This window comes from Sebastes umbrosus, chromosome 9 (assembly GCF_015220745.1).
Source record: "Sebastes umbrosus isolate fSebUmb1 chromosome 9, fSebUmb1.pri, whole genome shotgun sequence".
Taxonomy (NCBI): Eukaryota; Metazoa; Chordata; class Actinopteri; order Perciformes; family Sebastidae; genus Sebastes; species Sebastes umbrosus.
In genome coordinates, this window is record NC_051277.1 from 2,884,765 (window position 1) to 2,945,712 (window position 60,948).

Genomic DNA, 60,948 nt, shown 5'->3' on the forward strand with positions numbered 1-60,948 from the left:
TGGCCCTCACTGCATTAGACTTATATACTATATACTTAGACTATAAACTGTGTTACCTTCATCACAATGATCAAATGTCTTTTGATAGTGAAGGTTGCCAAGACCTGTACTTGGAGATGTTGATATGTGTATTTAAAATCACAAGTGTTAACTGCCCTCTAGTGGTGACAGCGAGGAACTGATAAATAGTAACACACTGCATTAATCTTCTTTTTGTCCACAAAATAACAGACTTAAAAGACTTCAGGACACAGAGCATTTAAAAAAACCCGATGTAGTTTAATTTGTATTAAAAGCCTAGTGTATAATGCATATATGAAAGCTTTATCAAACAGTTCTGTTTAAAAAAAAAAAACCATGCTTTTCACAAACAGATATTTAACCCAAAATACCAAAAATAGGCTGCTAAAAAACATTTTCCATATATTTTGGAATAAATATAAAACAGATCAAGAAAATGTTTTTTTTTTTTTTTTTAAATCTCCCCAAGAGCTGCGTTAGTAGGTGTATATATATTAACAACAAATTAAGATTTAGGACTGTCAAAACTTCCTGAGATTGTAATTTTCTGCTCAATCAATGACTGAATTTTACTCAAAATATCATTAAATCATCCGTTCCATAAAACAATCAGTTATCTTTGATCTCTTTTACATATTCATGCCATTAAAATGTCAATATCAGATAAAAAAAATACAGCATAGTATGTCACTCTCTGGGTAAACACATAAAACAAATGAAGATAAGAAATGTACCAAAATAAAAAACTTTTCTTTTTTTACAGTTTTTTTAAGTGATCCTTCTAACCATTAAAATATGATTAGAAATAAGACGGACAGGTTGCGTTGCCTTCATCCTTTGTGTTCTGATGAAGAGTCGAACATCTTCAGGAGGATTTCTTTTTCTGTGAAGAATTACAGACAAAAAAATAAAAGTCAATTCAGAAAGAGATGAAGAATTATCCTCTAGCGCTCAAACTGATAACATGTTATTCTGCTGTGACGAGAGCCGGTGAGGAGTTCAGTGCTGCGATACCTTTTTGTGGGGAGTGACACTCGATGGCGTTTGTGTCTCCGCGGCGTCCTGGACAGAAGCTGCAGGTGTTTCTGGGAGCTCAGCTGATTTCAACTTGCTTCTCTCTGACAGAATAACAAATGAAAAACGTGAATTTAACAAACAACAGAAACATTTTGCGACGATTAATGAGACTCATCTACTCACTTTTCTTCTTCTCTGTCGGAGGACTCGGTGTGTCGAGGTTGAGGGGAATTATCGGCTCTACCTCATCAGTCAGCGATGCGTCCTTTTTCTTCTTCTTCTTCTTCACTTCAGTGATCGGCTTCTCCTCTTCGTCACCGCTCTCTGATTTCCTTTTTATCGTTGTATCTTCTTCGACTACCGGCTCCGACTTCTCTTCCTCTGGATCAGCTTTGTGCTTCTTTTTCTTTTTCTTTTCTTTAACTATCTGCTCTGAACTTTCTTCATCAGGATTCTCCTTTTTCTTCTTCTTCGCTTTCTTTTCTTTGACTATGTGCTCTGGATTCTCCTCACTGTTAGCGATCTCCTTCCTCCTCTTTTTTGCTGGTTTTTCTTTAGCTATCTGCTCTAAGTCTTCCCCGTTTTCTTCCACTTTTTGCTCCGACTTCTCCTCACTACCACCCGTCTCTTCTTCCACTATCTGCTCTGGATCAGTTTTCTCCTTTTTCTTCTTCTTGGCTTTCTTTTCTGGCACTATCGGCTCTGATATTTCCTCATTATTAACTTCCCCATGGATGTTGTTCTCCGTCGTTTCTTCTTCAGTCTTGTTCATTTTGCCGTCTCCCTTTGTTCCTTTTGCCTTTTTCTTCTCCTCCGCAGGTTTAACAGCGAGCTCTCGCTCTGTGACTTCAGTCTTCTTTTCCTCTTTACCGTCTTTGTGTTGTCCATCTCCACCAGTCTCCTTCTCTTCCACCTTGTCTTCATCCATCTCCTTCTTCTTCTTCTTCTTTTTCTTCTTGGGCTCAGATGTTGTCTCATCACTGGGAGACACATCTTTTCCTATCTCTGTCTCTTTTGACGGGGACAGAGTGGACGTCGCTGGTCCGTCCTCTACGGCGTTGATGTTCGTCTCTTGGCTCGGCGGGACAGACGGGGTCTTTTTCGTCCTGCTTCTCTTGGCTGGACTCTTCTTTGTTGACGTTTCCGTCGCGGCTTTCTCCTCCACCTTTTCATTCTTTCCAGCCGCCCCGTTACTCTGTTGAACGGGGGTGTCGGTCTTCGCGGGAGGTTTGGCCCGGGGTTTCCTCACTCTCTTTTTCACCACGGGCGTCGGTGGTGCAGACGAGTCCAGTGCGTTGATGGTGTCCATCTTGGCTACATCGGTCTCTGTGGACAGAGTAAACACGGCGAAGACGTTGAACAAACACGGCTAGGTGGCACAAAAAAGAAAACATCAACGGCAGCTTCTGTACACAGCTCTGTTTCTATGAAATCACTGTTTCCCCCCACGGGGAGGATGTTCATGGGAGATGCTGTCCTGTCTGGTGGTTGTCTTTCTTTCCCTTTAAGTGTCTCTCTGTCTTTTCATCTTCCATCATGTCCTGCATTTTCCAATCCTCTTAACTTTCTCCACCTCTCTATGCTTCATCCTCTTCATCCCCTCATCCTTTACATACTTGCACATGAATGATGCCCTCAACGACACACACACACGCACACGCACACGCACACACGCACACACACACACACACACACACACACACACACACACACACACACACACACACACACACACACACACACACACACACACACACCTACCTGTCATCTGAAGGACCAGTTTCTTCCATTTATCTACATCCAGACTGCTGTCAGAGTCTGAATCCCCGTCTCCTCCTCCGGCAGCAACAACCTTGTCTTTTGTTTGGCTCTTGGATTTTTTCGCCTTGATGACTTTCTCTGCAGATTTACCGTCACCTTTTTTCCTTTTCGCTGCCACAGACTAAAAGAAAAGAAAAGAAAGAACAGCATTATTAGTAAAGTTAAAAGAACATGAATCAAATCAGTTCTTAAATCAGTGGCTCAAAATGTCGCATTAAAAAATGAAAATAAAATAAAAACTCACCTTCTTTTTTTGTGTCTCTGCTTTGTTTGCAGGTTTGTCCTTCCTTTTCTTTGGCGTGGCTGGACATAACAAGTAAAAAAATTTATTCAAGTTCGGAGCTGCACGATTATACTGATCAATATCGAGATCACGATTATTTATTGATTTTAGTGACAACATGTTTTTATTGCACTTTCATATTAAACTAAACATGGCACTGATTTCACTTCCATGCTGTGCTACATTCCTGATAATGTACAAATAAGGGCTGCACCATGTTGGAAAAAACTGACATTGCAATATGAGAAAATACAGGAATATTCACCCTACACTTTTGTTAGCTACATTTTAAAGTTAAATGCTGTTGAACATGTGCAATCATATAAATACCTTGGGACTATCATTGACGCTACACTGAACTTTGAGGCAAATTGTGAAGCTGTGTGCAACAAGGGGCTCCAGCGTCTGTTCTGCTGAAGGAAGCTGTTTTACTTCCACATCGGAAAAACCACGATGACGTTAATTAATCCTGCTTTTATTGAGTCGGTTTTATCCTTTTCACTAGTTTCATGGTTTGGTAATGTGCCTCTGAAGGACAGAAATAGACTGAGTCAGATTGTTAAATGGTCCAGTCGGCTGATTGGTGAGTCCCAGCTGAGTTTAGCGTCCCTGTATACCAGGCCGTTACAGCTTGTGACCTTCTTTTGCTGGGTTCTGATGCCAGTAGGTCTTTGAGTACTCTTTGTCATGTTTTTGGTGTGTCTGTCTTTTGTCTGTGCCCTACTGCTTCATTTATTGTCAATACGGATGCCATCCTCTATTTTGCTGCAAAACAAATCTACCTACGGGTACAAATAAAGTCACCTGAACCTGAACCTGAATGCATCAATCTGGTGCATTCGAGAGCAAAATTAGCAACAATAAAAGGCTAGATAAACAACTCTATGCTCTCAATTTAATCCTAAACACATTGGTTGTGTAGATAATATCTATACCTAAAAGTGAAGCCGAAACATCTGGCTCACCAACTGTTAGATTAGGAAGCGCTTGATTTATGCAGCAGGGTTTTCTATGAGTGGAGCACGATCATGTTCAGTTAATTGTTGGAAGCCAAAATCCTGATTGCGATTAATATTAGATTAATTGTGCAGCTCTGATTCAAGAGCACAACCAGACTATGATTTCTTACTTCTTCTGTGACTGCGGTAAACCTCTGTGAAGCGTACCAACGGGACTGTTAACTGTTGTTGATGCAGCAGCTGGAGCTTCCTGCTGAGAGGTGCTGCTGCCTTTCTTTCCGTGATTCACAGAATCATTTAACGTAACTTAAACTTGACGTAACTCCTCAAACAATACAAGTTTGAGGAGCGTTGCATAATAAACAGTATATCTTAGAAGGTTTTTTAAATAGGAGGAAAAACCCCAAGTCATCCTGAAACAAGTAGGAGGCAAAATAGGACGAGTCCGACTGGTCAGAGAACCGGTCCGGACACCGGCTCTGGGTCTCTGAACCGCCGACTCCAGCTCCAGCTCCACTGAGAAAGCAATTCAATCTATTTATCAAGCCACTCACAAAGAGTTGGACCTTTTCCATGCCGTGTGTATTTTATGTTTTAAGAGTAGGGACCTGCAGCACAACTTCACCTACGAAGGGAAAAAGCCTGAAGAAGTAAAACTCCTGCAACAGGAGTGAACTTCTTCAGGAGTATAAATAAAAGAGGCGGTCGTACCTTTAGCCGGAGTCCTTCCTTGTTCTTCACAATTGGAGCCCTTGGCCGAGTTCAGCTTCCCTTTCTTTTTAGAGTCACTGATGGGAGTAGAAACAAAATTTAGCAGACAGAACATCACTACCAACAAAGTCAAATGAAGACGTCTGATTCCTGAGAAATCATTCTCACTTTAACCAGGAACTGTAGATGTCCAACAAAGATGCAGATGGTTTTGTCTCCCCCTGCAGAAACAATCACAACATCAAACCATGCAATGACGGGCAGTTTATTAGGTATATATTACATTATAATACATAATACAATCCTGAGGTTGATAGCTTTACTAGCACAAGAGCATTTTTTAAAAGATTGTTCCCACGTGACTCAGGATTCATAGATGTTTTTTAGAGCAGACATTTCGACTTGTCAGACTGAAGACCCAATCATCAGTAACAACATTACATTACAACTGGGTCCTGACTGGCTGACAATAACAGCTCCTAAAGGGCAATGTCCTAAAAAACAAAACATGAATACACATAAAACAAAAAAACTAGTATAAAAACTATACTGCAAAGAAGAGTGAGGGAGTTAAAGTGGCAGTAGGCACTATATATATTTTTGGCATCATTCGGCACAAATTCCATAATAACCTTTCAGTAAAAGTAAAAGTATTGTTAAACTCTTCACAGTCACTGTATTGTCAGGGTTAATGAACAAAAGGATTAAGAGTTTATATGCAACAGACAGGATATTATAAAGTCTAGCCTAGGTTCTCAGATAGTGTGATTTGCTTCATACACCATCACTGAATTCACCATTAATTATTCACCTGAACAGTTTATGATATTGTGAATGGAATCATTGTAAACGTTGAACATCCAAACAAAGGGATAGACATCACCTTTTCTGTGTTATCATGTTTGGCACAGGAGACACAATGTACAATACATGATTTGGTTATGGTAATTGTGGTAATGTTGGTTGCGATGGCTCCATATCACAAAATGTCCAGGGCTCCAAACTGTTCAAGTGTACCAAGTTTCATGCCTTTATAAAAAAGTGAACATCATTTTCACATTTCACCTGGAGTATAACCCACTGCCACTGAGTCAAGGCCTCATCAGTTGGAATATGTTTATATTGACAATGAGGTAAGAGAGAGAAAACATAAAATAATGGATAGTGAATTCATTTCTTAGGAACGTTTTTTGAGTTTTTGTATTAATTTGTGTTTCTGCTGCTAAGAAAGCCATTTACAAACAGCCCCATAACAGAATCCAATGCAAGGCTCTGAACAGTTTATCAGATACAAACTGCACAAAGTTCCGTTTAGTTGTAGATGCAGTCTGCTGATGCACAGAATAAGAAGGCCGGTTAATGATCACTGGGATTGTTTCCTGTTTCAAAACTGCAGCACCTGAAACTCTCACACTGTAAACCCCAGCAGAAACACAGGTTAACAGCCAGTGTGTGTGTGTGTGTGTGTGTGTGTGTGTGCTGACCTGTGGGCTGTGTGTGTGTGTGTGTGTGTGTGTGTGTGTGTGTGCTGACCTGTGGGCTGTGTGTGTGTGTGTGTGTGTGTGTGTGTGTGTGTGTGTGTGTGCTGACCTGTGGGCTGTGTGTGTGTGTGTGTGTGTGTGTGTGTGTGTGTGTGTGTGTGCTGACCTGTGGGCTGTGTGTGTGTGTGTGTGTGTGTGTGTGTGTGTGTGTGCTGACCTGTGGGCTGTGTCTCTGCAGCTCCTCAGCAGCAGAGTGGAAGCCCTGCTCCTTCAGATGTTTGTAGATCAGCTGGGTCAGCTCCAGCTGTGGTGCGTTCACTGACATGTTCGACAATACGGAGACAAGTAAACCACTAACTTATAATGATTTCATATTAAAACTGGTCACACAAACACCTCACACACATTCACTGCTACTCACACTGAAACACGCATGTTAGCAGCACAGCTGAACTCTGAACTCAGGATGTAGTTCCTGTTTTACCGCTGCAATGCACCATGGGAGATGTAGTTCTTCCCCTGAAACAGCCTCTATTCAAGATTCAAGATGTCTATTGTCACAAGTTATACAAGTACAAACGTGTGAAATACTTTTAGCTGGGAAGCTCCATTAAAATACTAAGTTATATTACAATAATAAAAGGAAATACTTTGTATAAAGGCACATTAAGAACATTATATACAGTATATACAGTATAAGAGGCAGTGAGATTAATATAGAAGCAGAGTTGGGCACTATAAAAACATTGCACAGGCATTTTGTATTGATTGAGGTATTGCACTTGTTTATTGCACTATTCAGCTGAGCTGTCAGTGGTCCATGCAAAAATATTTATGTTTCAAATAAAGCCTTCTTCTGCTAATATAATATATCCCATTATGTTATAATGTAGGAAAGTCTTTTGCTGTTTCTGGTCTGTACAGTTTCACCTATATTTGCTTTTTGAAGCAGAATATCACAGCGGCCTCAGTACTATATTGAAAAGAAAAACCCCTTTCTCTTTCTATTTCTTTCTTTTCTACCTGCTCATAACTTTACAGCTCAGTTGAAAAAGCCATAATATAAAGTGAGTCTTAAGAAGAGATTTAAAGGAAGATACTGAGATCCTCAGGGAGGGAGTTCCACAGCTGAGGGGCCCGGACGGCAGAAGCCCGGTTGGTCACCTTTGTTGACAAGTTTGGATTTTGGAACCGTTAGTGCAGGCGTCAGCAGCCTTTACTATCAAAAGAAACATTAAAGGCAAAGAAGAAAAATAATAATCTGTCTGGAGCTGCAAAACATGTGATCATTGTGATGAAGGTAACACAGTTTATAGTCTAAGTATATAGTATATAAGTCTAATGCAGTGAGGGCCAAAGAGACAATGTACTACGGAGTAGTAGGGCCACATTGAGGGAAAAAACATCTGAGATTTACACAATAAAGTCAGAATATTACGTGAAAAAAAGACAATAACACGTAAAATTACTACTTTATAATATTATGACTTTATTTTAAAAATCTCAGATTTATTTTTTTTCCTCGATGTGGCCCTAATACTCCGTCGTACCGTCGTACCATAGACCTACAACAATGATAAATAAAAATGAAAATGTAAACAAAAAACAGTTATTAATTTCCATTTTTAAAAATCCACAGGGAGCTACAGGAGAGGAGCTAAAGAGACGCAGGTTTCTGACCCCTGCGTTAGTAGGATCTCCTGCCGGAGGATCTCAAGCATTGATCTGATCCAGCTCGCAGGGAGTCAGCAAATCACCGATATAGGCGGGAGCCAGACCATTCAAGGCTTTAAAATCAAGCAGTAAAATCTTAAAATCAATTCTAAACCTCACAGGTAACCAGTGATTGGATTGGTGTGATGTGATTGCTTCTCTTAGTAGTATCGTGTCTTTCATAGCAGTCCCTGATATCTCCAGCTGTGTTGGCTATGTGTGCACACACTAAAAGGTGAGGAATTAAAGCAGAGGGGTCATCATAACATCCATTATCTGTAACTGCTTATCCTATTCAGGGTTGCAGGGGGAGCTTGAGCCAATCCCCCCCAAAACACTGACCCTATTGTCTTAAAATAAACTGCCTCTTTCTGTCCCTCCTGGCTGCCATTTCATTTCAGTTGTTACTCTTGTGGCTCTCCGTTTCTTGACTCAGCTCTCTTTCCTTAAATCTCTTCATGTTGGAAAAAGAGCCAGACGATCCTCAAGCTATCGAGTCAAATCAGACTAACTTTTTCAAAAAGCTGCCAGGAGGGTCGATTTCCCGTCGATTAAGGTGTGCATTTGGATGAAAGCGGCCGGTTGGTTTGGGAACTAAAGGTGCGTCTGGGCGGCGGATCTGAGAGAGCTGGCTGGTGGTTGGTGGTGAGACCTCGGGTCAAACTGGAGGAGAGTATTGGGTAAGCTGGGGGTCAGCAGGAGCAGACGGCTGAAAGAGTCCCATTCACGGAGCAAAAACCAGGAAAGGAAAGCAGTGTGTATTCCAAACTCAACGTCAGTGGGTCAGCTTGATTTCACCATCTCCCACAGACCCTCTAACACACACACACACCGCAGGTTTGGCAAAAACGAGCTGGTTATGAGGCTGACTCAGCTCCTGTTCGTGTTGACGGGGACAGACCACCAAGGTTTTATGGAAGAATAACACTTTGTGAAATGAAACTTTTCCTCTAAATGTCACAATAATATATTGATCTAATAACTGATAAATAGCATTTTAAAGAGAGTGAAGTAAAGTTATCGGAGACACAGAGGAGGCCAAAATAACTTTACAACCTTGAGCTCAAGAAAAAAAAAGAAGCAGGGCATTTCCCCCCTCAGCTTTGATGAGTCAAAACGTCGCAGTCAAAATATTGGTACAGGTTACCCTTGTAAATGGCACTCTGTTTCACAGGAAATAAATCTACTTTAAATTCCACACGTTTAAGCAGCTCATGTCTGCGCTCACTCTGCAGGTAATTACATACAACTACGCCCGGCGGAGATTTGTTATTACTGGGAACCTTTAACCTGCCTTTTTTTTTTAACTGCAACTTTAAGAAGAACACTTTAAGATGTTTTAACATTTAGTTCTAAAAAGATTACGACTGATCGGTTCATTAATTAAAAAGCGAGAACTCTTTGTTCGTCGAGTCCCTGTCAGATCCATCCAGGTGGCTTTGCTATGCAGGGTCATAATGAAGTGTTGAGTCTGGCCTTCCTGCCCAGGTGCTGCTGCGGATCCACTAGAGCCAAATCAAACACACCTTCAGTCTGAGGGGGCCGAGGCCAGCGCTGGAGCCCTGGACGGCCTCACCCATGAGGTCCCACCTGGTACGCCGTGATGTGTGGATGCAGAGAGAGAGAGAGAGGAGACGTTAGCTGAATACTGAGTGCTGTTTACACTGATTGAAACAGATTTTCTAACATCCGCTTGTTTTTTGCTCTGCAGATGTACAGATGGAGGGTGTGCCTGTTAAAACTGACTAAACCACATCCACCTTTAGAGACATGTTTAACCCGCCACACCCAAATCTGGTAGAACGTGAATAACTGCAGGATTAGTTGTTGCTTCATTGTGCTTTCATTATCGTATACAGTATTTATCTTATCATCTTTACAAAGGCAAAACAAGTAACTGCATATTTGGTCAAAATTGAGTCCTGAATCAGACTTTTTGAGATCTTTATGTGTTATATAATGTCATATAAACGTATCATATCTGTGAACTAGAAAGCAGAACAAACCAAACCATTAAATCACAGTCTGGGCTCACTTATCCTACAGCACTTTGTCACGGAGAAACAGACAATTTCTGCCACTAGATTCCCCTTATACACACTGCTCCTTTAGGATAGGGCAATTATTTTGAGGTAAAATAATCAACCTTAAAGGGATTCTATGCAAGAATCAGAAATGTCTTGTTAACAGCGACACCTGTGGCCATTAAGTCAACGAAAGTCAGCGTCCTGTTGCTCGCGCTTGTGCTCGCTCTGCATAGACATGATCGAGCATCGCTCAACACAGTGAGGCGACACACGTCAGCTAAAAGCACAATATCACTCTATATTTCAGCTGCTTGGCAGTAATGTTAGCTGACCAGACGAAGGTCTCTCCATGAATCAATGCTGATCCTAGTGTTGGCTTTTCCTGCCTCAGCCTCCCGACCGCGGCCGGAGGGAACAGGGGAGACGCCGGAGTTTTGGTCGGAGACGATAACGTTTCTCTCTGCGGAGCCCCGTCACTTCACAAGACACGGGAAACCTCTGTTGGTCTGGAGGAGCTGCAGCAGTTATTTCTGCACAAACGTCCACTGTACATTCACTAGATATTCTCAGAGCTAAACTAACTCTTCTGCAGTGCGGAGTGAGCAGCATGCACGTGAGAGTGGAGCGAGCTGAGCGAGTGAGAACGAGCGCGGTGTGTGAGTGAAGGCAGGCAGAGGAGCAGAGTACAGCAGAGACTCCGGCCCTGGAGACCAAAGATATGGTCTCCCTTGTGTCTTCTGAACGCGGTCGGGAGGCCGAAGCAGGAAGAGTTGACACTGTTTAACAGACGGGCTTCACTAGATATAACTTTGCGGTTTTGGTGCTTCCGTGTAGTTTGTGTTGGAGTCTGAGTCTGAACAGCGTAGCCACACGCGAGCGCGCATGTGTAAGAAGTTACAAACAATCCCTTTAAAGGAGCAGTATGTAACTGTAATGTATTCTATTGGCAGAAATGGAATCTAATATTAATAACTATGTTTTCTTTAGTGTAAAATCAACTGAAAATAGGAATCATTGTGTTTTGGTTACCTTGGAATGAGCCTCTTCACAGAGTCCGCCATGTGCGCCTTACTCTCTCTCTTGCTTCACCACTCACTTCCCACATACACACACGCACTGATGGCTTGGATCCTAATGACCTCCGGTACTCTTACAACAACTGGTTCTATAATAGGGCCATTCGCGGGGCCACCTTAGTTCTCCTAAACGCTTGGCACACGGGAGAGGCTTCAGTTGGTTGCAACTTCAACGCTAGATACCGCCAGATCCTACACACTGATCTGTCAAGGCATTACAAAAGTTCTATCTGTTTCACAGTTTGCACTTTGAACCCGTTTCTCTCAACTTCTGTGCTTCTGTAGTTACTGCTGTCTGTCTTTTACCTTTGTAGGGCAACAGTCGCCGACTCTTTCGCCCTAAAATTACCCCAGATTTTATGAAAAAGGATAACAGATGAGATGTTGAGCAAACTCTAGAAACAAAGGTACCTTTTGTGCGTTGTAGAGGGCCGACGAGCTGAATACAGACGTGAAGGTTTTGGCGCACATGGTAGAAAGAAAAACCTCCATCCAGTCTTACTCAGATTAGAAAATTGGGCAAAGAGGGGGGAGTAATGTGCAGGTTTACTGGCAGGGCTGCGTTGATTAGAAAGAGGGTAGTGTTCATGGTGAAGGGGAGCAGCCGTATTGAGTAACAGCACCTCTTCCTTTAGCCAAAGCCAACATCTGGTGCCGACCAACACAGAGCAGCAGCAGCAGCAGCAGCCTCAGTCTCTGCTTCCCTTTCAACTCATTATTGTATTTCATGGTTCCCCAGAAAAAGGTTGAGAACCTGTTCGGAAAGTGACGTAAAGAGACATTGTGAATGTCTGTGTGTTTGTTTGTAGATTAAGAGTGGATTAGACAGAGTCTTTGGAGATAAAACACATATGTGTTTATACTGCTCTTGCTTTTTGTTCATTAAGTTTACTCTCGATCTGACAGTAAGAAAATGTAACCGCAGTAACAGAAGAAAATGTTTGAACAGCTACTAGTGCCTTGCTCTAACTTCAGCTCCTCCGTTTAAAAACAACCGCAGTTGACCAAAGTGCTGAACATGTACATAATAGAAATGAATACAAAGCAAACAACAATATGAACAGAGCAAGAACAATAACCATAATCTGCACATAACAGCAGTAAAAAAGCGGCAGTACATCAGAAAATAAACTTAATCAAACGCCAGTTGGATCTTCAGCAGCGACTTAAAAAGATTCTGCAGTCTGAGCAGTTTTAATATGAAGCGGTGAGCTGATCCAGAGATTATAAGGGCGGCCACCGCAAAGGCTCGGTCGCCTCTGTTTCTGAGTCTAGCTCTGGGGACATCCAGGAGCATCTGATTGGTCGACCTCAGTGCTCTGACCGGAGTATGGAGGTGCAATAGTTCTGATAGATGAGGTGGTGACAGCCCATTTAAAACCTTAAAAACAAGCAATAGGATCTTATCCAGAAACGGACAGGTAGCCAGCGGAGGGGGAGGCCAGAACTGGCCAGAGGAGTTCAAGTACCTCGGGGTCTTATTCGTGAGTGAGGGGACAATGGAGGGGGGGAGGGGGGGCGGTATTGCATTTGCTTTACCGCACCGTTGTGACGAAAAGAGAGCTGAGCCGGAAGACAAAGCTCTCAATCTACCGGTCAGTCTTTGTTCCTACTCTCACCTATGGTCATGAGGGTTGGGTCATGACCCAAAGAACTAGATTGCGGGTACAAGCGGCCGAAAGGGGTTTCCTCAGGAAGGTGGCTGGCGTCTCCCTTAGAGATAGGGTGAGAAGCTCAGTCATCCGTGAGGGACTCGGAGTAGAGCCGCTACTCCTTTGCGTTGAAAGGAGCCAGCTGAGGTGGTTCGGGCATCTAGCACGGATGCCCCCCTGGGCGCCTCGGGATCCCCCAGTCATAGCTGGTTAATGTGGCCCGGGAAAGGGAAGTTTGGCGTCCCCTGCTGGAGCTGTTGCCCCCGCGACCTGACCCCGAATAAGAGGTTGAAGATGGATGGATGGATGGATAACCGAGAGGTAATAAAAGCATGGGTAACTCTCTCAAGATCCCTGGGAGACAGATAGGCCTTTACCTTAGCCGAAAGCCTTAGCTGAAAAAAGCTATAAGTAATGAGCTCCTTCTGAATGAAACCACGCTTTGATTGTGTTTTATATATATACATTTCCAATTAGGAAGTAGAGAAAAAGGAAGCCTTGTTCAATTTACAATGTTCCACGACACTGTTCACCTCCTTTGGAAGAAGTTTAATCCAACTCTGAGTCTTTCTGGTGTAGCCTGATCTGGTTGCTCTCTTCTTTAAGCATCTTTAAATAAGACAGATTTTCCACTTAGTACCTCACTCGTTTGATATTAGGGTAAGCAGGGGAGAGTGATCAAGGAGATGAAGAGATGAAAATAATGTAATAAATAAGTAAGAGTCTGAGAATGTGATCTGCGGACGTAAACTTAAATTTCCACTGAGTCATAAATGGGTCAACAGCAACTCAGCATGACTGGCTCATTAAAGGAGGAGTGACCTTCTTCTACCTGACATGACCGCTGCTGACTGGGTCTGAATCGTGCTATTACTGGAATTAGACAGCTCATAAATTAACATATTTTTTTTATTCTTAGCTCATTTTGACATCAAGCAGCAGCCCAAGAAAAGTTATGACAAATAAATAACTGAAAATAACCCCCAGAAACCAAACTCGTGGTGTATTGTAAGGTAACTGTTTCCATAAATACTGTCACCAAACCATTTCTCGGTTCACGGTTGAGGTTCTTTATTTTGGCAATATGACAGTTCAAAAAAGGATTAGCAAATGTGTGATGCAAGCTGTGATATATCTGCGGTATCAACATCTTCTCAGACTTTAGAGTGTTCTTCTCAGAGCTGTCCAAGCCGCTCCCTCTAGGAAAACGACATAAGTAAACACGAGGGTGTAAAACTTCAGGTGCACCTCAATCATTTTTTTCTTCTCTCTCTATTTCCCGGCTTGACCTGCCTTAAACTCAGAGGCTCCGCTCCAAAGATGCCTTTGCTGCTGCTGGTCAAACATCCCCGGCCGCAGCTTCATGCCCTTTACGGGAGGCGCATACTTCCTTTGGCTGCTCCGCGACCTCCATGCCCACGAGTCTCTCCGTTAACCAATATCAACATTTGCCAGGTGTGATGTTTTACCTTCCAGTGTGTTGACCTAACTCCTGACTTCACCACAGATCACAGTTTTATGTGCAGAACACATTTCACCTCAACGACCTTTAGAGTTACTCAACAGACTGAAGTGAAAATTATATTCTGACATATATATATATATATATATGTTATACATAGCAACAGTCTGCTATACGTAGCAACGGTCTGCTATACGTAGAAACGGTCTGCTATACATAGCAACGGTCTGCTATACATAGCAACAGTTTGCTATACATAGCAACGGTCTGCTATACGTAGCAACGGTCCGTTATACATAGCAACGGTCTGCTATACATAGCAACGGTCTGCTATACATAGCAACAGTCTGCTATACGTAGCAACGGTCCGTTATACATAGCAACGGTCTGCTATACATAGCAACGGTCTGCTATACATAGCAACAGTCTGCTATACGTAGCAAGAGTGTGCTATACATAGCAACGTTCTGCTATACGTAGCAACGGTCCGTTATACATAGCAACGGTCTGCTATATATAGCAACGGTCTGCTATACATAGCAACAGTCTGCTATACATAGCAAGAGTGTGCTATACATAGCAACGGTCTGCTATACATAGCAAGAGTGTGCTATACATAGCAACGGTCTGCTATACATAGCAACGGTCTGCTATACATAGCAAGAGTGTGCTATACATAGTAACGGTCTGCTATACGTAGAAATGGTCTGTTATACATAGCAACGGTCTGCTATACGTAGCAACGGTCCGTTATACATAGCAACGGTCTGCTATACATAGCAACGGTCTGCTATACATAGCAACAGTCTGCTATACGTAGCAACAGTCCGTTATACATAGCAACGGTCTGCTATACATAGCAACGGTCTGCTATACATAGCAACAGTCTGCTATACGTAGCAAGAGTGTGCTATACATAGCAACGTTCTGCTATACGTAGCAACGGTCCGTTATACATAGCAACGGTCTGCTATATATAGCAACGGTCTGCTATACATAGCAACAGTCTGCTATACATAGCAAGAGTGTGCTATACATAGCAACGGTCTGCTATACATAGCAAGAGTGTGCTATACATAGCAACGGTCTGCTATACATAGCAAGAGTGTGCTATACATAGCAACGGTCTGCTATACATAGCAACGGTCTGCTATACATAGCAAGAGTGTGCTATACATAGCAAGAGTGTGCTATACATAGCAACGGTCTGCTATACATAGCAACGGTCTGCTATACATAGCAACGGTCTGCTATACATAGCAAGAGTGTGCTATACATAGTAACGGTCTGCTATACGTAGAAATGGTCTGTTATACATAGCAACGGTCTGTTATACAGAAATACAGACCGCAGAGCGCCGTGATTGACTAATCACAATCAAGTATTCAACACAGCCGTGTAATAAAATCAATACGGTGTCTTCTTGATTTTTACAATTTAATTTACCAATGTTTTCAGAATCATCTTGTAGTGCACGGTTTAGCTGTAAAATGAAAAAGTTTGTGACGCGACCGCCATTGTGAAAATCTGGTGAAGGAACGCCAAGTTCTGGTCACATGACCGAAGCACAGCCAATAGGAACGCTCTCTCAATGAAATGACCTGTGATTGGTCAAAGTCTCCCGTCATGGGCTAGATGTTCTAAAGCCTGAAAACAGAGCCATGAGGAGGAGCAGAAGTCTAGTTATCTCTCAGAACACTTGAATTACAACATGCTGAAAGGTTATTATGGAATTTTTGCCCAGTGATGCCAAAAATATACTGACTACTGCTGCTTTAAGTGTATTTTGTGCCTTAATTGTTCTACGTTGCCATCTCTCCACAGAACTTCCTTGATTCCCAGTCAAGGTGAATCTGCAGCGTGTGTGTGTGTGTGTGTGTGTGTGTGTGCATGTGGCTGTTGACCCTGCTAGGTGATTTGTAAAGTGGTTTCTTTGAGGGCCTGAGATGTTATCAGAGTCTGGGACGCCTGCTCTGTCTCTCTCCTCGGGTCTGCAGCACTCATAAAACAGCAGGAACAATAAGAGTGTTTGTGAGTGCAGTGGAGTGGAGCGGAGCGGGGAACAGTGTCCGTGACTGTGTCTGCAGGGCCTCGTATAACTGCTCCCCCACACAGCGTGTTTTCCTGAGCGAGGGGTCTTTCTGTGGAGTCTCTGTCATCTCCTGCTGCTGAACCAGGTCAGATGGGAATGATGGTTTTTTTTCTTGCTTTCTAGTAATTTGTGAAATTGGCAGTGTGGCTCGTTGAAATCAAAATACCATGAAATGGCATGAATGAAGAGGAGGGTGCATGAGGTGAGGCTCTTTGCTTTCCTGTTTGAAGCTGCTTTTACACTGAACATGGACTTAACAGAAACATGTGTTTTGGGGTGGCATATAGGGGGCTGATGTTATTTCAGTGAGGCAGCAAGGCAAAGGGGGTGGGGTTAAAGGGACCTCGAGGGAAAGTGAAAAGTTTTCAAAGGAGGCTGAAACACTTCGGAGAGCAGTGAGGATGAGGATTTTCTTCGAGTGGCACGTATCGGATTGCTGGACTTCATTAAAGAGCACCCTAGGATTACATCTGTTCACATAAAAGTGTCACTGGGTACCATGGCAACGACAGCTCTGACCGGGTTCTCCATGATGAGCCTGCTCAGCCTCGGATACCTGAGCTGGGACATGATGAGTCCTAACCAGGTGGAGAACGAGCCGGATCAGACGTTTGTTGACACGTTTCCGGTCCCGCAGCCTCCTCACATCATTTTCATCATGACAGACGATCAGGGGTTCAACGACATCGGCTACCACAGCTCTGACATCAGGACCCCGGCGCTGGATAAACTGGCTGCGGACGGAGTGAAGCTGGAGAACTACTACATCCAGCCCATCTGCACCCCGTCCCGCAGCCAGCTCATCACCGGCAGGTAAAGATCGGTTGTCTGTTCGGATCAGATTCCTTTAAACGAGTTTTTGAGCAATTTGCATGTTTTTTTTAAACTTGTTTTTGAGAAAAATAAACTGCAGTGGAAATGCCTATATGTACAGTTTTCTGATATAATCAAAAGAGCATGGTGATTAATTTTGTCTTAAAAAGGAGCCTCATAGTTCAATATGATATTATATTATTAATATTGATATATGAATGAAAATGCAAACAATGAAAACATATTGATATATTATAATAAATAATAATACAAATAATAATAACAATAATAAATACTACTACTACTACTACTGCTACTAATAATATTTAGATGAAATTGTATTAATTAATTTAATTTAAATAACAATAATAATAATTACATTTTGTTGTCTGAAAAAGCAGAATTATTCCAATTTTAACTGTTTATGATCTTTAGTATCGACCTGAATAAGAGATCTGAGAATAATCCTTTTTTTTTTATTCAAGATTATTTTTTGGGCTTTTTTTATGCCTTAAATGATAGGGACAGTGATAGTTGTGAAAGGGGGAGAGAGAGAGAGAGAAGGGATGACATGCAGCAAAGGGCCAGAGGTCAGATTCGAGTCCCAGGTCACCGCGGTATAAGGACCCCAGATCCGAGATTAATCTTGATTAAATATTTCTAACTGCCACATTTAGGCCCTGATGATGCAAATACTGTAAACACCACGGGGGTATTTCCTTTGTATATCTACCTGAGATAAGTAAAACAAGCTCCGATCAAGTGTCAGACAAAAAAAACAAGACAAAATATGTTGGTGACAAACTGTTTCACAGTCTTCACCTCTTCAACATTTGTTAACCACACATGAAGTTGTTACTTCCATCCTTCTGGGCGCTAATCCTCTGTTGAATCTGATTATTTATTTGACAGTTTTCTTAATGGTGTTAACCCTACAGGTACCAAATTCACACTGGCCTGCAGCACTCTATCATCCGGCCCCGCCAGCCCAGCTGCCTGCCCTTTGACCAGGTCACCCTCCCCCAGAGGCTGCAAGAGCTCGGTTACTCCACCCACATGGTCGGCAAGTGGCACCTGGGCTTCTACAAGAAGGAGTGCCTGCCCACTCGCCGTGGCTTCGACACGTACTTTGGCTCCTTAACGGGCAGCGTGAACTACTACACCTACGACTCCTGCGACGGCCCCGGGCGGTGCGGCTTCGACCTCCATGAGGGGGAGTCGGTCGCCTGGGGTCAGAGGGGCAAATACTCCACACATCTCTACACGCAGAGAGTCCGCAAGATCCTGGCGACCCACGATCCCAAGTCCCAGCCGCTGTTCATCTTCCTCTCCTACCAAGCTGTTCACACACCTCTGCAGTCCCCGCGCGAGTACATCTACCCGTACCGCGGGCTGGAAAATGTGGCGCGCAGGAAATATGCTGCTATGGTCTCAGCTGTAGACGAGGCAGTACGTAATATAACATACGCTCTCCGCAAGTATGATTACTACCAGAACAGTGTCATCATCTTCTCTACTGACAACGGTGGCCAGCCTTTGTCTGGCGGCAGTAACTGGCCGCTCAGAGGACGCAAAGGCACCTACTGGGAAGGCGGCGTCCGGGGTCTGGGGTTCGTCCACAGCCCCCTGTTGAGGAAGAAGAGGAGGGTGAGTAAAGCCCTGGTGCACATCACTGACTGGTACCCAACACTTGTGGGGTTAGCAGGTGGCAATGAGTCCCTGACGGAGGGGGTGGATGGGTTTGATGTTTGGGAAGCCATCAGTGAGGGGAAGGAGTCACCCAGGTTGGAGATCCTCCACAATATCGACCCTCTGTACAACCATGCACGCAGTGGCTCCCTGCAGAATGGATATGGGATTTGGAATACAGCTGTTCAGGCCTCTATACGAGCCGGAGACTGGAAACTCCTAACAGGAGACCCCGGCTACGGAGACTGGACACCGCCACAGATGCTCCCAGGTTTCCCTGGCAGCTGGTGGAACCTGGAGCGCCACACCGAACCCCGGAAATCTGTGTGGCTTTTCAACATCTCCGGAGACCCTTACGAACGTTTTGACGTTTCTGAGCAGAGACCGGATGTTGTCAAAGAGCTGCTGGCCAGATTGGTGTACTACAATCGCACCGCGGTGCCAGTGAGGTACCCATCGGAGGACTTACGGGCCGACCCCCACCTCAACGGGGGTGCCTGGGTGCCCTGGGTAGGAGACGAGGAGGAGGACAGCTGGGACACCGTCTACCAGAAGAAGAAGAAGAAGGACTGGAAGAAGAAGCTTAAACTGTCCAAAAGCAGGTCGTTTTTCAGGAGACTCAACACTAGAATCATGTCCAACAGGATATAAAAAGGACATTCGGAGGCACTCCTGAAGGAAAAGGTTATATGAAGGACATTTCTGTTTGTTGATGAAACTCTTTGAATTTGCTCTTTTGTTGAACTGCAAAATCCAGCTGCGGTTACCGCGTTGTAACTGCATGTGTATGTTTAGTCTCTCTTGAGGAAGTAGTGACTGGTTTGTATCTGTTTAGAATATAAATGTGTGTGCCCCTAAAATCACTAAAAAACGTTAGTGAAAATGATGATTTCATCCTACAAGTATGTAAGCAAATGTGTGTGAGAGGGAGACATACAAGATATAGGGTTATTTTATAATGTAATGATTAGGGATGCACCGATACCACTTTTTTTCAGACCGAGTACAAGTACTTACATTTGGGTATTCGCTGATACCGAGTACCGATACGAGTACTTCTCTGTGCCAAAAGACCCTCGTTAACAGCCAGCTGGAGGGTGTGAGCGACACACGGCAGGCTGGGGAGTCCCGCATACGAGGCGGTGCGCCGCGACCGGCTCTAGGTCGGCTTGGAAAGGCTCGGGGTGAAGGTGGCTCGCGGCTTTGCTGCTTCCCGGAGCCGTGGCCAAAGTGCTCGCAGCGCCTTCTCTCCCTCCCGGGGACGAAAGATGGTGACGAGAGGTTAACGTCACGCTGCCGTAAAGTGGTATCGGTGCCGTTTTATCGGAGCTGTTTTGCGAGTACGAGTACGTGAGCACAGTATCGGTATCGGTGCATCCCTAGTCATAATATTTGACATGGATGACAAGGAGAAAGTATCTGCAACCATCTGTAACTATAATGAATATAAATGCATTAGTTGCAGGCTTCATGTCTTTCATTCAAACTCCAGTTCTCAACGTCTCCCTCTAATATTAGAAGAGTTGTTTTCTTCCATTATTTGTGTCAGTAAAAGACCTTTTTGAACCAAAATGAGCTAAATGAATGTTAATGTTGCTCCGTATCTTTTGGATATGTTCAGTATAGCTCACAACAGCAATATGATCTAGAATCAAGTCATTATTCTTGTCAGGACAGTCTGGTTTGGATCATGCACTCTGCAAGCAGAAATAAAAAAAGCATCAAACACAGGTCAAAACACAGAAGAACGTGTATTTGTGTGTCGGCTCATCAAGCGATATTAGCAAATCAGTGAATATTTCATCATGTAGAAAGTCGTGCTCAGAAATGTTTGCTGATGGGAAACGTATAACGTTGTCCTTCTGCATGAAGAGGTTAGTGTTAAGGTTACCCTGACCGACGGGTAGATCCGTATGAAAGTTGTGTGACCATAATGAACCTTTGATTAAGTGCACTGAAAGATCTCTGGCAAGTAAACTGCAAGCCTTATTTTATAAGTAACACTTACTTTTGTCTCTAACAGTCACCCACATGTGCATGCATTTATAATTCTCACTTCTGTTTTTTCTGCAGCAGATCAAGAAGTACTTCCAAAAACAAAACAAAAATCAAAGTTGCCTTAATTGGCAAATGTACTCTGGTTGTAACATGTTGTAACATGTTGAAACATGTTGAAACTTGAGGCTCAGTTTCACTTATGTGATTTCAACAGAGAGGGAGAAAATAATATTTCTTCACATGCTGCAAGTATTTCCTAACATCAGCACACTACGAAGGCAAAACTCAGTAACTATAGGCTGCACATATGGCCAAAGTTGAGTTATAACCTCTATCTCACTTTTACATTTATATATATAGAAAAAAAACATTATGTAATTTCGATGGAAACTTTGCTTATGTCGCCGCTGCATTCTATCAGTTTTAAACCAGATTTATGCTCCTCAGTGTCCCCGGCACAAGGGTGCGCGAGTCAAAAATGACATCATCGCGTATTGTGCGCCAAGCGCGAAGGCTCCGCAAGTTGTCGCAGTGCTTGGTCGTGCACCTCTGAAACCTCTCACGTGCATGCGCGCTCACTCCACACTGCAGAAGAGTTAGTTTAGCTCTGAGAATATCTAGTGAATGTAGGACATTTGTGTGGACATTTGTGCAGAAATAACTGCTGCAGCTCCTCCAGACCAACAGAGGTTTCCCGTGTCTTGTGAAGTGACGGGGCTCCGCAGAGAGAAACGTTATCGTCTCCGACCAAAACTCCGGCGTCTCCCCCGTTCCCTCCGGCCGCGGTCGAGAGGCTGAAGCAGGAAAAGCCAACACTAGGATCAGCATTGATTCATGGAGAGACCTTCGTCTGGTCAGCTAACATTACTGCCAAGCAGCTGAACTATAGAGTGATATTGTGCTTTCAGCTGACGTGTATCGCCTCACTGTTTTGAGCGATGCTCGTTCATGGCTATGTAGAGCGAGCACAAGCGCGAGCAACAGGACGCTGACTTTCGTTGACTTAACGGCCACAGGTGTCGCTGTTAACAAGCATTTCTGATTCTTACAAACAGTCCCTTTAAATTAAAACATTTCAACCTTTTTTTTTTTTACAGTTTGCCTTCCAGCCTGAAAACTTTGGCCTCTTTTTTTTTTTCTAAACTTCCCCACCTCTGTAGTCAGTCAGTACAAAGTGCTGCCAACAACTTGTGTTTGCAAGGAGAAGTGAAACATGTTGACTTCATTTCCTGCCTTAACGACCAATATCAAAACCGCCACCCATGCACTGTTTCCTGTCAGTCAGTATCCCTGACAACCTGAGCTTCATCACATACTGTTGAGCTTTAACAGTGATTAGATCATCACTTCTCTGCAGGTCACTAATCTTTTTATGAGCATGGAGCCAGTTCTTATTCTTCTTGTGATGTCAGCTGGAGTATCGCATGGTAAAATCCTTATTATTAAAGAAACATTTTTAATAATGTGTAAAAAAAGGTGAATTGTTTAAGCTGATTTATTTGGACTTTTTTATTATTATTATAATAAATCCTTATTATTAAAGAATAATTTTTGATAATGTGTAAACAAAGGTGAATTGTTTAAGCTGATTTATTTGGACTTTTCTTCTATAGCTTTCCTTCCAGCTGCTGAGACTAAATGTAATGCCAAACACAACACATCTGTGTGCTCCGTGACTCCCGGAGGATCTGTGTCCATCCAGCTGATGACCAACGCCAGCGGCCACCAGCTGCGGTGTAAGAAGCAGCTTTCCCCCGTAGCCCTGAACGTGTTCTCCCTGAAGAGAGACAAGGTGACGGTATACGAGCCCTTCAGAAACAGGACAGAGTTTTTCATCAACAGTGGGACTCTGAAGATCAATAACGTGGAGAGGAATGATTCAGGTCTATACACCACAGAGGTCTTTGATCCCAACGGGGTGCTCCTGAGAAAAATTAATGTTACACTGAATGTTCAAGGCAAGTGGTTCAAGATTTATCTTCCAGCTTATTTTGCACTTTAATATTCGATCCGAACTCCATTCAGAAAACGAGCATTTTAAAAGTTGTTTGCTTGTCCTGTTGCAGACAGACCTGACAAAGCATGCATTCAGACTTTTTACTAATAAGCATCATTATGTAGTTAATTCGGCTTCACTTTTGATCCGTTTACAACAACGTCGCTGCCGTATTTATGCCTGTGTTGATGGAGCAGCTGCATAGCCTGGCACTGATCGATCCGAACTCCGTTCAGAAAACAAGCATTTTAAAAGTTGTTTGCTTGTCGTCTTGGTAACAGACCTGACAAAGCATAAATTCATGCATTTTACTAATCAGCATCATTATGTAGTTAATTCGGCTTCACTTTTGATCCGTTTACAACAACGTCGCTGCAGTATTTAGGCCTAGATAACGTTATGTTGAGTGTTAATGGAGCAGCTGCAAAGCCTGGCACTGATCGATCCGAACTCCATTCAGAAAACAAGCATTTTAAAAGTTGTTTGCTTCTTGTGTTGCGGACAGACTTGACAAAGCATGAATTCATGCATTTTACTAATCAGCATCATAATATCGTTATTTCGGCATCATTTTGATCTGTTTATTGCAGTTAAATCACAGCACAATCTGTTTATTTCGGGGTGATACTGCAGTAGCGACGTGTTGCTCGCTACATACAGATACAGTATGTGAATACAGAAGCAGCAACAGTGGTTATTTTTTCTTTCTTCTTCTTCTTTCGTTTGCAGAAAGAAAACCCATATAAAGATATAACTGAGTCCTGCATTGCACGTTAGCTAATCATTTCTGAGAATATTCAAATACATTTCTATTTAGGCGCTGATTATTTATACATTTACTACTAAATATAGGCTACTCTGTGGGTGATGAAAGGTGCTGTGAAAAAGAGGTGCTAGATGCAGTAGACCACAGTCACAGGAACTGACTGGTTCAAAGGGAACTTTCAGTATTTGTCAACTTGGGTCTTATTCTCTTTTTCTTTTTTTTGTCCAATCAATCAGGGAAATAGGTGTGAAACTACTGTAGTTCTCATATATAAACATGCTAAATGTTAAGTTTTGTGAAACAGTGATGCAAAAACAAAACTAACTCAACAGTCAAGTAAGTACAGAAGGTATTACTCTGGAGATCCCTCTGGTTGTTGTGGGTATTATTGTGTTGTGTGTAGCATACTGTAGCTCCTGCACTGTACAGGAACAGATGTAGAGTCCACAACTGGAGACTCCTTATTGTATAGTTGATAAAAAGTGCAGGGGGTGTTCCTTGTTATAGCCTCACGCTAACATAACAAACCGGTGCACGCTCACAGTTAGAGGGGATCTGCCATGTTATGCAGTTTGCTGCAAAGAGGACTACTTTCTCTCTGATTAAAGTCATCCTTCATCCTCAGCATACATCTATAGCTGAGGCTGTGAACAAAATACATATATGAAATAGGGACGCACCGATTCCACTTTTTTTCAGACCGAGTACAAGTACTTACATCTGGGTACTCGCTGATACCGAGTACCGATACAAGTACTTCTCTGTGCCAAAAGACCCTCGTTAACAGCCAGCTGGAGGGTGTGAGCGACACATGAGAGGCTGGGGGTCCCTGTTACGAGGCGGTGCGCCGTGACTGGCTCCGACCGGCTCTAGGTCGGCTTGGAAAGGCTCGGGGCGAAGGTGGCTCGCGGCCGCAGCTTTACAGCGCTCCCCGCTCGGACCTCGCTGCACCGTGACGGGGCTCCCTGCTCCCGGTGCGACTGTCGCCCCAACCGCGTCATTCCACGGCCCACATAAAAGGCGGCAGGGGTCTGTGGCGTTGTCAGCAACCCACCCGACCCGTCTTGAAACACGGACCAAGGAGTCTAACACACGCGCGAGTCAGAGGGTGCAAGCAAAACCCCGTTGGGCAATGAAAGTGAGGGCCGGCGCGCGACGGCTGAGGTGGGATCCCGGCCCAGCGGGGTCGGGCGCACAACCGGCCCGTTTCACCTGCACCGCCGGGGAGGTGGAGCATGAGGACCCGAAAGATGGTGATGAGAGGTCAACGTCTCACTGCCGTAAAGTGGTATCGGTGCCGTTTTGCGAGTACGAGTACATGAGCACAGTATCATACCCGATACTGGTGTCGGTATCGGTGCATCCCTAATATGAAAAACACCAGGGCTCCGCCAGGGCTGCGCTTTATCAACAATCCTGTTCGTGATATTCACGGACAGGATATCGAGGCGTAGTCGGGGGGAGGATGGTTTGCAGTTCGATGTGCTGAGGAGCTCATCGCTGTTTTTCGCAGATGATGTGGTCCTGTTGGCATCATCCGTCTGTGACCTCCAGCACTCACTGGATCGGTTCGCAGCCGAGTGTGAAGCGGCCGGGATGAGGATCAGCACCTCTAAATCTGAGGCCGTGGTTCTCAGCAGGAAACCGATGGATTGCCTACTCTGGGTAGGGAATGAGTCCTTACCCCAGGTGAAGGAGTTCAAGTACCTCGGGGTCTTGTTCGCGAGTGAGGGGACTATGGAATGTGAGATTGGCCGGAGAATCAGAGCAGTGGGGTGGCGGTATTGCATTCGCTTTACCGCACCGTTTTGTCGAAAAGAGAGCTGAGCCGGAAGGCAAATCTCTCGATCTACCGGTCAGTCTTCGTTCCTACTCTCACCTATGGTCATGAGGGCTGGGTCATGACCCAAAGAACTAGATCGTACAAGCGGCCGAAATGGGTTTCCCCAGGAGGGTGGCTGGCGTCTCCCTTAGAGATAAGGTGAGAAGCTCAGTCATCCGTGAGGGACTCGGAGTAGAGCCGCTACTCCTTTGCGTTAAAAGGAGCCAGCTGAGGTGGTTCAGGCATCTAGTAAGGAGGTGTTCCAAGCACGACCAGCTGGGAGGAGGCCTCGGGGAAGACCCAGGACTAGGTGGAGAGATTATATCTCCACACTGGCCTGGGAACGCCTCGGGATCCCCCAGTCAGAGCTGGTTAATGTGGCCCGGGAAAGGGAAGTTTGGGGTCGCCTGCTGGAGCTGTTGCCCCCCGCGACCCGACCCCGGATAAGAGGTTGAAGATGAGATGAGATGAGAGATGAGAGAATAACACCCAGGTTAACATGCAAAAAAGTACATTTAAATGCTGTGCAGGTTGTAAGTATACGTATATTGTCGTCTCTTCTCCCCAGAAAAAAATTTGCACATCCTGATCCTGGATGTGCAAATCCTGATCCTGGTCTGTTGTGCAGTGGGCGCTCTACTGATAGCGGTGGTGTGTTGCTGTGCCTGCTGGAAACTGAGGCGTCATAAATCACAAGTCAGGTAAGACTTTACGCGACACGTTTGTGATCAAGAAAAAGGTCAATAAGATAATGGCAGCGTTTCAGTGTATGTTGTTGGAAACGTTGAGGCCTCTTTGTTCAGCCTTAACTGCAAAATAATGTTGCTTTATTCTGTTTTATCCATCTTCAGGTAAATTACTGAGAATAAACGCCTGGACTTTGGACTTTAGTGAACTCAACTGAGGACCAGGATCACCAACGCAGAGCGGAGGTCTCCAAGAAAGATCAGGACTTTTAGCAGGACCTGGGAGCTATAACATCTGTATCTAGTATTGAAAAACATTTCTTAATAGGAAACGCTGACTTGTGCTGTCAGTGAAATGTTACGGACTTCATGTTAATCTCAGCAGCAGCTTTGTGAGCTCTTTGTTAAACAATAATACAATATTGCTGGCCATAATTGACACCCTAAAAAGCCCATTTATTTTTTAAATGTATCATAAAAAATGACAGTAAATTCAGCAAAATCTCACTTAATTATGTACTTAATCTTCATCTATTTGATTTTATTTAATATGTGGTCTGTTTACATTGTTGTCTTCACCCATAATAAACTCTTGATACATAATATGGAAGTTGGATGTGTGCGTTGTAGCCATAAAACCAAAAATAATAGTCACAATATTAATTAATATATTGTTGAATATGGTATTGTGACTGGAACTTTACATTATGGGAGATGTATATGCTGCATTGAATGCTGGATATTTAGAATTAAGTTGCATTATTATTAACAGTAACAAGAATGGTAATTGACACAAACAAACCAGAAAACATCACTATGATTGATTTAGCAGTTATAGTGCATTTACTGAAAATCATATCAATCAAAGACTTTAAAGACTAGCAGGAAGTAGATGGCCGAAGTAGTTTATTTCTAAAGGTCGTGCATCTAGTATCAGTTGATGCTGCAGCTTATTTATCAAGTTGTGTTATGATGACATCTGCAGGCTGTGTTTGGTTTCACTCACATTATGTTCTAGTTAAGCAACAGTTGTTTATATTCACCTGTGTTTTCATGTTAGCTAAAGAGACTTCACGGGTGTTTGTGGGACTAATAACGGAATATCTTATCTTATCTTATCTTATCTTATCTCACATGTGGAGGATGATTGAACGAGCAGAACGTAACAGACAGGAATAATAGTAATAAAAGAGAAGATCTTTGTGGGAGAAGCTGTGTTTATGGAATTTAAGAAACCATTTCCGTTTTTAGTCATGCTTTTCTGAACATAAATGAGGAACTGAGATGACCACTATATAGGCTTTAATATTCAGCTTCCTTTCTTATCTGAAGCTGATCAGTCAGAGAAGACGTGCCAGGCTGCTCAGTGTAGTGTGTGCAGGTTGACTATTGAATAAAGTAGAGAGGTTTGTCTGAACGCTGCCGGGTCAACAGAGGCTGAACACTGAGGAGACATGGAAGCTGTGATCGGACTGTTGCTGATGATACTCGGAGTCTCTCACGGTGAGCTGGTTAACTTCTTTAATTAAAGCTATGGGATCAAGTAGAATCAAAAAGTATCACTGATGTGATCACTGACCCACGCTGGGACCAAATTCATACAAGAATCATGACACAAATATAATTAAATATGTTTTTTCACCTTTGATCTTCAATTGACAATTTCATATGAAAATAAATTCAAGCCTCAAGATGTTATTTTATTCTCAGTCAACTACTGAACGTAAAAATGAGGGTTGTAAACTCAGTTATAAATCAAATGCTGAATCATAATCTCAGTCATAATTACAACATGCTGTTACAGCAGAAATACAATATATTTCATAACTAAAGTGGAGGGATGTTTGTGCATGAGTTGCTGGTGAAATGTTTTGCTGTCACATATTTGTTCATATTGCACAAGAACATTTTCCCGTCTGCATTAAGATGAAGCATTCAGTTAGTTTCTTTTTTAAATTAACAGAATGAAATCATTCTATTTATATTTTTCCATCTTGTTTTTCAAACATCTTATTTAATGAAACTTATTAACTAATTAATCCTAATGTAAAACTTTCACTTGTGTTCTTTATGAAGCCAGCAAACCCTCATTTTCACATCAAATGTTCCTGAAAGTTGCTTTAAAGTTAGACAGTATTTTTAACTTTTTACTTCCAGGTGTGGAGACCTACTGTGATGGCAGACAGCGTGGAGCTCAGTGTTATGGAGCTTTGGGAGGAACTGAGGTCATCCAGCTGATGGACAGCGCCTCAGAAATAACTGCATACTACTGGTTAAAAGAAATCACAACAACACCAATACTTTATGGGACAGGGAATACCATTGTGACTAATCTGACAGGAACCAGATTCTCCTTTACTCCCAGTAATGGAGCATTTAGGATCAATGAGCTGAGCAGGACTGATGGAGGTGAATATACACTTGAGATCTATGATTCAGATGGACAGAGATCAAAGTATCGGACTCTACAGTTGACCATTCAAGGTAAATAACTCATTTTTTAACTACTGGTGAATTTAGTAATATTGATAGATGTCATATTCTATTGCTAAACTATCTCATATTCTACATATATCTGTATCTATGTCTGGCCTGATCTGTAGTAGAAACTGTACAGAATGATTCTGTTAATATGAAAAAGTCACCTGAGTGTGTTTCCTTCAGTTCCTGTGTCCTCTGTCCTGATGGTCCCCGAGTGTCTGTCCCAGGGAGAGATGATGGTGTCCTGCTACACTAAGGGAGGGGACAGTCTTCAGTACAGCTGGACTCTGGATGGACGCACACTGACGGACGCTGAGCTCCTCTCTGGAAATCCTGAGACTAACAGCGTCACTCTGAAACAACACGTCTCAGGACTCCTGGTCTGCTCAGTCTTGAATAAAGTCAGCAGTGTCTCAGACGGAGAGAAGATATCTACCTGTGGTGAGTGAGGACATGAGTAGTCTGATTATTGTGATGATTAACTGTACATCAGACATTAATCTGTGTCTTTCCAACAGGCTACATATACATCAACTGCACCTCACCCAATGGGACGCACATATCACAGTGGGTGTTGGCAGACAATAATACTCTGTGTATTGAGCCAACAACAACTCTTGCTCCTACCTCCTCTGCTGGTAAGGAGACTGGCATCACAGTGTCTATTAGCCCCTGTACTGATATCACATCCTCCAATCAAACTGTGACCAGAGATGACCCATGGTACATTAGTAAGTGAAAACTAACTCTCCTGCAACACAGCCCTAAGTTGACATGTGGTTTTAAGTTGACATGTGATCTTTGTCTCTCTCTCTCTATCCGAGCAGATCACTCCCTGCTCATATGTGGAGTGCGAGCAGCTGTGGTGACTCTCGCATTAATCGGGATCGGGGTTTATTTTGCTTGGAAGAAGAAGAAAGACAATATGGCTGTCCGTCGACAGATGGAACAAGAGAACTGTGTTGTGATGGTTGACATGAGAAGTGCTGCTGCACGTTAACTTTGTGAAACCAACAACTTAGACTCTCCGACACTCGGTCACTTCAGTTGTTGATCGGTGAAAGTACGATCCTTTAAGTAGAATTAACTCAAGTGGAAAGAGTGTCTTGTTGTGAAATGTTCAGAGCACCAGTGATAAAACATTCAGGGGACCACAGCTCCACAGTGATAGTGTGAATACATTATATATAATTATATTGTCATATTAGCAGTTGTAGGGATTTGGCAGGAACAGATTTGGTTATTAGCAAATTAATTAATAAATAATAGTATAATTATTAATATTAATAAAAAATATCAATAAACATTAATAATAAACGGGGGCACCACCCTGGAATCAGGGACCAATAACCAAGACGTTAAGCTTAACTGATTCACAGTTTCTGTATGTGATCTTAATGTGTATCAGATAATTCAGTGGGTTAGAAAAGATGGTTAGTTTGCATGCAAGACCTTGTCTATGTGAAGCATAAACTAAACACATCAGATGTGGCGAAGCCAGATACCCAAATATTTTAACTACAAATAATATCACAACAGTCAAACTCAATGAATAACATTAAACCAAATCAATACAAGTACATTCTAGAAATCAAAGTTGAACAGTCTTGCTCAGCCATGTGTAATTGCTACTGCTAAGGTAAGCCCAGTACGTTACCAATCCATGGAAGAAAAGGGTTTGTAATTCGATGTGCTGAAGTTGTGGTTCCAAGTCAAAGATGTCGTCTTTGCTGTGCTCAAATCAAGTTGTGCAGATTGGAGGAAGCTGATCGCTCCACTACTTTCTTCCCAGCAGCTTGATAGCTTGGTGCTAACTTCCTTGCGGTTGTTGCTTGAAGTTAGTTGGTAAAAAGGCAGGCTCTCGCGTCTTCTGCCTTAGAAGTTCCTTGTGTTTCTATGGCTCTTTCCTAACAGGCCATAGATCAGAGAGCTTAGGTGGGGAGAGCAGCAGCTCACCTTTGCAGGTCAGCAAAGGTGAGGAGAAGGAGCAGAAAGAGAAGGAACAAAGAGATTCCTCTTGTTTTGTCCTGGGTGAATTTCACACCTATGTGTGAATGCCAATGGCTACTGAGCTGAGCTGAGTCAATGGGTCAAAGATCATGTTACTGAGTTCATGTGGTCACTTACCAGTCACATTGGTGGGTCCCTACACAGTGCAACTAATTTTGATGCCTTTTGGAAATTATTGTACTGTAGATTTCTACATCGTCGTTCTCTGGTGAAAACAATGAATCTCCACATGGTGATTTTAATTTTCCAGGTAAATTGAAGGATTAAGTGCTTCTTTATATGTCGAGAACATTCTCCTACTTCTTCACGTGAATCACATATTTTAAACACTTTTAGATGAGAAATGCATCGTCACAAACCTGCAAAGTTGATGTTTTGGAGATACATTTTTAAAACGCTTTATATGTAATTGACTTAGTAGCTTTGCATATTTAAAAAAAATGGTGATTTTACCTTCAAAGCATGTTTTTAACATTGTGTATTTAAGCCCAAACTGTAATTATACACCATATAAATTAAGGTCATATTCACACGTATAACACACGTGTGTGTTTGGTTTCACTCACATTATGTTCTAGTTAAGTAACTGTTGTTTATATTCAGCTTTAAATGTAACTTTCTGTTTAGTTTTCAGCCTGGATATAAGAGACATTTGTGTTTTCATGTTGATGTTAAAGAGACTTCACGGTTGATTTAGAACCTAAAGTAAAAATAAATATATATGTTTTTGTGTATATATAGAAATGATGTAGCAGAGTTGAAAGTTGTAGTCACAGTAAAAACTCACTCCACTTATCTTGTGTCTAATGTAAAGTTGGGACATTTCCTACACTTTATTGTAAATAGAAAGATGTCACACTGTGCACATGTTGTGCAAATATTATAATCATAACATCTGTATGTTGCTTTTTGTTTTTACTGATGCTTCTTGTTTCTGCACTATATCCCCTTTGCTGCTGTACACTGCAAGTTTACCCACTGTGGGACTAATAAAGGAATATCTTATATCTTATCTCACATGTGGAGGATGATTGAACGAGCAGAACGTAACAGACAGGAATAATAGTAATAAAAGAGAAGATCTTTGTGGGAGAAGCTGTGTTTATGGTTTAAACTGTATGATGACACTTTGCTTCACTTCCTTCATAGCTGAGAGCAATGACAGTCTTTCTTGGTATACAGTAATAGTTTGGTTAAACTTAACATGCAATCTTAATACACGCAACTTGAGAAACCATTTCCACTTCTGTTTTGTCTTCAGCATCGTGTTAAGGCTTTTATTATGTCATACTGGTCTGAACATAAATGAGGAACTGAGATGACCACTATATAGGCTTTAATATTCAGCTTCCTTTCTTATCTGAAGCTGATCAGTCAGAGAAGACGTGCCAGGCTGCTCAGTGTAGTGTGTGCAGGTTGACTATTGAATAAAGTAGAGAGGTTTGTCTGAACGCTGCCGGGTCAACAGAGGCTGAACACTGAGGAGACATGGAAGCTGTGATCGGACTGTTGCTGATGATACTCGGAGTCTCTCACGGTGAGCTGGTTAACTTCTTTAATTAAAGCTATGGGATCAAGTAGAATCAAAAAGTATCACTGATGTGATCACTGACCCACGCTGGGACCAAATTCATACAAGAATCATGACACATAAATATAATTAATATGTTTTTTCACCTTTGATCTTCAATTGAAAATTTCATATGAAAATAAATTCAAGCCTCAAGATGTTATTTTATTCTCAGTCAACTACTGAACGTAAAAAGGAGGATTGCAAACTCAGTTATAAATCAAATGCTGAATCATAATCTCAGTCATAATTACAACATGCTGTTACAGCAGAAATACAATATATTTAATAAGTAAAGGTACCATTAAGTGGAGGGATGTTTGTGCATGAGTTGTTGGTGAAATGTTTTGCTGTCACATATTTGTTCATGGTTCTATTGCACAAGAACATTTCCCGTCTGCATTGAGGGGAAGCATACAGTTAGTCTCTTTTTTAAATTAACAGAATGAAATCATTCTATTTATATTTTTCCATCTTGTTTTTCAAACATCTTATTTAATAAAACGTATTAATTAATTAAACCTAATGTAAAACTTTCACTTGTGTTCTTTATGAAGCCAGCAAACCCTCATTTTCACATCAAATGTTCCTGAAAGTTGCTTTAAAGTTAAACAGTATTTTTAACTTTTTACTTCCAGGTGTGGAGACCTACTGTGATGGCAGACAGGATGGAGCTCAGTGTTATGGAGCTTTGGGAGGAACTGAGGTCATCCAGCTGATGGACAGCGCCTCGGAAATACCTAGATACCGATGGTTAAAGAAAAACACAGCAATACTTGATGGGAGAAAGAATTCCATTCTGTCTAATCTGACAGGAACCAGATTCTCCTTTACTCCCAGTGATGGAACATTTAGGATCAATAAGCTGAACAGGACTGATGGAGGTGAATATAAACTTGAAACCTTTGATTCAGAGGGACGGAGATCAGAGTATCGGACTCTACAGTTGACCATTCAAGGTAAATAACTAATTTTTTAACTACTGGTGAATTTAGTAATATTGATAGACGTCATATTCTATTGCTAAACTATCTCATATTCTACATATATCTGTATCTATGTCTGGCCTGTTCTGTAGTAGAAACTGTACAGAATGATTCTGTTAATATGAAAAAGTCACCTGAGTGTGTTTCCTTCAGCTCCTGTGTCCTCTGTCCTGCTGGTCACTGAGTGTCTGTCCCAGGGAGAGATGAAGGTGTCCTGCTACTCTAAGGGAGGGGACAGTCTTCAGTACAGCTGGACTCTGGATGGACGCACACTGACGGACGCTGAGCTCCTCTCTGGAAATCCTGAGACTAACAGCATCACTCTGAAACAACACGTCTCAGGACTCCTGGTCTGCTCAGTCAGGAACAACGTCAGCAGGATGTCTACCTGTGGTGAGGGAGAACATGACGATAAATAAACAACTTCATAATTATACTGATCAATAACTGTACATCAGTCATTGATCTGTTTCTTTCCAACAGGCTTCACATTAATGGAGTGCACCTTATCCAATAAGATGCACTTATCACGCTGGGTCCTTTCAGGCAATAATTCCCTGTGTGAGTCAACAGCCTCGACCCCCATCACTGAGTCCTCCACTGCAGGTAAGAAGAGTGACATCAAACTGTTGCTTCCTCCAGCAGAGTGAAAACTAACTCTACTGCAACACAGCCCTAAGTTGACATGTGATTTTAAGTTGACATGGGATCTTTGTGTCTCTCTCTATCCGAGCAGATCACTCCCTGCTCATATGTGGAGTGCGAGCAGCTGTGGTGACTCTCGCATTAATCGGGATCGCGGTTTATTTTGCTTGGAAGAAGAAGAAAGACAAGAAGGCCGTCCGTCGACAGATGGAACAAGAGAACTCTGTTGTGATGGTTGACATGAGAAGTGCTGCTGCACGTTAACTTTGTGAAACCAACAACTTAGACTCTCCGACACTCGGTCACTTCAGTTGTTGATCGGTGAAAGTACGATCCTTTAAGTAGAATTAACTCAAGTGGAAAGAGTGTCTTGTTGTGAAATGTTCAGAGCACCAGTGATAAAACATTCAGGGGACCACAGCTCCACAGTGATAGTGTGAATACATTATATATCATTATATTGTCATATTAGCAGTGCAACTCATTTTGATGCCTTTTGGAAATTATTGTACTGTAGATTTCTACATCGTCGTTCTCTGGTGAAAACAATGAATCTCCAAATGTGATTTTAATTTTCCAGGTAAATTGAAGGATTAAGTGTTTCTTTATGGGTCGAGAACATTCTCCTACTTCTTCACGTGAATCAGATACTTAAAACACTTTTAGATGAGAAATGCATCGTCACAAACCTGCAAAGTTGATGTTTTGGAGATAATTGACTTAGTAGCTTTGCATATTTTAAAATGTTTGGGGTCTTGCCTTCAAAGCATGTTTTTAACATTGTGTATTTAAGCCCAAACTGTAATTATACACCATATAAATTAAGGTCATATTCACACGTATAACACACGTGTGTTTGGTTTCACTCACATTATGTTCTAGTTAAGTAACAGTTGTTTATATTCACCTTTAAATGTAACTTTCTGTTTAGTTTTCAGCCTGGATATAAGAGACATTTGTGTTTTCATGTTAAAGTTAAAGAGACTTCACGGTTGTTTTTAGAACCTAAAGTAGATATTAATATGTAAATTTATATTTTGTGTATATAGAAATGATGTAGCAGAGTTGAAAGTTGTAGTCACAGTAAAAAAGTCACTGAAATATCCACTTATCTTGTGTCTAATGTAAAGTTGGGACATTTCCCACACTTTATTGTAAATAGAAAGATGTCACACTGTGCACATGTTGTGCAAATATTATAATCATAACATCTGTATCTTGTTTTTTGTTTTTACTGATGCTTCTTGTTTCTGCACTATATCCCCTTTGCTGCTGTACACTGCAAGTTTACCCACTGTGGGACTAATAAAGGAATATCTTATCTTATCTTATCTCACATGTGGAGGATGATTGAACGAGCAGAACGTAACAGACAGGAATAATAGTAATAAAAGAGAAGCTCTTTGTGGGAGAAGCTGTGTTTATGGTTTAAGCTGTATGATGACACTTTGCTTCACTTCCTTCATAGCTGAGAGCAATGACAGTCTTTCTTGGTATACAGTAATAGTTTGGTTAAACTTAACATGTAATCTTAATACACAGAATTTAAGAAACCATTTCCACTTCTGTTTTGTCTTCAGCATCGTGTTAAGGCTTTTATTATGTCATACTGTTCTGAACATAAATGAGGAACTGAGATGACCACTATATAGGCTTTAATATTCAGCTTCCTTCCTCATGCGAAGCTGATCAGTCAGAGAAGACGTGCCAGGCTGCTCAGTGTAGTGTGTGCAGGTTGACTATTGAATAAAGTAGAGAGGTTTGTCTGAACGCTGCCGGGTCAACAGAGGCTGAACACTGAGGAGACATGGAAGCTGTGATCGGACTGTTGCTGATGATACTCGGAGTCTCTCACGGTGAGCTGGTTAACTTCTTTAATTAAAGCTATGGGATCAAGTAGAATCAAAAAGTATCACTGATGTGATCACTGACCCACGCTGGGACCAAATTCATACAAGAATCATGACACATAAATATAATTAAATATGATTTTTCACCTTTGATCTTCAATTGACAATTTCATATGAAAATAAATTCAAGCCTCAAGATGTTATTTTATTCTCAGTGAAAGTTTTACATTAGGATTAATTAGTAAATAAGTTTTATTAAATAAGATGTTTGAAAAACAAGATGGAAAAATATAAATAGAATGATTTCATTCTGTTAATTTAAAAAAGAAACTAACTGAATGCTTCCCCTTAATGCAGACGGGAAATGTTCTTGTGCAATAGAGCCATGAACAAATATGTGACAGTAAAACATTTCACCAACAACTCATGCACAAACATCCCTCCACTTAATGGTACCTTTACTTATTAAATATATTGTATTTCTGCTGTAACAGCATGTTGTAATTATGACTGAGATTATGATTCAGCATTTGATTTATAACTGAGTTTGCAATCCTCCTTTTTACGTTCAATATATGTAGCCAGCAAACCCTCATTTTCACATCAAATGTTCCTGAAAGTTGCTTTAAAGTTAAACAGTATTTTTAACTTTTGACTTCCAGGTGTGGAGACCTACTGTGATGGCAGACAGCGTGGAGCTCAGTGTTATGGAGCTTTGGGAGGAACTGAGGTCATCCAGCTGATGGACAGCGCTTTAGAAATACCTAGATACCGATGGTTAAAGAAAAACACAGCAATACTTGATGGGAGAAAGAATACCATTCTGTCTAATCTGACAGGAACCAGATTCTCCTTTACTCCCAGTGATGGAACATTCAGGATCAATAAGCTGAGCAGGACTGATGGAGGTGAATATAAACTCACAACCTTTGATTCAGCTGGACAGAGTTCAGAGCGTCGGATTCTACAGTTGACCATTCAAGGTAAATAACTCATTTTTTAACTACTGGTGAATTTAGTAATATTGATAGACGTCATATTCTATTGCTAAACTATCTCATATTCTACATATATCTGTATCTATGTCTGGCCTGTTCTGTAGTAGAAACTGTACAGAATGATTCTGTTAATATGAAAAAGTCACCTGAGTGTGTTTCCTTCAGCTCCTGTGTCCCCTGTCCTGCTGGTCCCCGAGTGTCTGTCCCAGGGAGAGATGAAGGTGTCCTGCTCCTCTAAGGGAGGGGACAGTCCTCAGTACAGCTGGACTCTGGATGGACGCACACTGACGGACGCTGAGCTCCTCTCTGGAAATCCTGAGACTAACAGCGTCACTTTGAAACAACACGTCTCAGGATACCTGGTCTGCTCAGTCTGGAACAACGTCAGCAGTCTCTCAGACGGAGAGAAGATATCTACCTGTGGTGAGTGAGGACATGAGTAGTCTGATTATTGTGATGATTAACTGTACATCAGACATTAATCTGTGTCTTTCCAACAGGCTACATATACATCAACTGCACCTCACCCAATGGGACGCACATATCACAGTGGGTGATGGCAGCCAATAATACTCTGTGTATTGAGCCAACAACAACTCTTGCTCCTACCACGAATACAGAACCCTCCTCTGCTGGTAAGGAGACTGGCATCACAGAGTCTATTAGCCCCTGTACTAATATCACATCCTCCAATCAAACTGTGACTCCCCTCCCCAGAGATGACCCATGGTACATTAGTAAGTGAAAACTAACTCTCCTGCAACACAGCCCTAAGTTGACATGTGGTTTTAAGTTGACATGTGATCTTTGTCTCTCTCTCTCTATCCGAGCAGATCACTCCCTGCTCATATGTGGAGTGCGAGCAGCTGTGGTGACTCTCGCATTAATCGGGATCGGGGTTTATTTTGCTTGGAAGAAGAAGAAAGACAATATGGCTGTCCGTCGACAGATGGAACAAGAGAACTGTGTTGTGATGGTTGACATGAGAAGTGCTGCTGCACGTTAACTTTGTGAAACCAACAACTTAGACTCTCCGACACTCGGTCACTTCAGTTGTTGATCGGTGAAAGTACGATCCTTTAAGTAGAATTAACTCAAGTGGAAAGAGTGTCTTGTTGTGAAATGTTCAGAGCACCAGTGATAAAACATTCAGGGGACCACAGCTCCACAGTGATAGTGTGAATACATTATATATCATTATATTGTCATATTAGCAGTGCAACTCATTTTGAGGCCTTTTGGAAATTGTAGATTTCTACATCGTCGTTCTCTGGTGAAAACAATGAATCTCCAAATGTGATTTTAATTTTCCAGGTAAATTGAAGGATTAAGTGTTTCTTTATATGTCGAGAACATTCTCCTACTTCTTCATGTAAATCAGATATTTAAAACACTTTTAGATGAGAAATGCATCGTCACAAACCTGCAAAGTTGATGTTTTGGAGATAATTGACTTAGTAGCTTTGCATAGTTTAAAATTTTTGGGGTCTCGCCTTCAAAGCATGTTTTTAACATTGTGTATTTAAGCCCAAACTGTAATTATACACCGTATAAATTAAGGTCATATTCACACGTATAACACACGTGTGTGTTTGGTTTCACTCACATTATGTTCTAGTTAAGTAACAGTTGTTTTTAATTCACCTTTAAATGTAACTTTCTGTTTAGTTTTCAGCCTGGATATAAGAGACATTTCAGTTTTCATATTAAAGTTAAAGAGACTTCATGGTTGTTTTTAGAAACGAAAGTAGTTATAAATATATATGTTTTTGTGTATATATAGAAATGATGTAGCAGAGTTGAAAGTTGTAGTCACAGTAAAAACTCACTCCACTTATCTTGTGTCTAATGTAAAGTTGGGACATTTCCTACACTTTATTGTAAATAGAAAGATGTCACACTGTGCACATGTTGTGCAAATATTATAATCATAACATCTGTATCTTGCTTTTTGTTTTTACTGATGCTTCTTGTTTCTGCACTATATCCCCTTTGCTGCTGTACACTGCAAGTTTACCCACTGTGGGACTAATAAAGGAATATCTTATCTTATCTTATCTCACATGTGGAGGATGATTGAACGAGCAGAACGTAACAGACAGGAATAATAGTAATAAAAGAGAAGATCTTTGTGGGAGAAGCTGTGTTTATGGTTTAAACTGTATGATGACACTTTGCTTCACTTCCTTCATAGCTGAGAGCAATGACAGTCTTTCTTGGTATACAGTAATAGTTTGGTTAAACTTAACATGCAATCTTAATACACGCAACTTGAGAAACCATTTCCACTTCTGTTTTGTCTTCAGCATCGTGTTAAGGCTTTTATTATGTCATACTGGTCTGAACATAAATGAGGAACTGAGATGACCACTATATAGGCTTTAATAGTCAGCTTCCTTTCTTATCTGAAGCTGATCAGTCAGAGAAGACGTGCCAGGCTGCTCAGTGTAGTGTGTGCAGGTTGACTATTGAATAAAGTAGAGAGGTTTGTCTGAACGCTGCCGGGTCAACAGAGGCTGAACACTGAGGAGACATGGAAGCTGTGATCGGACTGTTGCTGATGATACTCGGAGTCTCTCACGGTGAGCTGGTTAACTTCTTTAATTAAAGCTATGGGATCAAGTAGAATCAAAACGTATCACTGATGTGATCACTGACCCACGCTGGGACCAAATTCATACAAGAATCATGACACATAAATATAATTAATATGTTTTTTCACCTTTGATCTTCAATTGACAATTTCATATGAAAATAAATTCAAGTCTCAAGATGGTATTTTATTCTCAGTCAACTACTGTACGTAAAAAGGAGGGTTGCAAACTCAGTTATAAATCAAATGCTGAATCATAATCTCAGTCATAATTACAACATGCTGTTACAGCAGAAATACAATATATTTAATAACTAAAGGTACCATTAAGTGGAGGGATGTTTGTGCATGAGTTGTTGGTGAAATGTTTTGCTGTCACATATTTGTTCATGGCTCTATTGCACAAGAACATTTTCCTGTCTGCATTAAGATGAAGCATACAGTTAGTTTCTTTTTTTTTTAAATTAACAGAATGAAATCATTCTATTTATATTTTTCCATCTTGTTTTTCAAACATCTTATTTAATGAAACTTATTAACTAATGAATCCTAATGTAAAACTTTCACTTGTGTTCTTTATGAAGCCAGCAAACCCTCATTTTCACATCAAATGTTCCTGAAAGTTGCTTTAAAGTTAGACAGTATTTTTAACTTTTTACTTCCAGGTGTGGAGACCTACTGTGATGGCCGACAGCGTGGAGCTCAGTGTTATGGAGCTTTGGGAGGAAATGTGGTCGTCCAGCTGATGGACAGCGCCTCAGAAATACCTATATACCGATGGTTTAAAGAAATCACAAAGATGCTTGATGGGAGAGGGAATGTCATTCTGTCTAATCTGACAGGAACCAGATTCTCCTTTACTCCCAGTAATGGAACATTTAGGATCAATGAGCTGAGCAGGACTGATGGAGGTGAATATGAACTTGAAACCTATGATTCAGCAGAACAGAGTTCAGAGAGGACTCTACAGTTGACCATTCAAGGTAAACAACTCATTTTTTGAACTACTGGTGAATTTAGTCATATTCTATTGCTAAACTATCTCATATTCTACATATATCTGTATCTATGTCTGGCCTGTTCTGTAGTAGAAACTGTACAGAATGATTCTGTTAATATGAAAAGTCACCTGAGTGTGTTTCCTTCAGCTCCTGTGTCCTCTGTCCTGCTGGTCACTGAGTGTCTGTCCCAGGGAGAGATGAAGGTGTCCTGCTCCTCTGAGGGAGGGGACAGTCTTCAGTACAGCTGGACTCTGGATGGACGCACACTGACGGACGCTGAGCTCCTCTCTGGAAATCCTGAGACTAACAACGTTACTCTGAAACAACACGTCTCAGGACTCCTGGTCTGCTCAGTCAGGAACAACGTCAGCAGGATGTCTACCTGTGGTGAGGGAGAACATGACGATAAATAAACAACTTCATAATTATACTGATCAATAACTGTACATCAGTCAATGATCTGTTTCTTTCCAACAGGCTTCACATTAATGGAGTGCACCTTATCCAATAAGATGCACTTATCACGCTGGGTCCTTTCAGGCAATAATTCCCTGTGTGAGTCAACAGCCTCGACCCCCATCACTGAGGCCTCCACTGCAGGTAAGAAGAGTGACATCAAACTGTTGCTTCCTCCAGCAGAGAGTGAAAACTAACTCTACTGCAACACAGCCCTGAGTTGACATGTGATCTTTGTGTCTCTATCTGAGCAGATCACTCCCTGCTCATATGTGGAGTGCGAGCAGCTGTGGTGACTCTCGCATTAATCGGGATCGCGGTTTATTTTGCTTGGAAGAAGAAGACAGACAAGAAGGCCGTCCGTCGACAGATGGAACAAGAGAACTCTGTTGTGATGGTTGACATGAGAAGTGCTGCTGCACGTTAACTTTGTGAAACCAACAACTTAGACTCTCCGACACTCGGTCACTTCAGTTGTTGATCGGTGAAAGTACGATCCTTTAAGTAGAATTAACTCAAGTGGAAAGAGTGTCTTGTTGTGAAATGTTCAGAGCACCAGTGATAAAACATTCAGGGGACCACAGCTCCACAGTGATAGTGTGAATACATTATATATAATGATATTGTCATATTAGCAGTGCAACTCATTTTGATGCCTTTTGGAAATTATTGTACTGTAGATTTCTACATCGTCGTTCTCTGGTGAAAACAATGAATCTCCACATGTGATTTTAATTTTCCAGGTAAATTGAAGGATTAAGTGTTTCTTTATGGGTCGAGAATATTCTCCTACTTCTTCATGTGAATCAGATATTTAAAACACTTTTAAATGAGAAATGCATCGTCACAAACCTGCAAAGTTGATGTTTTGGAGATAATTGACTTAGTAGCTTTGCATATTTTAAATTTGTTTGGATTTTGCCTTCAAAGCATGTTTTTTTAACATTGTGTATTTATGCCCAAACTGTAATTATACACCATCTAAATTAAGGTCATATTCACACGTATAACACACGTGTGTGTTTGGTTTCACTCACATTATGTTCTAGTTAAGTAACAGTTGTTTATATTCAGCTTTAAATGTAACTTTCTGTTTAGTTTTCAGCCTGGATATAAGAGACATTTGTATTTTCATGTTAAAGTTAAAAAATACTTCACGGTTGTTTTTAGAACCTAAGGTATATATTAATATGTAAATTTATATTTTATGTATTTAGAACTGATGTAGCTGAGTGGAAAGTTGTAGTCACAGTAAAATTTCACTCCACTTATCTCGTGTCTAATGTAAAGTTGGGACATTTCCCACACTTTATTGTAAATAGAAAGATGTCACACTGTGCACATGTTGTGCAAATATGCCGTTTTGCGAGTACATGAGCACAGTATCATACCCGATACTGGTGTCGGTATCGGTGCATCCCTAATATGAATAACACCAAGGCTCAGCCAGGGCTGCGCTCTGTCAACAATCGTGTTCGTGATATTCATGGACAGGATATCTAGGCGTAGTCAGGGGGAGGATGGTTTGCAGTTCGGTGTGCAGAGGATCTCATCGCTGCTTTTTGCAGATGATGTGGTCCTGTTGACATCATCCACCTGTGACCAGGAAGCACTCACTGGATCAGTTCGCAGCCGAGTGTGAAGCGGCCGGGATGAGGATCAGCACCTCTAAATCTGAGGCCGTGGTTCTCAGCAGGAAACCGATGGATTGCCTACTCCGGGTAGGGAACGAGTCCTTACCCCAGGTGAAAGGGTTCAAGTATCTCGGGGTCTTGTTCGCGAGTGAGGGGACTATGGAACTTGAGATTGGCCGGAGAATTGGAGCAGTGGGGTGGCGGTATTGCATTCGCTTTACTGCACTGTTGTGACGAAAAGAGAGCTGAGCCGGCTGGCAAAGCTCTCGATCTACCGGTCAATCCTCGTTCCTACTCTCACCTATGGTCATGAGGGCTGGGTCATGACCCAAAGAACTAGATCGTACAAGCGGCCGAAATGGGTTTCCTCAGGAGGGTGGCTGGCATCTCCCTTAGCGATAGGGTGAGAAGCTCAGTCATCCGTGAGGGACTCCTTTGCGTTAAAAGGAGCCAGCTGAGGTGGTTCGGGCATCTAGTAAGGATGCCTCCTGGGTGCCTCCCTAGGGAGGTGTTCCAGGCACGACCAGCTGGGAGGAGGCCTCGGGGAAGACCCAGGACTAAGTGGAGAGATTATATCTCCACACCGGCCTGGGAACGCCTCGGGATCCCCCAGTCAGAGATGGTTAATGTGGCCCGGGAAAGGGAAGTTTGGGGTCGCCTGCTGGAGCTGTTGCCCCCCGCGACCCGACCCCGGATAAGAGGTTGAAGATGAGATGAGATGAGAGATGAGAGAATAACACCCAGGTTAACATGCAAAAAAGTACATTTAAATGCTGTGCAGGTTGTAAGTATACGTATATTGTCGTCTCTTCTCCCCAGAAAAAAATTTGCACATCCTGATCCTGGATGTGCAAATCCTGATCCTGGTCTGTTGTGCAGTGGGCGCTCTACTGATAGCGGTGGTGTGTTGCTGTGCCTGCTGGAAACTGAGGCGTCATAAATCACAAGTCAGGTAAGACTTTACACGACACGTTTGTGATCAAGAAAAAGGTCAATAAGATAATGGCAGCGTTTCAGTGTATGTTGTTGGAAACGTTGAGGCCTCTTTGTTCAGCCTTAACTGCAAAATAATGTTGCTTTATTCTGTTTTATCCATCTTCAGGTAAATTACTGAGAATAAACGCCTGGACTTTGGACTTTAGTGAACTCAACTGAGGACCAGGATCACCAACGCAGAGCGGAGGTCTCCAAGAAAGATCAGGACTTTTAGCAGGACCTGGGAGCTATAACATCTGTATCTAGTATTGAAAAACATTTCTTAATAGGAAACGCTGACTTGTGCTGTCAGTGAAATGTTACGGACTTCATGTTAATCTCAGCAGCAGCTTTGTGAGCTCTTTGTTAAACAATAATACAATATTGCTGGCCATAATTGACACCCTAAAAAGCCCATTTATTTTTTAAATGTATCATAAAAAATGACAGTAAATTCAGCAAAATCTCACTTTATTATGTACTTAATCTTCATCTATTTGATTTTATTTAAAATAAGTGGTCTGTTTACATTGTTGTCTTCACCCATAATAAACTCTTGATACAGAATATGGAAGTTGGATGTGTTCACCGTAGCCCTGAGATCAAAAATAAATATTTGATGGACAATTAGGCACAATATTAATTAATAGATTGTTGAATATGGTATTGTGACTGAAACTTTACATTATGGGAGATGTATATGCTGCATTGAATGCTGGATATTTAGAATTAAGTTGCATTATTATTAACAGTAACAAGAATGGTAATTGACACAAACAAACCAGAAAACATCACTATGATTGATTTAGCAGTTATAGTGCATTTACTGAAAATCATATCAATCAAAGACTTTAAAGACTAGCAGGAAGTAGATGGCCGAAGTAGTTTATTTCTAAAGGTCGTGCATCTAGTATCAGTTGATGCTGCAGCTTATTTATCAAGTTGTGTTATGATGACATCTGCAGGCTGTGTTTGGTTTCACTCACATTATGTTCTAGTTAAGCAACAGTTGTTTATATTCACCTGTGTTTTCATGTTAGCTAAAGAGACTTCACGGGTGTTTGTGGGACTAATAACGGAATATCTTATCTTATCTTATCTTATCTTATCTTATCTCACATGTGGAGGATGATTGAACGAGCAGAACGTAACAGACAGGAATAATAGTAATAAAAGAGAAGATCTTTGTGGGAGAAGCTGTGTTTATGGTTTAAGCTGTATGATGACACTTTGCTTCACTTCCTTCATAGCTGAGAGCAATGACAGTCTTTCTTGGTATAATAGTAGGGTTAAATTTAACATGTCATCTTAATACACGGAACTTGAGAAACCATTTCCATTCTAACATAAATGAGGAACTGAAGTGACCCCTTCATAATAATAATAAATTCAACTTATATAGCGCTTTTAAAGAACTCAAACTTTCTGTTTAGTTTTCAGCCTGGATATAAGAGACATTTGTGTTTTCATGTTAAAGTTAAAGAGACTTCACGGTTGTTTTTAGAAACTAAAATAGATATTAATATATATGTTTTTGTGTATATAGAAATGATGTAGCAGAGTTGAAAGTTGTAGTCACAATAAAAAAGTCACTGAAATATCTGTTTCTCTTGTGTCTAATGTAAAGTTGGGACATTTCCTACACGTTATTGTAAATAGAAAGATGTCACACTGTGCACATGTTGTGCAAATATTATAATCATAACATCTGTATGTTGCTTTTTGTTTTTACTGATGCTTCTTGTTTCTGCACTATATCCCCTTTGCTGCTGTACACTGCAAGTTTACCCACTGTGGGACTAATAAAGGAATATCTTATCTTATCTTATCTCACATGTGGAGGATGATTGAACGAGCAGAACGTAACAGACAGGAATAATAGTAATAAAAGAGAAGATCTTTGTGGGAGAAGCTGTGTTTATGGTTTAAGCTGTATGATGACACTTTGCTTCACTTCCTTCATAGCTGAGAGCAATGACAGTCTTTCTTGGTATAATAGTTTGGTTAAACTTAACATGTGACATTAAAACACGGAATTTAAGAAACCATTACCATTTTTAGTCATGCTTTTCTGAACATAAATGAGGAACTGAGATGACCACTATATAGGCTTTAATATTCAGCTTCCTTCCTCATGTGAAGCTGATCACTCAGAAGACGTGCCAGGCTGCTCAGTGTAGTGTGTGCAGGTTGACTATTGAATAAAGTAGAGAGGTTTGTCTGAACGCTGCCGGGTCAACAGAGGCTGAACACTGAGGAGACATGGAAGCTGTGATCGGACTGTTGCTGATGATACTCGGAGTCTCTCACGGTGAGCTGGTTAACTTCTTTAATTAAAGCTATGGGATCAAGTAGAATCAAAAAGTATCACTGATGTGATCCCTGACCCACGCTGGGACCAAATTCATACAAGAATCATGACACATAAATATAATTAAATATGCTTTTTCACCTCTGATCTTAAATTGACAATTTCATATGAAAATAAATTCAAGCCTCAAGATGTTATTTTATTCTCAGTGAAAGTTTTACATTAGGATTAATTAGTAAATAAGTTTTATTAAATAAGATGTTTGAAAAACAAGATGGAAAAATATAAATAGAATGATTTCATTCTGTTAATTTAAAAAAGAAACTAACTGAATGCTTCCCTTTAATGCAGACGGGGAAATGTTCTTGTGCAATAGAGCCATGAATAAATATGTGACAGTAAAACATTTCACCAACAACTCATGCACAAACATCCCTCCACTTAATGGAACCTTTAATTATTAAATATATTGTATTTCTGCTGTAACAGCATGTTGTAATTATGACTGAGATTATGATTCAGCATTTGATTTATAACTGAGTTTGCAATCCTCCTTTTTACGTTCAGTATATGTAGCCAGCAAACCCTCATTTTCACATCAAATGTTCCTGAAAGTTGCTTTAAAGTTAAACAGTATTTTTAACTTTTTACTTCCAGGTGTGGAGACCTACTGTGATGGCAGACAGCGTGGAGCTCAGTGTTATGGAGCTTTGGGAGGAACTGTGGTCGTCCAGCTGATGGACAGCGCCTCGGAAATACCTATATACCGATGGTTAAAAAACATCACAAAGATACTTGATGGGAGAAAGAATACCATTCTGACTAATCTGACAGGAACCAGATTCTCCTTTACTCCCAGTGATGGAACATTCAGGATCAATAAGCTGAGCAGGACTGATGGAGGTGAATATAAACTTCAAACCTTTGATTCAGCTGGACGGAGATTAGAATCTCGGACTCTACAGTTGACCATTCAAGGTAAATAACTCATTTTTTAACTACTGGTGAATTTAGTAATATTGATAGACGTCATATTCTATTGCTAAACTATCTCATATTCTACATATATCTGTATCTATGTCTGGCCTGTTCTGTAGTAGAAACTGTACAGAATGATTCTGTTAATATGAAAAAGTCACCTGAGTGTGTTTCCTTCAGCTCCTGTGTCCTCTGTCCTGCTGGTCACTGAGTGTCTGTCCCAGGGAGAGATGAAGGTGTCCTGCATCGCTGAGGGAGGGGACAGTCTTCAGTACAGCTGGACTCTGGATGGACGCACACTGACGGACGCTGAGCTCCTCTCTGGAAATCCTGAGACTAACAGCGTCACTCTGAAACAACACGTCAAAGGACGACTGGTCTGCTCAGTCAGGAACAACGTCAGCAGTGTCTCAGACGGAGAGAAGATATCTACCTGTGGTGAGTGAGGACATGAGTAGTCTGATTATTGTGATGATTAACTGTACATCAGACATTAATCTGTGTCTTTCCAACAGGCTACATATACATCAACTGCACCTCAGAGAATGGGACGCACATATCACAGTGGGTGTTTGCAGCCAATAATACTCTGTGTAATGAGCCAACAACAACTCTTGCTCCTACCATGAATACAGAACCCTCCTCTGCTGGTAAGGAGACTGGCATCACAGAGTCTATTAGCCCCTGTACTAATATCACATCCTCCAATCTAAGTGTGGCTCTCCTCCCCAGCGTTATGCATTATGCATCACTTTAATGTTGCAGCTGGTGAAGGTGGAGCTCATTTTAATTATTAATTAGTAGCCTGAATCCCCTCCCCCATGGATCAACAAAGTCTTATCTTATATATCTTAACCTATGATAATACATCATCATATATTTGTTGATTATATTTTGTATTATCAATCTGAATTTGCAAAGTAACTAAAGAGAAGAAGTAGCAGAAAATAGAAATACAAGTACCTCAAAACTGTACTTGGTTCCATTTCACCGCTGGTTACAGGCCGGTGTAACTCTCAGCTGCACAAGAACAACTTCCTGTTTGCAAACTGTGGTCTGAGAAGCTGCAGCAAAACCTCCGTTTCTGTCTGACTACGTATCTTTTTATATCTTATGTTTCAAATATTTCCAGGTGTGGAGACCTACTGTGATGGCAGACAGGATGGAGCTCAGTGTTATGGAGCTTTAGGAGGAACTGTGGTCGTCCAGCTGATGGACAGCGCCTCAGAAATACATAGATACCAGTGGTTAAAAAAAAACACAGCAATACTTGATGGGAGAAAGAATCTCATTGTGACTAATCTGATAGACATCAGATCCTTCTTTACTCCCAGTAATGGAACATTCAGGATCAATAAGCTGAGCAGGACTGATGGATGTGAATATAAACTTCAAACCTTTGATTCAGAGAGACGGAGATCAGAGAGGACTCTACAGTTGACCATTCAAGGTAACGTTTTTAACTACTGCATGGAAATTTAGTAATATTGACAGACATACATGTCACATTCTATTGCTAAACTATCTCATATTATACATATATCTAAATATATATACAAATAACACTCCAAAGTTATGCTAAATTTTGGCGAGGGAAGATGTGCCAAAAGATAAAGTATTTGTGAAACCTAAACTAAAGTATAACTTCACAAGATGCTCCACGTTCCTCATTTTCACAGAGGCGGCACGCTGCTCTATTTCCCCTCTAAAATAACACATGAAATATAATATAATGACTTTATTCTCGAAATCTCAGATTAATTTTTTTTCCTCAATGTGGTCCTAATACTCCTTTGTACTAAACAGTCTTGGAATTGCATAAATTGAAGCGCCTGAACATTTGTTTTCCTTTACATAAATAAAAACATTTCCATCATAACTTGATGTAGAAAAGGCAGAAATCGGTGCAAACAAATTCAACAGAACGCAGGAAATGTTTCCTGGGGGAGGCCCACAGACCCCTCCGCTTAATATGTGTCCCCCATTAATGTTGAAATGAAACCTCTGCTCTTGACTGAACACCTCACGTTCTCATGAGGGGCTGACACCCCCAAAAGGTCTGATCCTAGAATCACATCTGGTCTGTTCTGTAGTATTTAAACTGTACAGGATGACGAAAGAAAGATTCTGTTCATATGAAAAGTCACCTGAGTGTGTTTCCTTCAGCTCGTGTGTCCTCTGTCCTGCTGGTCACTGAGTGTCTGTCCCAGGGAGAGATGAAGGTGTCCTGCTCCTCTGAGGGAGGGGACAGTCCTCAGTACAGCTGGACTCTGGATGGACGCACACTGACGGACGCTGAGCTCCTCTCTGGAAATCCTGAGACTAACAGCGTCACTCTGAAACAACACGTCTCAGGACGACTGGTCTGCTCAGTCAGGAACAACGTCAGCAGGATGTCTACCTGTGGTGAGGGAGAACATGACGATAAATAAACAACTTCATAGTTATACTGATGAATAACTGTACATCAGTCATTGATCTGTTTCTTTCCAACAGGCTTCACATTAATGGAGTGCACCTTATCCAATAAGTTGCACTTATCACGCTGGGTCCTTTCAGGCAATAATTCCCTGTGTGAGTCAACAGCCTCGACCCCCATCACTGAGGCCTCCACTGCAGGTAAGAAGAGTGACATCAAACTGTTGCTTCCTCCAGCAGAGAGTGAAAACTAACTCTACTGCAACACAGCCCTGAGTTGACATGTGATCTTTGTGTCTCTATCTGAGCAGATCACTCCCTGCTCATATGTGGAGTGCGAGCAGCTGTGGTGACTCTCGCATTAATCGGGATCGCGGTTTATTTTGCTTGGAAGAAGAAGAAAGACAAGAAGGCCGTCCGTCGACAGATGGAACAAGAGAATTCTGTTGTGATGGTTGACATGAGAAGTGCTGCTGCACGTTAACTTTGTGAAACCAACAACTTAGACTCTCCGACACTCGGTCACTTCAGTTGTTGATCGGTGAAAGTACGATCCTTTAAGTAGAATTAACTCAAGTGGAAAGAGTGTCTTGTTGTGAAATGTTCAGAGCACCAGTGATAAAACATTCAGGGGACCACAGCTCCACAGTGATAGTGTGAATACATTATATATAATGATATTGTCATATTAGCAGTGCAACTCATTTTGATGCCTTTTGGAAATTATTGTACTGTAGATTTCTACATCGTCGTTCTCTGGTGAAAACAATGAATCTCCAAATGTGACTTTAATTTTCCAGGTAAATTGAAGGATTAAGTGTTTCTTTATATGTCGAGAACATTCTCCTACTTCTTCATGTAAATCAGATATTTAAAACACTTTTAAATGAGAAATGCATCGTCACAAACCTGCAAAGTTGATGTTTTGGAGATAATTGACTTAGTAGCTTTGCATATTTTAACATTTTTGGGGTCTTGCCTTCAAAGCATGTTTTTAACATTGTGTATTTAAGCCCAAACTGTAATTATACACCATATAAATTAAGGGCATATTCACACGTATAACACACGTGTGTGTTTGGTTTCACTCACATTATGTTCTAGTTAAGTAACAGTTGTTTTTAATTCACCTTTAAATGTAACTTTCTGTTTAGTTTTCAGCCTGGATATAAGAGACATTTGTGTTTTCATGTTAAAGTTAAAGAGACTTCACGGTTGTTTTTAGAACCTAAAGTAGATATTAATATGTAAATTTATATTTTGTGTATATAGAAATGATGTAGCAGAGTTGAAAGTTGTAGTCACAGTAAAAAAGTCACTGAAATATCCACTTATCTTGTGTCTAATGTAAAGTTGGGACATTTCCCACACTTTATTGTAAATAGAAAGATGTCACACTGTGCACATGTTGTGCAAATATTATAATCATAACATCTGTATCTTGTTTTTTTGTTTTTACTGATGCTTCTTGTTTCTGCACTATATCCCCTTTGCTGCTGTACACTGCAAGTTTACCCCACTGTGGGACTAATAAAGGAATATCTTATCTTATCTTATCTCACATGTGGAGGATGATTGAACGAGCAGAACGTAACAGACAGGAATAATAGTAATAAAAGAGAAGATCTTTGGGAGAAGCTGTGTTTATGGAATTTAAGAAACCATTTCCGTTTTTAGTCATGCTTTTCTGAACACAAATGAGGAACTGAGATGACCACTATATAGGCTTTAATATTCAGCTTCCTTCCTCATGCGAAGCTGATCAGTCAGAGAAGACGTGCCAGGCTGCTCAGTGTAGTGTGTGCAGGTTGACTATTGAATAAAGTAGAGAGGTTTGTCTGAACGCTGCCGGGTCAACAGAGGCTGAACACTGAGGAGACATGGAAGCTGTGATCGGACTGTTGCTGATGATACTCGGAGTCTCTCACGGTGAGCTGGTTAACTTCTTTAATTAAAGCTATGGGATCAAGTAGAATCAAAAAGTATCACTGATGTGATCACTGACCCACGCTGGGACCAAATTCATACAAGAATCATGACACATAAATATCATTAAATATGTTTTTCACCTTTGATCTTAAATTGACAATTTCATATGAAAATAAATTCAAGCCTCAAGATGTTATTTTATTCTCAGTGAAAGTTTTACATTAGGATTAATTAGTAAATAAGTTTTATTAAATAAGATGTTTGAAAACAAGATGGAAAAATATAAATAGAATGATTTCATTCTGTTAATTTAAAAAAGAAACTAACTGAATGCTTCCCCTTAATGCAGACGGGAAATGTTCCTTGTGCAATAGAGCCATGAACAAATATGTGACAGTAAAACATTTCACCAACAACTCATGCACAACATTCCTCCACTTAATGGAACCTTTAATTATTAAATATATTGTATTTCTGCTGTAACAGCATGTTGTAATTATGACTGAGATTATGATTCAGCATTTGATTTATAACTGAGGTTTGCAATCCTCCTTTTTACGTTCAGTATATGTAGCCAGCAAAACCCTCATTTTCACATCAAATGTTCCTGAAAGTTGCTTTAAAGTTAAACAGTATTTTTAACTTTTTACTTTCCAGGTGTGGAGACCTACTGTGATGGCAGACAGGATGGAGCTCAGTGTTATGGAGCTTTGGGAGGAACTGTGGTCGTCCAGCTGATGGACAGCGCCTCGGAAATACCTATATACCGATGGTTGAAAAACATCACAAAGATACTTTATGGGGACAGGGAATACCATTCTGACTAATCTGACAGGAACCAGATTCTCCTTTACTCCAGTAATGGAACATTTAGGATCAATGAGCTGAACAGGACTGATGGAGGTGAATATGAACTTCAAACCTTTGATTTAGCTGGACAGAGTTCAGAGCGTCGGACTCTACAGTTGACCATTCAAGGTAAATAACTCATTTTTTAACTACTGGTGAATTTAGTAATATTGATAGACGTCATATTCTATTGCTAAACTATCTCATATTCTACATATATCTGTATCTATGTCTGACCTGTTCTGTAGTAGAAACTGTACAGAATGATTCTGTTAATATGAAAAAGTCACCTGAGTGTGTTTCCTTCAGCTCCTGTGTCCCCTGTCCTGATGGTCACTGAGTGTCTGTCCCAGGGAGAGATGAAGGTGTCCTGCTCCTCTGAGGGAGGGGACAGTCTTCAGTACAGCTGGACTCTGGATGGACGCACACTGACGGACGCTGAGCTCCTCTCTGGAAATCCTGAGACTAACAGCATCACTCTGAAACAACACGTCTCAGGACGACTGGTCTGCTCAGTCAGGAACAACGTCAGCAGGATGTTCTCACCTGTGGTGAGGGGAGAACATGACGAATAAATAAACAACTTCATAGTTATACTGATTGAATAACTGTACATCAGTCATTGATCTGTTTCTTTCCAACAGGCATTCACATTAATGGAGTGCACCTTATCCAAATAAGTTGCACTTATCACGCTGGGTCCTTTCAGGCAATAATTCCCTGTGTGAGTCAACAGCCTCGACCCCCATCACTGAGGCCTCCACTGCAGGTAAGAAGAGTGACATCAAACTGTTGCTTCCTCCAGCAGAGAGTGAAAACTAAACTCTACTGCAACACAAGCCCTGAGTTGACATGTGATCTTTGTGTCTCTATCTGAGCAGATCACTCCCTGCTCATATGTGGAGTGCGAGCAGCTGTGGTGACTCTCGCATTAATCGGGATCGCGGTTTATTTTGCTTGGAAGAAGAAGAAAGACAAGAAGGCCGTCCGTCGACAGATGGAACAAGAGAATTCTGTTGTGATGGTTGACATGAGAAGTGCTGCTGCACGTTAACTTTGTGAAACCAACAACTTAGACTCTCCGACACTCGGTCACGTTCAGTTGTTGATCGGTGAAAGTACGATCCTTTAAGTAGAATTAACTCAAGTGGAAAGAGTGTCTTGTTGTGAAATGTTCAGAGCACCAGTGATAAAACATTCAGGGGACCACAGCTCCACAGTGATAGTGTGAATACATTATATATAATGATATTGTCATATTAGCAGTGCAACTCATTTTGATGCCTTTTGGAAATTATTGTACTGTAGATTTCTACATCGTCGTTCTCTGGTGAAAACAATGAATCTCCAAATGTGACTTTAATTTTCCAGGTAAATTGAAGGATTAAGTGTTTCTTTATATGTCGAGAACATTCTCCTACTTCTTCATGTAAATCAGATATTTAAAAACACTTTTAAATGAGAAATGCATCGTCACAAACCTGCAAAGTTGATGTTTTGGAGATAATTGACTTAGTAGCTTTGCATATTTTAACATTTTTGGGGTCTTGCCTTCAAAGCATGTTTTTAACATTGTGTATTTAAGCCCAAACTGTAATTATACACCATATAAATTAAGGGCATATTCACACGTATAACACACGTGTGTGTTTGGTTTCACTCACATTATGTTCTAGTTAAGTAACAGTTGTTTTTAATTCACCTTTAAATGTAACTTTCTGTTTAGTTTTCAGCCTGGATATAAGAGACATTTGTGTTTTCATGTTAAAGTTAAAGAGACTTCACGGTTGTTTTTAGAACCTAAAGTAGATATTAATATGTAAATTTATATTTTGTGTATATAGAAATGATGTAGCAGAGTTGAAAGTTGTAGTCACAATAAAAAAGTCACTGAAATATCTGTTTCTCTTGTGTCTAATGTAAAGTTGGGACATTTCCTACACGTTATTGTAAATAGAAAGATGTCACACTGTGCACATGTTGTGCAAATATTATAATCATAACATCTGTATGTTGCTTTTTGTTTTTACTGATGCTTCTTGTTTCTGCACTATATCCCCTTTGCTGCTGTACACTGCAAGTTTACCCACTGTGGGACTAATAAAGGAATATCTTATATCTTATCTCACATGTGGAGGATGATTGAACGAGCAGAACATAACAGACAGGAATAATAGTAATAAAAGAGAAGATCTTTGTGGGAGAAGCTGTGTTTATGGTTTAAACTGTATGATGACACTTTGCTTCACTTCCTTCATAGCTGAGAGCAATGACAGTCTTTCTTGGTATACAGTAATAGTTTGGTTAAACTTAACATGTGACATTAAAACACGGAATTTAAGAAACCATTACCATTTTTAGTCATGCTTTTCTGAACATAAATGAGGAACTGAGATGACCACTATATAGGCTTTAATATTCAGCTTCCTTCCTCATGCGAAGCTGATCAGTCAGAGAAGACGTGCCAGGCTGCTCAGTGTAGTGTGTGCAGGTTGACTATTGAATAAAGTAGAGAGGTTTGTCTGAACGCTGCCGGGTCAACAGAGGCTGAACACTGAGGAGACATGGAAGCTGTGATCGGACTGTTGCTGATGATACTCGGAGTCTCTCACGGTGAGCTGGTTAACTTCTTTAATTAAAGCTATGGGATCAAGTAGAATCAAAAAGTATCACTGATGTGATCACTGACCCACGCTGGGACCAAATTCATACAAGAATCATGACACATAAATATCATTAAATATGTTTTTTCACCTTTGATCTTAAATTGACAATTTCATATGAAAATAAATTCAAGCCTCAAGATGTTATTTTATTCTCAGTGAAAGTTTTACATTAGGATTAATTAGTAAATAAGTTTTATTAAATAAGATGTTTGAAAAACAAGATGGAAAAATATAAATAGAATGATTTCATTCTGTTAATTTAAAAAAGAAACTAACTGAATGCTTCCCCTTAATGCAGACGGGAAATGTTCTTGTGCAATAGAGCCATGAACAAATATGTGACAGTAAAACATTTCACCAACAACTCATGCACAAACATTCCTCCACTTAATGGAACCTTTAATTATTAAATATATTGTATTTCTGCTGTAACAGCATGTTGTAATTATGACTGAGATTATGATTCAGCATTTGATTTATAACTGAGTTTGCAATCCTCCTTTTTACGTTCAGTATATGTAGCCAGCAAACCCTCATTTTCACATCAAATGTTCCTGAAAGTTGCTTTAAAGTTAAACAGTATTTTTAACTTTTTACTTCCAGGTGTGGAGACCTACTGTGATGGCAGACAGGATGGAGCTCAGTGTTATGGAGCTTTGGGAGGAACTGTGGTCGTCCAGCTGATGGACAGCGCCTCGGAAATACCTATATACCGATGGTTGAAAAACATCACAAAGATACTTTATGGGACAGGGAATACCATTCTGACTAATCTGACAGGAACCAGATTCTCCTTTACTCCCAGTAATGGAACATTTAGGATCAATGAGCTGAACAGGACTGATGGAGGTGAATATGAACTTCAAACCTTTGATTTAGCTGGACAGAGTTCAGAGCGTCGGACTCTACAGTTGACCATTCAAGGTAAATAACTCATTTTTTAACTACTGGTGAATTTAGTAATATTGATAGACGTCATATTCTATTGCTAAACTATCTCATATTCTACATATATCTGTATCTATGTCTGACCTGTTCTGTAGTAGAAACTGTACAGAATGATTCTGTTAATATGAAAAAGTCACCTGAGTGTGTTTCCTTCAGCTCCTGTGTCCCCTGTCCTGATGGTCACTGAGTGTCTGTCCCAGGGAGAGATGAAGGTGTCCTGCTCCTCTGAGGGAGGGGACAGTCTTCAGTACAGCTGGACTCTGGATGGACGCACACTGACGGACGCTGAGCTCCTCTCTGGAAATCCTGAGACTAACAGCATCACTCTGAAACAACACGTCTCAGGACTCCTGGTCTGCTCAGTCAGGAACAACGTCAGCAGTGTCTCAGACGGAGAGAAGATATCTACCTGTGGTGAGTGAGGACATGAGTAGTCTGATTATTGTGATGATTAACTGTACATCAGACATTAATCTGTGTCTTTCCAACAGGCTACAAATACATCAACTGCACCTCAGAGAATGGGACGCACATATCACAGTGGGTGTTTGCAGACAATAATACTCTGTGTAATGAGTCAACAACAACTCTTGCTCCTACCACGAATACAGAACCCTCCTCTGCTGGTAAGGAGACTGGCATCACAGAGTCTATTAGCCCCTGTACTAATATCACATCCTCCAATCTAAGTGTGGCTCTCCTCCCCAGCGTTATGCATTATGCATCACTTTAATGTTGCAGCTGGTGAAGGTGGAGCTCATTTTAATTATTACTTAGTAGCCTGAATCCCCTCCCCCATGGATCAACAAAGTCTTATCTTATATATCTTAACCTATGATAATACATCATCATATATTTGTTGATTATATTTTGTATTATCAATCTGAATTTGCAAAGTAACTAAAGAGAAGAAGTAGCAGAAAATGGAAATACTCGAGTACAAGTACCTCAAAACTGTACTTGGTTCCATTTCACCGCTGGTTACAGGCCGGTGTAACTCTCAGCTGCACAAGAACAACTTCCTGTTTGCAAACTGTGGTCTGAGAAGCTGCAGCAAAACCTCCGTTTCTGTCTGACTACGTATCTTTTTATATCTTATGTTTCAAATATTTCCAGGTGTGGAGACCTACTGTGATGGCAGACAGGATGGAGCTCAGTGTTATGGAGCTTTAGGAGGAACTGTGGTCGTCCAGCTGATGGACAGCGCCTCAGAAATACATAGATACCAGTGGTTAAAAAAAAACACAGCAATACTTGATGGGAGAAAGAATACCATTGTGACTAATCTGATAGACATCAGATCCTTCTTTACTCCCAGTAATGGAACATTCAGGATCAATAAGCTGAGCAGGACTGATGGATGTGAATATAAACTTCAAACCTTTGATTCAGAGAGACGGAGATCAGAGAGGACTCTACAGTTGACCATTCAAGGTAACGTTTTTAACTACTGCATGGAAATTTAGTAATATTGACAGACATACATGTCATATTCTATTGCTAAACTATCTCATATTATACATATATCTAAATATATATACAAATAACACTCCAAAGTTATGCTAAATTTTGGCGAGGGAAGATGTGCCAAAAGATAAAGTATTTGTGAAACCTAAACTAAAGTATAACTTCACAAGATGCTCCACGTTCCTCATTTTCACAGAGGCGGCACGCTGCTCTATTTCCCCTCTAAAATAACACATGAAATATAATATAATGACTTTATTCTCGAAATCTCAGATTAATTTTTTTTCCTCAATGTGGTCCTAATACTCCTTTGTACTAAACAGTCTTGGAATTGCATAAATTGAAGCGCCTGAACATTTGTTTTCCTTTACATAAATAAAAACATTTCCATCATAACTTGATGTAGAAAAGGCAGAAATCGGTGCAAACAAATTCAACAGAACGCAGGAAATGTTTCCTGGGGGAGGCCCACAGACCCCTCCGCTTAATATGTGTCCCCCATTAATGTTGAAATGAAACCTCCGCTCTTGACTGACACCCCCAAAAGGTCTGATCCTAGAATCACATCTGGTCTGTTCTGTAGTATTTAAACTGTACAGGATGACGAAAGAAAGATTCTGTTCATATGAAAAGTCACCTGAGTGTGTTTCCTTCAGCTCGTGTGTCCTCTGTCCTGCTGGTCCCCGAGTGTCTGTCCCAGGGAGAGATGAAGGTGTCCTGCTCCTCTGAGGGAGGGGACAGTCTTCAGTACAGCTGGACTCTGGATGGACGCACACTGACGGACGCTGAGCTCCTCTCTGGAAATCCTGAGACTAACAGCGTCACTCTGAAACAACACGTCTCAGGACTCCTGGTCTGCTCAGTCAGGAACAACGTCAGCAGGATGTCTACCTGTGGTGAGGGAGAACATGACGATAAATAAACAACTTCATAGTTATACTGATGAATAACTGTACATCAGTCATTGATCTGTTTCTTTCCAACAGGCTTCACATTAATGGAGTGCACCTTATCCAATAAGTTGCACTTATCACGCTGGGTCCTTTCAGGCAATAATTCCCTGTGTGAGTCAACAGCCTCGACCCCCATCACTGAGGCCTCCACTGCAGGTAAGAAGAGTGACATCAAACTGTTGCTTCCTCCAGCAGAGAGTGAAAACTAACTCTACTGCAACACAGCCCTGAGTTGACATGTGATCTTTGTGTCTCTATCTGAGCAGATCACTCCCTGCTCATATGTGGAGTGCGAGCAGCTGTGGTGACTCTCGCATTAATCGGGATCGCGGTTTATTTTGCTTGGAAGAAGAAGAAAGACAAGAAGGCCGTCCGTCGACAGATGGAACAAGAGAATTCTGTTGTGATGGTTGACATGAGAAGTGCTGCTGCACGTTAACTTTGTGAAACCAACAACTTAGACTCTCCGACACTCGGTCACTTCAGTTGTTGATCGGTGAAAGTACGATCCTTTAAGTAGAATTAACTCAAGTGGAAAGAGTGTCTTGTTGTGAAATGTTCAGAGCACCAGTGATAAAACATTCAGGGGACCACAGCTCCACAGTGATAGTGTGAATACATTATATATAATGATATTGTCATATTAGCAGTGCAACTCATTTTGATGCCTTTTGGAAATTATTGTACTGTAGATTTCTACATCGTCGTTCTCTGGTGAAAACAATGAATCTCCAAATGTGACTTTAATTTTCCAGGTAAATTGAAGGATTAAGTGTTTCTTTATATGTCGAGAACATTCTCCTACTTCTTCATGTAAATCAGATATTTAAAACACTTTTAAATGAGAAATGCATCGTCACAAACCTGCAAAGTTGATGTTTTGGAGATAATTGACTTAGTAGCTTTGCATATTTTAACATTTTTGGGGTCTTGCCTTCAAAGCATGTTTTTAACATTGTGTATTTAAGCCCAAACTGTAATTATACACCATATAAATTAAGGGCATATTCACACGTATAACACACGTGTGTGTTTGGTTTCACTCACATTATGTTCTAGTTAAGTAACAGTTGTTTATATTCACCTTTAAATGTAACTTTCTGTTTAGTTTTCAGCCTGGATATAAGAGACATTTCAGTTTTCATATTAAAGTTAAAGAGACTTCACGGTTGTTTTTAGAACCTAAAGTAGATATTAATATGTAAATTTATATTTTGTGTATATAGAACTGATGTAGCAGAGTTGAAAGTTGTAGTCACAGTAAAAATTCTCTCCACTTATCTTGTGTATAATGTAAAGTTGGGACATTTCCTACACTTTATTGTAAATAGAAAGATGTCACACTGTGCACATGTTGTGCAAATATTATAATCATAACATCCGTATCTTGTTTTTTGTTTTTACTGATGCTTCTTGTTTCTGCACTATATCCCCTTTGCTGCTGTACACTGCAAGTTTACCCACTGTGGGACTAATAAAGGAATATCTTATCTTATCTTATCTCACATGTGGAGGATGATTGAACGAGCAGAATGTAACAGACAGGAATAATAGTAATAAAAGAGAAGATCTTTGTGGGAGAAGCTGTGTTTATGGTTTAAACTGTATGATGACACTTTGCTTCACTTCCTTCATAGCTGAGAGCAATGACAGTCTTTCTTGGTATAATAGTTTGGTTAAAATTAACATGTGATATTAATACACGCAACCTCAGAAACCATTTCCTACAATAGTCAGCTTCCTTTCTTATCTGAAGCTGATCAGTCAGAAGACGTGCCAGGCTGCTCAGTGTAGTGTGTGCAGGTTGACTATCGAATAAAGTAGAGAGGTTTGTCTGAACGCTGCCGGGTCAACAGAGGCTGAACACTGAGGAGACATGGAAGCTGTGATCGGACTGTTGCTGATGATACTCGGAGTCTCTCACGGTGAGCTGGTTAACTTCTTTAATTAAAGCTATGGGATCAAGTAGAATCAAAAAGTATCACTGATGTGATCCCTGACCCACGCTGGGACCAAATTCACACAAGAATCATGACACATAAATATAATTAAATATGATTTTTCACCTTTGATCTTAAATTGACAATTTCATATGAAAATAAATTCAAGCCTCAAGATGTTGTTTTATTCTCAGTCAACTACTGTACGTAAAAATGAGGATTGTAAACTCAGTTATAAATCAAATGCTGAATCATAATCTCAGTCATAATTACAACATGCTGTTACAGCAGAAATATAATATATTTAATAACTAAAGGTTCCATTAAGTGGAGGAATGTTTGTGCATGAGTTGTTGGTGAAATGTTTTGCTGTCACATATTTGTTCATGGCTCTATTGCACGAGAACATTTCCCATCTACGTTAAGGGGAAGCATACAGTTAGTCTCTTTTTTAAATTAACAGAATGAAATCATTCTATTTATATTTTTCCATCTTGTTTTTCAAACATCTTATTTAATGAAACTTATTAACTAATTAATCCTAATGTAAAACTTTCACTTGTGTTCTTGATGAAGCCAGCAAACCCTCATTTTCACATCAAATGTTCCTGAAAGTTGCTTTAAAGTTAAACAGTATTTTTAACTTTTGACTTCCAGGTGTGGAGACCTACTGTGATGGCAGACAGCGTGGAGCTCAGTGTTATGGAGCTTTGGGAGGAACTGTGGTCGTCCAGCTGATGGACAGCGCCTCAGAAATACATAGATACTACTGGTTAAAAGAAAACACAGCAATACTTGATGGGAGAAAGAATTTCATTCTGTCTAATCGGATAGGAACCAGATTCTCCTTTACTCCCAGTGATGGAACATTTAGGATCAATGAGCTGAACAGGACTGATGGAGGTGAATATAAACTTCAAACCTTTGATTCAGAGGGACGGAGATTAGAATCTCGGACTCTACAGTTGACCATTCAAGGTAAATAACTAATTTTTTAACTACTGGTGAATTTAGTAATATTGATAGACGTCATATTCTATTGCTAAACTATCTCATATTCTACATATATCTGTATCTATGTCTGGCCTGTTCTGTAGTAGAAACTGTACAGAATGATTCTGTTAATATGAAAAAGTCACCTGAGTGTGTTTCCTTCAGCTCCTGTGTCCTCTGTCCTGCTGGTCACCGAGTGTCTGTCCCAGGGA

The 60,948-nt window shown here is 40.9% G+C and overlaps 4 protein-coding genes and 1 long non-coding RNA gene across 6 annotated transcripts; 4 read left to right on the forward strand and 1 right to left on the reverse strand.

Moving 5' to 3' along the window:
• Nucleotides 1-487: 487 nt before the first annotated feature.
• tcof1 (treacle ribosome biogenesis factor 1) lies at nucleotides 488-6,768 on the reverse strand. The gene is made up of 8 exons (XM_037779591.1): nucleotides 6,511-6,768; nucleotides 4,981-5,033; nucleotides 4,813-4,889; nucleotides 3,104-3,162; nucleotides 2,800-2,980; nucleotides 1,222-2,364; nucleotides 1,036-1,139; nucleotides 488-904 (listed from the first exon to the last, which is right to left on the reverse strand). The coding sequence occupies exons 1-8, from the start codon at nucleotides 6,616-6,618 to the stop codon at nucleotides 887-889; spliced, it is 1,743 nt and encodes a 580-aa protein (XP_037635519.1). The 5' UTR covers nucleotides 6,619-6,768; the 3' UTR covers nucleotides 488-886.
• Nucleotides 6,769-16,606: 9,838 nt separating this feature from the next.
• On the forward strand, nucleotides 16,607-19,893 carry arsia (arylsulfatase family, member Ia). Its single transcript, XM_037779684.1, has 2 exons — nucleotides 16,607-17,128; nucleotides 18,067-19,893. Exons 1-2 carry the CDS (start codon nucleotides 16,815-16,817, stop codon nucleotides 19,466-19,468), a joined length of 1,716 nt encoding a protein of 571 aa, XP_037635612.1. The 5' UTR covers nucleotides 16,607-16,814; the 3' UTR covers nucleotides 19,469-19,893.
• An 8,081-nt stretch (nucleotides 19,894-27,974) lies between these two features.
• Nucleotides 27,975-58,970, forward strand: LOC119493991. The gene is made up of 13 exons (XM_037779563.1): nucleotides 27,975-28,569; nucleotides 28,750-29,007; nucleotides 29,085-29,204; nucleotides 32,785-33,105; nucleotides 33,286-33,525; nucleotides 37,126-37,362; nucleotides 46,253-46,573; nucleotides 46,754-47,011; nucleotides 47,706-48,023; nucleotides 56,500-56,817; nucleotides 57,507-57,746; nucleotides 57,837-57,959; nucleotides 58,070-58,970. Exons 1-13 carry the CDS (start codon nucleotides 28,188-28,190, stop codon nucleotides 58,240-58,242), a joined length of 3,309 nt encoding a protein of 1,102 aa, XP_037635491.1. The 5' UTR covers nucleotides 27,975-28,187; the 3' UTR covers nucleotides 58,243-58,970.
• Nucleotides 39,032-41,933, forward strand: LOC119494030 (hepatocyte cell adhesion molecule-like). 2 transcript variants are annotated; one of them, XM_037779636.1, is made up of 5 exons: nucleotides 39,032-39,207; nucleotides 39,884-40,201; nucleotides 40,367-40,606; nucleotides 40,697-40,819; nucleotides 40,930-41,933. In XM_037779636.1, exons 1-5 carry the CDS (start codon nucleotides 39,159-39,161, stop codon nucleotides 41,100-41,102), a joined length of 903 nt encoding a protein of 300 aa, XP_037635564.1. In that variant the 5' UTR covers nucleotides 39,032-39,158; the 3' UTR covers nucleotides 41,103-41,933. The 2 variants fall into 2 exon arrangements, with proteins under 2 accessions (XP_037635564.1, XP_037635565.1); XM_037779637.1 differs by having other exon boundaries at nucleotides 39,884-40,129.
• On the forward strand, nucleotides 50,737-51,695 carry LOC119494066. The gene is made up of 2 exons (XR_005208095.1): nucleotides 50,737-50,920; nucleotides 51,578-51,695. It is a non-coding gene; the product is annotated as an uncharacterized LOC119494066 (long non-coding RNA).
• Nucleotides 58,971-60,948: the final 1,978 nt, after the last annotated feature.

Coding starts and splice junctions, on each gene's coding strand:
- tcof1 (XM_037779591.1), bottom strand. CDS start 6,618: ATGTCAGTGAACGCACCACAGCTGGAGCTGACCCAGCTGATCTACAAA. Junction 3,163..4,812: donor AGGAAGGACTCCGGCTAAAG/GTACGACCGCCT, acceptor TGTTATGTCCAG/CCACGCCAAAGAAAAGGAAG. Junction 2,981..3,103: donor CAGAGACACAAAAAAAGAAG/GTGAGTTTTTAT, acceptor CTTTTCTTTTAG/TCTGTGGCAGCGAAAAGGAA.
- arsia (XM_037779684.1), top strand. CDS start 16,815: ATGGCAACGACAGCTCTGACCGGGTTCTCCATGATGAGCCTGCTCAGC. Junction 17,129..18,066: donor AGCCAGCTCATCACCGGCAG/GTAAAGATCGGT, acceptor TTAACCCTACAG/GTACCAAATTCACACTGGCC.
- LOC119493991 (XM_037779563.1), top strand. CDS start 28,188: ATGTTCCTGAAAGTTGCTTTAAAGTTAGACAGTATTTTTAACTTTTTA. Junction 37,363..46,252: donor AGATGACCCATGGTACATTA/GTAAGTGAAAAC, acceptor TTTTACTTCCAG/GTGTGGAGACCTACTGTGAT. Junction 47,012..47,705: donor AGAGAAGATATCTACCTGTG/GTGAGTGAGGAC, acceptor AAATATTTCCAG/GTGTGGAGACCTACTGTGAT.
- LOC119494030 (XM_037779636.1), top strand. CDS start 39,159: ATGGAAGCTGTGATCGGACTGTTGCTGATGATACTCGGAGTCTCTCAC. Junction 39,208..39,883: donor GATACTCGGAGTCTCTCACG/GTGAGCTGGTTA, acceptor TTTTACTTCCAG/GTGTGGAGACCTACTGTGAT. Junction 40,607..40,696: donor CAGCAGGATGTCTACCTGTG/GTGAGGGAGAAC, acceptor TCTTTCCAACAG/GCTTCACATTAATGGAGTGC.